Source organism: Lemur catta, chromosome 5 (genome assembly GCF_020740605.2).
Source record: "Lemur catta isolate mLemCat1 chromosome 5, mLemCat1.pri, whole genome shotgun sequence".
Classification (NCBI taxonomy): domain Eukaryota; kingdom Metazoa; phylum Chordata; class Mammalia; order Primates; family Lemuridae; genus Lemur; species Lemur catta.
The window spans coordinates 41,064,505-41,136,257 of NC_059132.1; the positions used below are offsets into that span (position 1 = coordinate 41,064,505).

General features: G+C 49.0%; 1 protein-coding gene across 1 annotated transcript; it reads right to left on the bottom strand.

Annotated features, from left to right (window-relative positions):
• Positions 1-28,715: 28,715 nt before the first annotated feature.
• PXDC1 (PX domain containing 1) lies at positions 28,716-57,158 on the bottom strand. The gene is made up of 5 exons (XM_045551600.1): positions 56,699-57,158; positions 43,704-43,795; positions 43,237-43,354; positions 33,566-33,677; positions 28,716-29,772 (listed from the first exon to the last, which is right to left on the bottom strand). Exons 1-5 carry the CDS (start codon positions 56,952-56,954, stop codon positions 29,655-29,657), a joined length of 696 nt encoding a protein of 231 aa, XP_045407556.1. The 5' UTR covers positions 56,955-57,158; the 3' UTR covers positions 28,716-29,654.
• Between the last annotated feature and the right edge of the window lie 14,595 nt (positions 57,159-71,753).

A 71,753-nucleotide genomic window follows, 5' to 3' on the forward strand; every position in this document is an offset into this window, starting at 1 on the left:
CTTCTTGTGTGCCAGGCGCTGGGCTACCCCAGGCCAGCATACAAGACTCAGGCAGGCTGAGCTTCCCATGCACCGTCCTATTTCTCTGTCATCGCAGTCCTCTGAGCTCGAGCTTAGTACCCCCATGCCGCTGTCAGGAAATGAAAGCTTGGGGTGGTAACTCACCTGAGGTTATTTGGAGACGGAACTTTAACCAGGGTTGCTCTGCCCCCAAAGCGAGACCCCAAACCCACATGCAAGAGACACAAATGTCCCAGGAGAAGAAAGAAGACAGGAAGGGTAAGATCAAGGCAGAACCGAGCGGGGCACACCCGAAAGAGAGACGTTAGTGAAACCAACCTCATGAGGGCCCCCCCTCCCCCGGGGGCCTGGTGAACTACTAAAGTGCCGAAAGGGGAATCTTGAGGGAAAGGGAAACATTTCAGCTAAACAAAGGGGAAATTACCCACTTTAAGCTTCTGTAGTTCTTAGTTTGGGTGGCAGCTCTTGTTTTTCCTTTTCTCTAGTTAGCAGCTGGAGGGCACAGGGACCCCAGGAGCAGGAAGAGTCCTCTGGGCTCTGGGACACAGGGACAGTGGTGCCCCTAGTACGGGCACTGAGGGGAGAGGCGGCCAGGGTGCCCAAGGCCCATCTACTAAAGGACTTCGCGGTGGCGCCTTTGGATTTAAGCAACTGAGCAGCCCCGTTTACCTCAGACAGCACAAACTCTTCGACAGGCCCAGTACTTCTCCATTTTGCCAGAATCCAAGTAACTGAAAGCCATGGTGGAAGTAGTTCTTTCTCTGTTAAAAAAATGTATTTTTGTTGATGCTGTTGAAGACCTTTTATAAGCAGTAGGAAGCCACAGATGGACGCTACAGAGTAGAGTGGAAAAGCCCAGGATTCCCGGATTTGGAGATAAGAGATTTTTCTAGACACAACAGCCACTTTTTTTTAAGTGAACATAACATAACCATTGCCCCCCAAAGTTTCCCTATGGCTTTTATAATCCCTTCCTCTCCCCAGCTACTGATCTTTCTGTCACCGTAGATGAGTTTGCCTTTTCTGGATTCGTGTATAGATGAACTCACGCAAGCATGTCATCTTTTTTTGTCTGGCTTATTTCACTCTGCACAATTATTTTAAGACTCACCATGTTGTTGTGTGCATTAATAATTCATTCCCTTTTATTAACGCTTAAGAAATAGACACATGGGCAATTAGACAATGCAACGTGTCACTCAGGAAAGCTCCTTCAGAGCTTGGTGTGAGCTCCGTGGAGATTCAGCCATGTGGCCTATGCCTTCCACAGTCAGTGGATCCTACCATGGCAATCAAGTCAGCAGCTCGGGACATAGTCACTGAGCACACACTATGTGCCAGGCATGGGTGTGACACCAGGGATATGTTGGTGAACAAGTGCCCACTCTGTTCTCAGGGGGCCGTCAGTCTAGTGAGGGGGGATAAGCATGTGTGGTCAGAAACCTCAGACTATGTGACATCCAGAAGCATCTCCTGAACAAAAGGAAGATTAAATTACCTTAAATTTACCTTTGGTGATATTTTATACCTTCAATTTTGTCATTAAAAATGATGTATTGGTTATGGTGTAATGGTGTATTGGTGTTATGCTGCATAACAAATTAGCCCAAAACTTAGCAGCTTAAAAACACAAATATTTGCTATCTCACAGTTGCTGTGGGTCAGGAATCCAGGAGCAGTGTATTGGGTGGTTCTGGCTCAAGGTCTCTCGTGAGGTTGCAGTCAAGCTGTCAGCCAGGGCTGTAGTCACACCTGAAAGCTCAGCTGATGGAAGATTTGCTGCCAGGCTCTCTCACATGGTGTTGGCAGGCCTCAGGCCTTCCCTGGTTATTGGCCAGAGATGTTAGTCCCTTGTCCCATGAGCCTCTCCTCTGACCACCTCAGTGTCCCCATGACATGGCAACTGTCTGCCCCCTGGTGTGTGATCCGAGAGAGGTGAAACTGACATTCCATCCCTGGTGCCATATTGCATTGGTCACAAAGACCAAACCCAGTAAAATGAGGAGGGGAATTGCACAAGGGACGGATGGCTGTGCGGGGTGGGAGTCACCTTGAGGGCTAGCCTACGCCAGAGATGTCTGTGAGCCGCTGCATTTCTTCAGCCATGACACTCTACTCTGGGATGTATTCTGCATGAGTGGAAGTTTGATGTGGTTACATCTGCCAAGAACGTTCAGCTATCACAATGGCTTTTAACATGACCCATTGCTGGCCAGAGACAGGGTGAGTATAGTTGCTATACATTGCACTCGTTCCTATTTATTTATTTACCTGTCATGGATTTGTTTCACTAAGGAACCCTCTGGTTACCATGGCAACAGCTCAGCAGTCAATTTCATTCAAGCACAGATGCAAGGCAAGAAGCAAAATTAACAAGACTTGGAACAAAGAGCAAAAAAGCTGTCTTTATTTTCACAAATGGACCTGGTCAATTTAAAATCATGCAAGAAAGGCCAAAGAGAGAGCCTCAAAAATAGGTTATGCAGGGCTTCATTTAGAAGAAATGTCACAGAAATATTTTTAAAAATTAGAGTCTTGATAGAAAGTACTTCCTACACCCACAATATATGGATCATACAGAAATTTGAACATAAAGCTGGGGTGGGGTGGGCAACGGGGTCGGGGTCGCCAGGGGTGGCAGACATGAGAAGGAACCAGTCCCAGACCAAGTGTCCTGACTTGATTTGCTCCAGTGTTTGGTTGCTGGTGTGGCCTGTGGCTTCAGCTCAGCCAGTTGGCCTCCCAATGGCACAGACACCTGCCCTCTGTCTTCTTCCCAAAACTGCTTCAAACAGTGTTAATCTGGCATTTTGAGGCTCTAAAATGAAAGACATTGTGCCTGTGGAAGACATCAGAGATCTCCAGTCAGACTTCCAAGTGCCCTTTCTCTACTTGCTCATTTTATATTAGAAGGAAGAAAAGGAACCAACACAGTCCATGTAAAACATGCTCATTGGGAAACAAACAAAAAAAAAACTATGCCTCAGAAAACCTAGGTAGGAACTTCTCCTAAATGCCAGCCCAACACCTTCCTGGAGCAAGTGATTCCTCCACCCCCTCAGAAAGATGTTCTCGCAGCAAGTAAGAAAGAGGGCAGCTAACAGTATCTGACACATTTCATTAAAATTTCCAGCTATCATTGTGAGTTTGTCAATTCCCCCGCATAATTCTGTCCATTTTTGCTTTATGTATATGTTGTGGCAATGTTTTAAAGGTATACAAATTCTCCACTTTCACATCTTCATGTTGGTTACTTTGATCACTAAGTAAGAACCTTTTTTATCCTATTAGTGTTTGTCTTAGATTATTTTTTCTGATACTAATTTTGCTATATCACCTTTCTTTTATGTAGTACTCTTTTTGGATTATTAAGTTTTAGGTGTGTTTCTTGCAAACATCAATTGGCTGAATTTGGTTTTTTATATCAAATTTCAGACTCTTTTGAAATAGATGAATTTAACCTATTTACATTTATTGGATTACTGACATATTTGGACTCATTCTATCCTTTCCTTTTGTGTTTTCTATTTATCATGATGTTTTTCTTTTCTTCTTTTGTTCTCCTTTCCTGCCTTCTATTGGATTGTTTTCTTTATTCTTATTTTCTTCTATAATTTTTGAGCTTAAACATTTAATTTCTATTCTTTTTGAGATTACTACATTTTTGGCATGGCTTCGTAATTTGTATTTTAAATAAATGAAAAAGCTATGGCTGGGCACGGTGGCTCACGCCTGTAATCCTAGCACTCTGGGAGGCCGAGGTGGGAGGATTGCTCAAGGTCAGGAGTTCAAGACCAGCCTGAGCAAGAGCGAGACCCTGTCTACTAAAAATAGAAAGAAATTATATGGACAGCTAAAAAATATATACATAGAAAAATTAGCCAGGCATGGTGGCGCATGCCTCTAGTCCCAGCTAATTGGGAGGCTGAGGCAGGAGGATCACTTGAGCCCAGGAGTTTGAGGTTGCTGTGAGGTAGGTTGACACCATGGCACTCCAGCCTGGGCAACAGAGACTCTGTCTCAAAAAAAAAAAGAAAAAGCTAATCAATATGTTTCTCTTATTCCTCAAAAAGGTGAGGACATCTAAGCCCCTTTCATCTTCTGTATTATTATTATATTAAAGCTTCATCATATTTTTAAACTTCCCTTCAGAATGAGTTAGGATTAAAATTTTCAGAGCCAATTTTTATGTGAATCTACTAGCAGATCATTTTGTGGATTCACTTCTCTTCTTGATAAAGTGCGCCCTTTAGCAGTTCTTTGAGCAAGAGATTGGTGGGTAGCCAACTCCCATAGGTTTTATTCATCTGAAAATGGATTATTTTACCCTCTCTCTCACATAATGGACCTGCTTGTTACAGAAGTCTAGGTTTTCAATGATCTCTTTTATCCCTTTGAAGATATCATTCTGTTGTTTTCTGACATTTGTCATTGTGAATGAGGAATCTGATTGTTATTTTCTTCACTAACTTTTTCTTCAGTAATTTTTAAGATATTTTTTCCCTTGGCTTACCATAACTTCATCGATGTTATTTTGCTTGCTGCTTTGTTTTCCATGGAATGTGGCACAGCTTTTGACATAAGGAGTCCTGTCTTCAGTTCTTGAATCTCAGCTATTTTCTATTTGACCATCATCCTTCATATTGACCTCTAGTTTCACCTCCTAAAATTCCTATAAATATATATTGGGGCTTTCCATTCTATCTTCCATGCCTTTTGTCTATGTTTCTGTATTTTACATCTCTTATCACAAATGTGTTCTATTTTGGATGATTTCTTCAGCTTTACCTTTAAGTTAATCAAGTCTCTCCTCAGTTTCATGTAATCCATTGTTCAACTCGTCTATTAATGATTATTGTTTCAATGACCACAGTTTCCTTTTCTAAAATTTCTACTTGGCTAAATTTAAGTCCAGTGTTCTTTTTTTTCTTAAATAAAGTCCTATTCTTGTTTTATATATTCTATTCCTTCCTTGTTTAAAAGTTATTTTCAGATTGCTCTGTTATCCATAGTTCCTTGTATACTTTTTCTCCCATTTATTGTGCAGTTTGGTCAATAATACTGTACCAATGTTTGATTTGAATTCCTTATCAGCCTTGTAATTTTTGTCTGTGAGCTCATCTTTACTGGGAACACTTGCTACAAGGGCCCCGTGGATACCTTGGGATTCCTATGGGAATAATTTCCCATTCCAGTTCTGGAATAGTTTTCTGTTAGAGATTTTGACCCTACATGGGTAGTGTTAAGAATTCTGGCCACACATCAACACTCAGCACAAATTATGGTTTCCAGTTTCTCAGCATTGATTTTATTTTCAGTCACAGCCCAGGGCCGGAGACCTGCTTCCTGATTATGTCACAGGTCATAGGCAGAGTTTTCGTAGTCTCAGTTCACATACAGAATAGCATTTTGCTGGCCCCAGGCTTCATGGCAGAGCCTAGTTCCAGGTGCTCCTACAACTTTGACCCTCATCCATAACCTTAGAATCCCAGCTCCTACAATGTATTTCTGGTTTAGGTACCTTTATGTGCCATACAATGTCATCTCTCACTCATTGAAGTAGATTTAAATTTTTTTTCTGATATCTGGCAACTTTTGAACTTGCTTTCAGCCTTAAAATTTTTAAAGGATAAACTGATGGAGTCAGAAGAGAAGCCTCCTGCAGCAGTTTATTCTGCCATCTTGAGTTTGATTCCCCAGAACGATGCTTTTACTTAGAAGTCATGTTCATCTGGGTTGGTTTTGAGAGGTCATGAGGGAAAATTAAAGTCTCACCAAATTGCTCCTTTGGGCTGCCACTACTGGTAGCTTGCTTAGAACTGAGACGGAAAAGATCAGAGAAGGACATGACCAATATGTTATATCAGATTATTTTTCCTGTCCTCTTTATCATTGTGCTATAAAATGTGATTTTAGGACCAAATCTACACCAAAGAGGTATGATAAAATCATTTTGATACTTTTTATATTTAATGCTTTTTTGAATGTATCTTAAAGTTCATGTTCTTAATAAACTTGAATTCTATAGTTTTGTAACTCCATTTTAAAAGAACATAGAAGGAATATAATGATTACAAAGAAAATGACTGGGTCCATATTTACCCAATACAAGGCAAATCCAAACTGCTGAACAGGAAGGAGAGACAACATGGATCAGTTATAACAATAATAATTTTTTAAAAGTTTATAAGTAGGGAAAGAGGAAAAGCTAGAATAAACCCTATGGCGTTGGATTTATAGGAGGTATCAGTATGCACTCATGAGTTTTCAATGGAACGAAAGATAGATGGGAAATATATGTGTATGTATACATAGGTTAGTGTATATACATTTATTTCTAGCTCTTTCTGCTTAAATGGCCCAGAAACATTGGTACCTCAGTAGCAATGAACACACCTAGTGCCCAGATCTTGGTTTCTAAATACCATTCTTCAATAAAAAGAACCAAGACTCCGTGGAGATGTGGTTGATTCCAGGGGTGGGGCAGGGAAAATACGATAAAAAGTGCCTGGAGCATCTTGAAATGCCAGAAAGTAAAGAAATGCTCAAAAAAGGATGGAGTTTCTCAAAAGAACACTAGAATTCCTCCAGGGAGAAAATAATAGCCAAAGCTGAAACAATTTGAGCAACAAAAGGAATAATAATAGGCCTGGTTTATAACCCACAGAATAAAGTCAATATTCATGAGTCCATACTGATAAATATATAATTGAATAAATAAATATTAGAAGGAGAAGAGACAGCTCTTCCTTACAGAAAAACTACAAGTAGTAAATGTAGAAAGAATGAGGGAGATAGAAAATCACCCTTTGAACACCACATTAATTATTGCAGACAAGACCTGTGGATGGATGCTAACATTAGTGAGCTAAAGTTTGAGGGTAAATGGGATATTTGCACAGCTTCAAAGTATCTTCCCCCAAATATTATTAATTACAAAGGGAAAAACAGTAACTTTAGAATGGAGAAATCCAGCAGATACCACCTTGACTAAGTTAGCAAAGTTAACATCAATAATAAGACTTAGGCTGGGTGCCATGGCTCACGCCTGTAATCCCAACACTCTGAGAGGCTGAGGCAGGAGGATCGCTCGAGGTCAGGAGTTCGAGAGCAGCCAGAGCAAGAGTGAGATCCCATCTCTACTAAAAATAGGAAGAAATGATTTGGACAGCTAAAAAATATATATAGAGAGAAAAAATTAGCTGGACATGGTGGCACATGCCTGTAGTCCCAGCTGCTCAGGAGGCTGAGGCAGGAGGATTGCTCGAGCCCAGGAGTTTGAGGTTGCTGTGAGCTAGGCTGACACCACGGCACTCTAGCCTGGCCAACAGAGTGAGACTCTGTCTCAAAAAAAAAAAAAAAAAAAAGAATTAAATAATAAGACTTAGTGACATAGTGACATCATGTACTCTTTGATAGGACACACTGAGGAGGGCACATGGCTTCTATGATGCTCTTTCCAAAAATGCATGACCTCAATTTAATTATGAAAAACCATCAGACAAACCCAAATTGAGGGAACAACCTACAAAAGTAACTAATTAATGTTCTTCAAAACTGGCAAAGTCATGGCAGACAAGGAAACACTGAGGAGCTCCCAGAGACTAGAGGAGACAACGGGCACAAGATGACTAAGCTCAGGGCACAAACTGGGCTTGGATCATGGATCAGAAAAAGGGCACTGGAGGGAAAATAGGAATAAAGCCTGTAGTTTAGTACTGTGTTGTGTCAATGCTAATTTCTTAATTTTGACCACTCAACTCTGGTTACAGAGATGTTAATATTAGGGGAGTTTCGGTGAAGGGCACACAGGAATTCTCGGAACTATTTTTGAAACTTTTCTGTAAGTCTAAAATTATCTCAAACTAGAAAGTTTTTTTTTTTTGGTGTTGGGAACATTCTAAGTTTTCTCTTCTAGTTATTTTGAAATATACCATAGACCCCTGGGCAATACTGGTTTGAACTACCTGGGTCCACTTATGTGAGGATTTTCTTCCACCTCTGCCACTCCGAGACAGCAAGACCAACCTCTCCTCTTCCTCCTCCCCCTCAGCGTACTCAACATGGAGACAATGAGGATGAAGACCTTTATGATGATCCACTCCCACTTCATGAATAGTAAATGCATTTTCTCTTCCTTATGATTTTCTTAGTAATATTTTCTTTTCTCTAGCTTACTTCATGGTAAGAACACGGCTTATAATGCATACAACATACAAAATAAGCATTCCTCGACTGTTTATGTTATCGGTAAGGCTTCCAGTCAACAGTAGGCTATTAGTTAAGTTTGGGGGGAGTCAAAGTTATCTGCAGATTTTTGACTGCTGATGGGGTCGACGTCTGTAGCCTCCGCATCATTTGAGGGTCAACTGTGCTATAAATCCTTGTTAGCACAGTTGCCCCACTGTGCTGTCTATTGAACCCTTGAACTTATTCCTTCTATCTAACTGTATTTTTGTACCCAATGTTCCCAACACAAGCAAAGGATAAATGTTTGAGGTAATGGATACTCCAATTATCCTGATTTGATCATTACACATCATATGCATGTATCAAAAAAACCTCATGTATCCCACAAATATGTACAACTATTATGTATCAATTTAAAAAGTTTTTTTAAAGACAGGCAGAGTTTGTAGTTGTGAAGAAACGTCTAGTAAGGTCAGAGAGAGTCACAGGAGGCTAGGCTGCTGGTGAGAGGGTGTGCTGTGGTTGTGATCTTTCTCTTCTTGCAGTGGCTGCCCCAGCAGAGGGACAGCTCCTTCTTTGACTGGGAACAACAGTGAGGAGTTACCAAGAGAGGAGCTCTCGTGAACACAGGGTGAGCGAGAGAGCTGTGCGATTGAAAAGACTCTCATTTCAGGGCAGGGGGTAGAAAAAAATTGGGTGTTAAGGCTGCACGTGAAAAAGCAGATGTGTGATGAAGCTTCTGCAAGTCCCACAGCCTCCAGCAGGCCAGGTGGGCAGCAGGAGAGGAGAGAGGACTAGGAGGGCAGGAAGGAAGAGGCAGGCGCACACCCAGAGACCACGGAGGCTAAGTGACTAGGAAGAGCCCCTCAAGGCTGGGGAGCCGGCAGAAAGGCAAAGGATACTTGGAGAAAATGTGATTAAACTCATTTATAATTTTAAAAGTATAGATGATAACTTAGGGTTTTAAGTTAACTGTTTCTATTTTAGTATTCAAATCTTTTAAAATCTTGCTTTAAATTGAGTATTATGCTTTTATTTCGCAGCATAAAATGTTTATGTTTAATTATTATACTAAAATCTTCTGGTTTTAGTTTGTGAAAAAATATTTGATTGACCCAAAAAGCACTCTAAGCTTAGTTAATTGCACCTTGCTTTTGTGACAATACACCCAAGGTCTTCTCACCATCCACCTCGTGGTGGCTTGCCCTAAGAGCAGGGAAAATTGTAGAAAACGGACAATTTCATGCATATTGGTTTTGCAAACCCACAACTAAAAAAGACAACAAATTATACAGACCGGGAGCCAGAGCAGAAAGGGGAGTTTGTTGTCCATTTAGTCATGGGAAATGTTCTGCTTTCTCAGCTTATGCAATTCTGCTGGCTCACACTGCTGAGGGCACAGAATCCCAAGGAAAGGAAGGCATGGGAAGTCCAGTCCTCTCTCCCTGGCATTGGTGTCCCAGGAGGGTGGAGCATGCACAGAATTCCCTGCTTCATGGGGGATTCTTGGGGCCAGGCTCTTCAACCCCTGAGATCCTAGAGAGGGTTTTCTCCCAAGTAAGACAGGTACATCTACAGCCTGCTGATCCTCCCTCTAACCTCAGCAAAAAAAGGGCCCAAAGAGAACAATCAAGAAACTCAAACCAGGACCCCCTATACACAAAAATGGCTTTTTTTTTAAATCCAGAATAAAATAAATAATTCCTTGTGCCCATGGAATGTAGACAGGCTCCTGGTGATTTTGGAAGAATAGAATCTTATTCAAGAAACCTTCCAGTCCTGCAACCAGCCTTGATCTAGGCAGCACTACAGACCCAGCCTGGAACAGCTGCCCGGGACAATCACCAGAGGGCGAGTTTTGTTCGCCAGAAACCTTCAACACGAATTTCTTGTACAAAAGTTTTCAGTGCTAGTGAAGGCTGACACACCGCAGGGCGCTTCCCCAACTGAGCCCACAGTGGAAGTCTTGAGGGTTTGTTCCAGAATTAGAAGGTGGGATGGAAGGAAAACAGGAAGGGAACGGGGAGAGAATCCCATCAGTGAGAAATCACGGGATACAGAAAGAGAGAGGGCTGCAGTGGCTGACCTAGCCCCAGTGTGAAATTTTGGAGGGAAATAACATCCAGAGAAGGCTCTAAGAAGTTCACTGTATGGTATCCTGTGCAAAACCCTTGCAGGGACCTCATTTTTTTTTTAAAAAAAAGCCTACAGCACAGTTCTTCACTATTCCTCTGGGCTTATGTTCCTTTGACGTCCACTCCCGGCAGAGACTGGACCTCAGGGGCCCTGGCCATTTACTAGGGTTACAAATGACGGCCTGTGAGGTTTCTTCCAAATCTAACATTCTGTGATATATAGTTTCTAGACAACAAAGCTAGGACCACACACATAGATGAGGTGAATATCGGAGACCTTTCTCTGAATCCTTAGAGCCTGGAAAGGGCGGGGATGTGTTGAGTGGTCTGAATTAGACCAGCGGCCGGCCGTCAGCAACCACGACACTATCACCTCCACTGTTTGCTATCTGCATGTGTAGACATCAGTTTTTCTTTGACTTGGTCATCAGCAGAGGACAATGCAACTTTACACACCGAGGCTTTAAGGTGTTGCTCAGCTTCCTTTGGAGAAGCTGATTCCTCTTCAGACGCCCTCCTCCTCCCGGTCCCACGTCTGCCGCTGCTCAGCAGCTCCAGGGCTTGTCTGCCCACCTCCGTGTCTCCTGGGCGCTCTCTCTCTTTCATCACTTCACAAGCTGTTAAGCATGAGAGAGACAAGTCTTACCACATTTTGTATTTTTGGCCTCTTTCCCTCGACTTAGAGATGAGTTCACACCGCTCACTGCAGTTTAATGGTGAGTCATCTGTTCCTCTCGCACCCGCCTTCCCAGACTTTGGGGCACTCCTGTCGCGGAGCAGCTTCCGCGGAGCCAGAGCAGGCCCAGGTGGTTTTACAGACTCCCAGCAGTTACCGAGATGGAATTGAAGACGTGCTGGAAACACTGGAGGCCACAGAACACATCGAATCTGAGGCCCTGCCCTCCGCACCGCGTAGGGACGGTAGCACAGTTGCGCACAGAGCTGGCAGAGCTGCTTCGTTTACACCTAGTCCTCGAAGCCCTTCCCTCGGCTGTCCCATTAGTCTACACGGTGTGTCTGCGAGGGGCCACGACCACCCACGACCACGCCGGGCCTGTGCGTATTTGTTAAGAGGGGAGGGCTGTGCTGGCAGGAGAGGTAACCATTCTTCTTATCATCCCTGTGGCACTTTCCTTGACCATGAAAGTTGCAGGAAGGCGCTCCATGAAAATCTAAAACTTTTCTCTCGGGGTCACAGAGGTAGCAGGAAAGGAAGCGGTTAAGCTCCGACCGCACAGCAGGAGCCTGGTGGGCCCTGCAGGAGTGAGTCCCGCTGTGCACCAGGGGCCAGGCGAGGCACCTGCACCCGGTGCCAAACCCTTTCTCCGTCAGACACTCCTCCTTCAGCAAATACGCAGGAAGTGCCTTCCGGGTGCCGGAGACTGGAAAGGCAGCGGGGCACATCACAGCCTCTGCTCCCACGGAACCAGCAGTCTGGTGGGAGAGCGTGGCAAGCACACGACACAGCACAGACCCAGTGGTAATCGCCACCACACGGTGAGGGTGCCCAGACAGCATCTTTGCAGGGAGCAGGTGCTGCCCCTAGTGGCCCTGAGCCTGACAGGCAGGACTTGTGGGGTGAAGAGGCGCCCGGCTCCCCCCTACCCGGCGCTGCAGAGCACAGGCCTGACTGTCGCCACCCGGCTGCCCCCGCCTCCATGCCCGAGCGCTGCCGCTGAGCACCCGTTCTGCAGCTTGGGAGGCACCTGGGACCAGACTGGCCAAGGCGGTCCGGGAGAGATGTGGGGTCAGAGCTGGACTCGGGCTCAGAGCCTGCCGTCTGAGCGAGCTGGAGCACACAGATTCAATACTGAGCTCATTTGCTTTGCCTACAAATGAAAAAGAAGAAGAAGAAGATGATGATGATGTTGCCTAACTCACAGGGTTGTGTTGGGAATTCAGTGAGGAAATGCTTATAAACCCCTGGGCACAGAGCACTCTCTTAATCAACATTGGTTCCTGTCGTTTCTAATACCCCGAGACCTGATGGATGACACAGGAAGGACACTCAGGCAAAGAACAGGGCCAGAGAGAAAGGGGAGTCTGACCCGCTAAGCCGAGGCCTTCCCGGTGGTGTCGGCGGCGGCAGGCCCTGCCCACCTCTGCTGGCTGCTCGCTGAGCCCAGGCCTGTCCAGGAGGGGAGGGAGCCCCAGGCCTGCCGTTTTTTCTTCCAAGACTGCTGCGAGTTCGATCCATCCCCTCCCGGGGCCGGCACAGCACACCGCCTGCATTCTAAAGGCTCCCGCACAAGCAGTGAGCTCAGCCGGAGCTCCCCGGGCGAGGCCAAAGCTGCTGGGCCCAGAGCAGCCGGGCAGAGAGAGCCCACGCCTGCCCTTCCTCTTGGCCGCTGTGCCCTCCGGTGTTGGCATGGGAAGGACTCCCTCCAGCCTCCTTCCCCGGTATTTTCCTGAATTAAAAAGACAGAGAAAGACTCCAACGACACATCTACTGAGTGTGTATGAGTGTGTGCGCCTCTCTGTGTGCGTGTCTACGTGTTCCTATGTGTGTCTGAGTGTTTCTGTGTGTGCACATCTGAGTGTGTGTGCCTGTGTGTCTCTGCGTGTGTCTGCACGTTTGAGTCCGTGTGTCCGTGTGTGTCTCTGTGCGTGCCTGTGTGTGTCTGTGCATTTGAGCACATGTGTGTCCGTGTGTGTGTCTCAGTGCATGTGCAAAGAAAGCACACATAGAAATGAGGTGGAAGCCATTTAGTTGGATGCACATTTTTCTCCAACCGTCCCAGGAGTGACTGTCCCTGGAGAGAGGGTGCCCTGACCACAGGGGTGCAGGGACAGCAGGCAGTGGGTGGCTGGTGACGCTGAGCAGGCCCTGCAGCTCCCCAGCCCGTCAGATCAGGGCCTTCCTGCTCCTTCTCGGTCTCTCCTGTCATCCACACTGTTAGGGAAACAGAAACCCAGGGAACCTCTGCCTCTCAGATCAAGAGTACATGGGTTTGGAAGTACTTATGGAAACTTTGGTTAAAAACTCGGTTTCATTCAGGTACAATAATCCGTAGGTTCCCAGCAAAGAAAATTTTTCCTGTAATAGTTTACAGGGCCAGTCTCCACCCTGGTCCCTGCCTCCCCTCTGGCGCTGGGACAGACCTCTGCTGGGGCCCTACTGCATCCGTGTTTCCCTTTGTGAAATGCAGTGGGCCACCAGTTTGCTGGAAGTAAATACATAGGCTAGGTGTCAACACTGCAGCTCACCTTAAAACACCTGAGAGCCGATTCATCTTGCTCAGAGTTACAGATTTATTGAGCAGATATTATACAGCCAAGCCCCATACTAGATGCAGGAATCTAGCCGTGAGCCCAAACAGATGCAAAACAAGGACCAATATCATAATGTTTAGTCTCATAGGTGAGAAAATAAGCAGTAGACAAGGGACAAAGAAATAGATGTGCAACCTCAAATTGTGCTAAATGCTGTGAAGGAAAAAGAACACTGCACTTTGAGAAAGAAGAATGGAGATCTACCTGAGACTTTGTGGTCAGGGAAGACTTCTCCGAAGACCTGCAGAACAAGAAGGCATTAGGGGGGCCATGGATGCGGGGTGGGGTAGGTACACTTTAGGTAGAGGGAATGTTGTGTGCCAAGTCTCTGAGCTGGGACAGAAACATCTCTGAGGAACTGAGACAAGGAGCTGGAGAAAGAGGGTGGGAGGTGACGTAGGAGGAGCCGGCATTGGCCAGGGGAGGCTGGGCTGGGCGCGGCCAGGCAGAGGAGTTTGGATTCACTGCAGATGCAATGGGAAGAGAGCACAGGATTTTAAGCAGGAAAATGACCTGATTCCATCTGGGGTTTCAGAAGATAACTGTGGCTACTGTCTGGAGAATGGCTTGAAGAGGGACCTAAGGAGGGAGATTGGTGAGACAGTCACAAAATATCCAGAAAAGAGAGGGCAGTGGCTGGGACGGGCGGGGGCAGTGAGGATGGAGAAGTGGTTGGAGGTGAGATGATCTGGAGGTCGAATCCACAGGGTTTCATGATGGCATGAACATGGGGTGTGTGAAGAGGGGCTCCCATTTCTGGATGGAGCAAACCGGGAGATGAAGCTGCCATTCACCAACATGGATCTCCAGGGAGAAGCAAGTTTGCGGAAGGAAGGAAAGAAGAGGTTAGCTGTTGGGATGTGTCAAACCACAGGAAGAGGCGGAATCAAGGGAGGATTTTTTTTTTTTTTTTTTTTGGTGGTAGTAAACATTGAATCCAACAGATGGAGAGACTGAAGAAGATGAGAGAGGAAACTGTAAAGGGAATGGAAATCCTCTGAGACTGAGAAGGGCTGGGATGAGGCTCTCCCCACAGAGGGATCACGAGAGAGAAATCCCAGCCCACCGAACGCGGGGTAACGGGAGCAGCTGCACACAGGTCTGGGCGGGGCGGCAGGAGATCCCTGACCTTGGCCTCTGTTGTTACACTGGAGCATGAAGCAAGGTCACCTGCTGAGAAGGGATGTGGACAGGTGGAGGTTTGGAAAACACAAATTAGGTAAGAAATAATCATTTTGTAGAGTGGAAAAGTCAGTTTACTAGAAAAATAGGATTGTAGGCCAGTGCTGAGTATTCATCTGTATAGATAATTATGAATTTATAATGACATTAGTCTTTCTTGTATTCTCCCGAAATAGTCTACTGAACTAAGAGAATGAAATGAGTTGATTTGCATAAAGTAGAACTGGGTCTGGCTTCTAGCAGTCACTCAACCTGTGTTAGCTGTTGCTATCCGACAGCCACGGCCGCATCAGCGGAGGCAGCCGTGCCTGAGTCAGGCAGAGAAGGCAGGCGGCTGAGTACGCGGGCTCGTGCGATGCGGGGAGGGGGCGAGAAAGTTGAGGATGTTTACAAGAAAGTGGTGATAATGACAGGCTGTGGAAGAGAACTTGAGTAAGACGGTAGATCATAGAAGTGAGTGAGATTAAATAGATTGGAAGGACTCTGTAAGTAGGAGGGTTTTACACATAGAAAAACCCATCTTAAAATTCACAGGGTATCTCAAGGGGCCCTAAGTAGCCAAGGCAAACTTGAAAAACAAAAAGAACAAAATTCAATGTCTCAGACTCCCTGATAGATTGCTACAAAGCTACAGAAATCAGAACAGTGTGGTCCTGGCATAAAGGCAGACAAATAGTCCAAGGGAACAGAATAGAGAGCCCAGAAATAAATCCTCACATGTATGGCAAAATGATTCACAACAGGGGCCAAGCCATTCAATGGGGAAAGGACAGTCTTTTTAACAACTTGTGCTGGGAAAACTGGATGTCCACATGAAAAAGAATGAAGTTGGACCCTAACCTTATACCACATACAAAAATTAACTCAAAATGGATCAAAGATCTAAATATAAGAGTTAAAATTATAAAAATACTTACAAGAAAACGGGGGAAAAGCTCCACCACATTGGCTTTGGCAATGATTTCTCAGCTATGACACCAAAAGTACAGGTGACAAAAGAAAAAAATAGATCACTTGGACTTCAGCAAAATTAAAAACTTTTGTGCACCAAAGGACACAAGTGACAAGGCAACCCACGTAATGGGAGAAAATATTTGGCAGCCATGTCTCTGGCGAGAGATAAATATCCACAATACATAGAGAACTCACACAACTCAACAGCATGGAACCAAACAACCCAGTTTGCAAATGGGCAAAGGGCTTGAATAGGCATTTCTCCAAAGAAGATACACAAATGGCCGATAAGCACCTGAAAAGATGCTCAGCATCACTGTCCTTAGGGAAATGCAAATCAAAACCATAATAAGACACCACTTCATATCCATTAGGGTGGCTATCAGTTAAAAACAAACAAACAAAATGGGAAATACCAAGTGTTGGAGAGGATGTGGAGAAATCGGAGCCCTTGTGCATTCACTCCTCGTGGGAATAGAGAATGGTGCGGCTGCTCTGGAAAACGGTTTGATGGTTCTGCAACGGTTAAACTAGAGTTACCATATGGTTCAACAATCACACTCCAAAGAACTGAAAGCAAGGACTCAAACAGATATTTGTGTGCTGATGTTCATAGCAGTGTTATTCACAGTAGCCAAAAGGTAGAAAGAAACAACCCAGTGTCCGTAGGTGGATGAGTGGATAAGCGAAATGTGGTCTATCCATATAATAAATACCATTCAGCCTTTAAAAGGAAGGAAATTGTGACACATGATACAACAAACTTAAAAACGTTATACTAAAAAAGAATAAGCCAAACACTAAGGACAAATATTGTTTGATTTCCATTTATATGAAGTGCCCAGGATGGGCAAACTCATAGCAACAGAAAATAAAATGGGCTGGGGCAGGGAGAAGGGGAGTGGTGTTTAATGGGGACAGAGTTTCAGTTTGGGACGATGGAAAAGTTCTGGAGACAGGTGATGGAAATGGTTGCATGCCACTGACATTGTGAATGTACTTAAGTGGCACTGAACTGTACACTTAAAAATGGTTTAAATGGCAAGTTTTATGCATATTTTATCACAATTATATAAATGTACACACAGATATTTGATTGCAGTTAGAATCAGTAAGATAGTAAGTGAAAAAGGACAGGAGGTTGTAGCCAGAGGGTGGTATACTTCGTTTTGTTCTTTTGGAGGTTGCACAGTTCTAGCTCATCAGAGTCCAGCCTGTGACGGTGGCAGTACTGTCTGAGGCGAGCACAATGCAGTGCCTTGCAAGGGCAGGAGAGCAAGGTGCTGAAGCTGCAGGGGCAGTGAGCCTGCCGGTGAAGACGGTGCAGGGTGCTGAGGTCGGGAGGGCAGTGGAGAAGTGGGAGCCTCAGAGACACCAGAGTTTGCCTGGGAAGTGAGCTCACGTCCGCAAGTGGCCACGTGCAAACCCTGGGGTAGACGGGCTGTAGGAGAATGAACAGCCTCCCTGGGAGGGGTGCAAGGAAAGTGGGGCCCCAGGAGAGAAGCAGGCTCTGCCACGGGGAGGAGGTGATGTCGGGCAGGGAAAGGGTGCAGAGGCCCAGAGAGGTGGCCCTGCCATGCTAGTGGGGCATCTCCGAGGAGTCCACGTTTGTCTTGAGGTTGGACTCCCTCTCCTCAGCTCTGCCAATTTTCAATTTCATGCACTCCCTGCTGGGACGAAAATTTATGCCAAAGATCTGCTTCATGACTGCTATCAAACACATTTCACAACCAATGATCACAGTGCAAACACAAAGGAAATCCTGGCAAAGCTACTATCAACTTGAAATTAACACAGTCTGGCCCCAGGGCCTGAGCCACGCCTCCAGGGCGGGCCCTAGAAATGCTTCTTCTCCTGGTCCAGTCACTGCTGACACCTGCAGAGAGGGTGATGGAGTCAGGGCTGACACCTGCAGAGAGCGCTGCCTGGAAGTGGGGGGTAAGTCAGGGCTGAATGAGCCCTTCTGCCAGGCACTCATTGAATCCTTAAGGGGACAGCAGGTCCTGTCTCTCAGGCCAAATGCTGTTCACACGGGTTCTGTCTGGTTTTACTGGCGAACCCACATGCTGCACACTCTAATTCATCAACTTGAATAATTAATCCAGCTCATATGAATAATTAAGGCTCAGCTGGGACCTATTGCTGAGAAATCCTACAGTCATTTGGCTTTTTCATGCAGTATGAAGGAAGGAACCAGAAAGTAGGTGACAGAGTAGCAAACACTCACCCTTGCAGCCAACTGCAGTGGGAGCTAACTGAGACAATAGCCACCTGCCCCCTCCCTGTTCAAACAACACAGTTCCACCTCCTTTTCATTTTACAGGCCGGTCTTGGAGCCGGCTGTGTGGGGCTTCTGGCTTCCTGGATCCTGGTTGTTGCAAAATCATCTAATTCCAGGACATTCACTCTTTTCAAGGGGAGATAAATTTTCTAGGGCTTTAATAAGAAAGGGATGGACTTTGGTGGTCTTTGGACAAAGGAGAAGACCTACTACATGCCAGCACTGGGCAAGGCACTCCATATTCACTGTTCGTTCCTTTAACTCACTCTTCTTGAACCATTTGGGAAGCAGGTGGTACACTGGTATGCCCACACTCAGGGTTGAGCTCCTTCTTGCCTCAGGGCCTTTGCACATGCCAGTCTCTCTCTTGAGCTGCTCGTAGCCACCACACAACCCCTCACTTATCTTCCCTCCACATTTCAGCTTAAGGGTCACTGAGGAAAGCCCCCGCAAACCCCCAAGGCATATCAGGTTCCTCTGTTGTACATGCACCTGCCTGGACAGGGACCCCAGTTGTAATTAAACACCGCATGGTGTGTCCCCCCAGCGAGAACACAGGCTCCCTCAGGGTCAGGGGCCTCGTCTGCCTTGTTATGAACTGCAGGGCCCACACAGAGCAGCTGCCCTACACCCACTTATGATGAATGTTTGACTGCAGGCAGGAAGGAGGGTTTAAACCCACATCTCTCAGACCCCAAAACCTAGGCACGTTTAACCACACCAAACTGCAGAAGGAAGAGAGGAGAAGGAGGAGGAAGGACTTTTGAGGTCATGATCACAGCCATAGCACAGCCTTGCGTAAACTCAGTGTCTGGAAGCTGTGAGGAGATGCCGTGGCAGAGCAAGGGCTCTCCTAACACACCTGCCCTGCCTTCAGGTCCAGTCGTCAGGGAGGTTGGTTTCTGGCAGGTCACTTAGTCCAGAGGCAAAGCTTGTCACTTCATTATAGCTTTGCCAAGACAATTCACGATCCATACTCAACGCTGTATTTCAGGGTGAATGTCTGGGTAGGACGGGGGTTCACCTTTATCGTGACACTGCATCCCCAATCCTTCCCTGCCCAGAGGCTGAGCACCAAAATCCTACCGTCAGAGCCTCTTGCTTTGTGTCTGAGACTGTCATCCATGACAAAGGCTCTAATACCCAGGGAGGGATGACTGCTTATACTATCGTCGGACTCCTGGGTGTCAGGGTAAATGAACAGTGTGACAGCAGAGAGTGCCGAGGCGATGGGCAGGGAGGAGGCTCTGATGACAAGTGACCCTGGTTTGAGTGCATATGTGTGGGGACATGGGGGACAGTCAGCACCTCAGCACGCCCTGGGGAGGAACGCCCCAGCTGGCATCTCCTGGGGAGGCTGCAAGGCCACACGGTGCCCAGGGCCTTTCTTCCCTGTGTTTGAACAGGGACGAACAAGAGCTGGTTAAATTCAAACTGTCCTTTATTCGCTTTCTTCACCCTGTTTCTCCCTGTCCTGTTCCTGGAACACATTTCTCAGATGTGTGCTGCTTTGTCCTGAAGACACAAGATAAAACCTCACCGCGTCTGACCAGTGGTGCACCCAGCTTACGGCTGCCAAACCAAAGCAAGGATGCCCGCGGCAGGGCAAGGGTTGTTCCAACCTCAGAAACAAATAGGCCCCTCGCACCCATTTTTTCAGCTTCCCTCTGAAACCAGCTGTAGATACGCAAACTGTGAATCATTCTAACCCTTCTTGTACTCATTTAGAAATATAAATGTGTGTTTATAAATATGAACAGCTCATTTCATCTTTAAGGAATTAAATATAATTCATTCCAGACCAAACTCTAATAAAAATTGCTCTAAAAATAGATATCTGGTAACAGAACCTATCATTTATTCACCATATTTTCTAGACACTGTGCTAACAGTTTTGCATCCCTTATTTCATTTAATTCCCATAACAACCCTGAGAAGTAGTCATTATCATCCCTGTTCCCAACTGATAAACTGCGGCTCAGAGAGGCCACGTGATCATCTCAGAGTCACCTGGCCGTTCAGTGGTGTAGTCAGGATTTGAACTCAGGTCAGTGTGACTCCAGAGACCGTGCAGTGACTGTGCTCTACTGTCGGCTTTCTGATTTCTCATGGCAACTTTGACACGTTTTAACACATAAAAGAGAAGAATTTTAGTAATAACCACTTCATTACTAAAGTACGACAATGATTAACAGCAAGTAACAACAGAGCAGCCCTTGAACCTACTCTAGCTGAGATAATCGGAAAGGGTGCGGCAGTGCTAAACCGGGTTTCCCAGAGGGGCCTGACAGCTTTGCTATGGGAGGGAAGCCGCCGGCTCGGGAAGGGCGGCTGTGCTCCCGCAGACCCACCCGGACCAGCGCAAGGCAGGCCCGCCCCGTGTGCGTTTCCCAAACTGGTCAGCCAGACAGTCAAGTCAGCCATGAAGTCCACTCAAGCTTCTTAGGTGTTTATAGAAGACTTGTGAAAATAGAACTTTCTTACAGATGTTCCAGTCAATTCTGCTCCAAAACTGGCTTCTACCTCACTGCGACAGAGCCAGCCACACGGATGGGTTATGCGCGCTCGGGGCTCTGAGAGACAGACAGACCGACAGACAGACAGAGGGTGAGGGAGGCCCAAGCTTATAAACGAAACGTGTGAAGTAAGGAGGGTGCTGGAGATGGGGCACCCACCCTGGTCACGCAGCACGGTGGCTGGAGGGTGTCGGGGCAGTGGTTTGGGGCCGTGGGCTTGGAGAGGGCCGCGAGCCCCAGTGTGGATTCCAGGAGCCGGGTGCCTGCCGGGAGGAAGGCAGGGTATTGGGGCGCCACCCGGGACAAGGTAGATTCAGGAAAGGACCCCGTGCCCCCGCCGTGAGGTGACTGCAGCACACATGGCGGGTGCCGGGGCAGAGCCAGCCGCTCCCGACCCCGTGGCTCCCGGACACCCAGCCCAGCTGCGGGGCAGGGGAGCCCCTGACGCGTGGCTGCTGCCTGCGGGACGAGTGGGGCCTTCCAGACCTCAACTTCCACCTCGCTTCTGGCGAGCCCAGACACCAAACAGCCCCTCCCCCAGGGCCCCCAGGAGAGGACGCCGGGCCCTGCCACCCTCCGTGCAGCCCAGCTGCTTTCCTCTGACAGAGAGGCTGGACCCAGAGCACGGGTCACGCACACGTCCTCACGCTTCCTTCTTTTCTCTCTGGTGAGGAAGAGGAGAATTCACTTTGCTGAGGGACAGGTGCGGAGCCCCCGGCCTCGGGACTACTAGAGACGAAGCCGAGCCAGGTTCCCAGGGACAGGAAAGACGCCCCGGGGTGCTGCGGGTGCTGCGGGAAAAGGCATGAGCCTGTCCAAGCCGCAGCAACGCGCTGGCTCAGTGCGCGCTCCGTGTGCAGAGTCTCTCCGGGGGCTGGAGCGCAGTGGGGAGCCAGGCTCGCTAGGTCTCCGCTCTCGTCTCACCGGATCCGAGGGCCCAGAAGGAGTTCCTGGACTTTCACCCTGCTCGGCTCTTGCCTGGACGCCAATCACACACCAGAGCTGACCTCAAAAGAAAGAAGTTTCTGGGCTGCACAACTCTGACTCCCAAATCTGAGCAGGGAGTGCAGGCCAGACTGCAGGACAAAGGCCACACAGGCGGGTGTGTCCTGCCACGACAGCCAGGGCCGGGGCGTAAAGCTCGGACTCTCTAAGTTGACTGAGGCTAACAAGAGACTGAAATAGTCAGAGCCTCTTTCGACTACAGCTAAAGAACCTTCCAGGGCCCCACCAGGTAGTTAGTCCTTACCACACCTTCTCACCATCCTTGTTTAGCTGGAATTACTTTTATTCTCGGTTTTTCCGTCTTCCCTGTCTCTCCCACCTTCTCCTCTTCCTCCTTCATACCATGTTTTTTTGGGTTTTTTACACTCGAGCCGATGTCTGTTCAGGGCTGCCACAGCATCTGCCGTGTCCCCGTGCACTCGGTGCCTTGTGCCACAGGGCTTGCAAACAGTAGGTGCTCAAGAGAAGTCACTCCTCTTCTTTCTTCCTGCCCCTGTCAAGGGCCCTCCTTGGCTTCTTAGGCCTGGATGGGTGACAGGATCATGTCACAGCAATGCTCGTGCCTCAAGGGCTACATTGTCACTGTCACCTATCTACCCAACCTCTCAGGGGACTAATTTCTTGGATTTTATCACAGACAGGTCTCCCCCGACAGCAGGCTCCTGGGCTGACTCAGCCAAGTCAACTCCGTCTATGAAATGAAAAAAGCACATTGGGTGGGGGGAGAGTAAGGAAGACTGTTTTCAATGAGCCCAAATTGCAACTCACTGGGGAACTTTTCAAGCCAATCGTCAAGGGTTCCAGAGTGTTCTGAAAGCCTGGGTTTGCGTGGTGTCTGTTTCCACTGAAACACATTAGCAGCTGAAATGAGCAAAGATCAAACCTGCCGGCTGGGTTGTGTGGAATGCCAGAGGGATACCTGGTCATTAAGCTCCTTTTGAGTGAAAGAAAACAGTGTTGGAAAATAGAAGTCTATTTTCGAAACCGCAAAAATGAGGTCCGTCCGCATCCTGCAGTAGTCCTGCACCTGGTACTTGCGGGCTCTGTCACCATCATCGTGCTGTCTCTCTGCAGAAGAAAAGAGTGTCAGCGTAGAGAAGCTCATATTCTAGAACTGATACTGTTATGATCAGCCGCTTCAAAGATTATTGCCAATCCTGGCACAGTGCCTTGCTTTATCAATAAAGGGGACTAGAATGATAACCCAAAACACTTAAAACAGAGAATTAAGATTGGGCCTTTATGGGCTGTCATGGACTGATTGCAATAATGGCCCCCTGATTTGTTGACACCTCCCTGTCTCCACGCCCCTGGGTAGTGTCTTAGCACATTGACACTGGACTGGGCTACTGGACTGGCTTAAGCCAATGGGACGACACAAAGGTGATGCAAACAGACTTGAAAAGCACTTGCACATGGGGGTTCGCCCTCTAACTGCTCTAGGGACCATGACCTAGGCTGGCCAGGTGGAGGATGAGCGATCACATGGAGCAGAAAAGATGAGCTGTCGCAGCTGAGCGCTCCTGCCCCAGCTGTTCCTGGGTGAGCCCAGCCAAGGTCAGCCACGCCTGGCCCCAAATAGCAGAACCACCCAGTGAAGCCCAACCCACATTGCAGGCCCACAGAACCAGGAGCTAAATCAACAGCTCTTCAGCCATCAAGGTTGGAGCTTGTGTTACATAGCAAAAGCTAACTGATACGACGGCCAGTTTCCTGCAAATACAAAGAACTCCTACCTATCTTTCTCATACAAAGAATGCTTAAAAATTAATAAAGAACTTTATTCTACAAATACATTCTCATTCACGAGCATTTTTGTATGTCACTTTTATCCTTGGCTTCATACTTTGCAATGGCAAAATATTTGAAATCATCTCTCTTTCCATCAACAGAGGCCTAACTAGATTCACATACATTGCTGATGGGATACAACTGGTGTGACCTGCATGGAAGGAAATTTGGCAATGTCTACCAATTATAAATTAATCTACTCCTAGACCCAAAAATCCACTTTGAGGGAATTGTCCTACAGATAATCTACATATGTATTGTGAAAAGGTCATTCACTGAAGTATTATTTGTACAATCAAACAATAATAACAGAGCATTGGAAACACACGTCTATCAATAGGGACCTGGGTAGGGCACAGCCACAGTGAAGCACCGTGTAGGTGCCAACCGAGAATGAGAGAGCTCTTTAAGAACAGAAAGTTAAGGATCCTCAGCATGGCTGAAGGAAAAACAGCAAGGTGTAGAGAAGTGTGCACAGTATGATAACTTTTATGTAAGAAAATGGAGAATGAGAAATATATTTTCACGTATGCTTATATTTGCATAAAAACTCGATCCATGAATAAGAAATTAGTAAAAGTGGTTACTTGGGTGGGGGTAGGGAGTTCTGGGAAATGTGCAGATGGTTGACAGGAGGGGGAAGCAGAATTTTTACTATAAACCTTTTTATTCCAATCGTGTCTTTGCTGCCCTCATCATTCTACTAAAACTGCTCTTGTTCAGCTGGACAGTGACTCGGCTGTGCTCAAATCCAGTGTCTTTTTCTCCACCTTCATGGTACGTGATGATTAGGAGCGTCTGACATGTTGATCCTTCACTGCTAGGACTCCACGTTCTCTGGGATTTCCTCATGCTCCCTGGCCCTCCTCACTGCCCTCCTCACTGGATGAATACGTTGAAATATGTGAGAGTTTTACCTATTTTCAAAATTAAATTAAAAGAGAAAAAATAGAAAGTTTTGATGAGGAAATAAAAAGAAAAGTGTATCTTAGTTAAATAAATGCACTTGGATAAAAAGAATGAGATAACTCTATGAATAATCTCCAGTCAAATCAGTAAGTGAAAAAGCCAGGTGACAAAGTAGGCTAGCTTAAAAAAATTATATTCATATATGCTCCTGGAGTGTTACCCAGGAAATCAGTAATGATGGCTGTCCCTAGGTAAGGGAACTGGGTGGCGAGGGGACCAGGGTGGGCAGAAACTAGTTTTTCAATGAGCAACGCTTGCACTCCTTGAATTTTGTACCATGTATTAATAGAAACAATATCTGTCCAAAAACTAAAATCATAATAAAAGATTGCCGTTTGGAAGTCATACTCCAAAATTAATACTTAATTGATTAGAAATGAGATGTGCAAATTCTCTTACTTTAGAAAGAATGGATCTCGAGACTCAGCAGTAAGACCTGTCTGGCGTGTCGAGGTTGTCCAGGAAGGGCCGGCAGCCCCGGGAGGGCTGCAGAAGCAAGCTTGTTCAGTGTCCGTAAGTACCAGCCTGTGGGGAGCAAATCTTGACTAGCCGGACCGACTTCGAGTGTCTGATGCAGCAGTCAGCCCTAACCGCTCATCCAAGAGGATGAGCTAGAGCGCGGAGACGGAAATGCCGTCCTCCTGCCAACAGGCTCCCGCTGGAGGAACATTTCCCTGGTGAGCACGATGATTCAGGATCAAGAAGGGTGCTCTCCACAGCCCCGTCTGAACATTTCAGTCCAGTTGTCTATGGGCGAGGCCACGATGACTCAGCAGATGTAATAGCTTACATTGGTGACGTGGTTCTATTGTCTCTTCATTCAACTCAGAGGTTTCCAATGCATTCATTGCCTTTGTCATGTTTTCACTTGTCCACAAGGGGGAAAAAAGCACAGTATAGTCACTTTTTTTTTTTTACTGCTAGTTTATTGAATTTTTGTCACGTGGAAATGCCTTCTATGAAAACTCCAAAGTCTGGTACCAGTGATATTTCTAGTGATGTTAATCTAATTAATTCCCTCTCTTACAATTTCAATATTGACAGAGCCAGGTTTAGATCGTTATTTGACTTTTCCCACTTGCAGGGAGTGAATGCGCTGGCTGGCCATGACTGCTAAGTACTTTGATTTGGGGCTGGTTATTTCTCTTGTAAATAAATAAATGGGCAGCTGGTATGATGTTTGGGCATCTGCTTCCAGATTGTTCCATGTGAGTGTGCCCACGGAGACAGGCCTGCTCTCAAGGGCACCATGTGTAAGACCAAGAGCATCCCCTTGGCCTGCGGCAAATTCACCATCCTTGGCCACCTCCCCTTCACCCCCATCCTCACCTCCGCCCCCCAAACAGACAGGAGTGAATAACAGAAAGTCTAATGCTTTGCCCAGAGGCTAATAAAACTGAACTTATTTAAGACAGGATATGCTGCACGCACACTGGCCAAGCCCTTTAGCCATTCACACCTTTTGATTAGAGGCAACACTAACAAGTTTGAGCAGATCATATATTAATATTTTTGAAGTGTTTATCATAAATATACACATATATAGCTTCAAGATATGTTATTATTGACTATGAATTCTAAATTATATAGACTACAGTGGAATTTTCTTAGTTATTGTCTAAAAACATATTTATTTGGTATTTACATAGAGAAATATAGAATGGATACACCAGAAACTAGTTGATATTGCGGGGGGTGGGGTACCTTGGGGACAGGAATGGGAGTAAAACTTTCTGCTGAAAACCTTTTAAATCATTTTAATTTTTGGACCACAGGAATATATCACCCATTCAAATTTTTATAAAAGCAACATTTGTATCTATATGGAGCCGTGTTCCTGTAGGAAGGTTTTTGCATGAAGGTACAGGCGTGCCACATTTTCGGTTTTCTCTGGGCCCCTGCAAAGGATAAAATCAGATCCTTCCATCAACTAGGGGTTCACAGGCATTATGCGTAACAACCATGTTTTCAAGTTTCTGCATTTGATGCTTTGACCTCTCAGGGATGTGCTCTCCCAGGACTACCCCCCAAGAGTTAGCCAGTTCTTACAGATAGCAAAGCACCCAGCTGCTGGCTTGCCCTGCCCATGCAAACAACCAGCCCAGAGCCCACACCCCAACCACCTCCTTTACTGAGCTCTCATACTCTGGGAGACTATCTACTTGCCCTAATCACCCCAGGACCAGGTCCCAGACAACTAGGGACAGTCCTACATCCCAGAGCCCGCTGAAATGATTCAAACTGGCCAATCCTAAACCTGTTTACCTGCCTCTCCTGTTCCTTCCTGCACAAACCACAACAGAGGCTGGTGCTACGTTTTGCCTTCTTCCTCTGCCTCCTGACCTGCCCTGGCACTTCCCCAGTGACTTCCACGGCATGGCACGCCCCTCCTCTTGCGATCTGCTGGTGTAACAACTGTCTTTTCAATGGCAGTGGCTGCCTGACCTATTGGCCTTGCCATACCTGAGTAATAAAATCTACATTTTAAAACCTTGAGCCTAGAGTGGAATATTGGTCTGCAGGAGGCACCGTGGACATGAGACAGAAGTTCCAGATGCAATAAAAATGCTTATAACTTGGCAGAATACTCTTTTAGATGAAAGCCAAGAACGTGTTCTGTCCCAAGGAGGAGAATGTGGTGACGGTTAGGACATATCGCTCAGGGCAGTTTGGCTGCCAACATCTCTGCATATATTTCTATTAATAAATGTTATATCCAGGAGAACTGTGTGTTTATTAATGAGCCCACAGTCTGCTCAGCTACCGGATAGTTTGTGCTTGTCTGCCCCCCGACAGTGAGGGCAGGTGCTGGACAGCGTGTCATCAGAGAGTGGGTCTAGGGAATGTTTACCCTGCGAATTTTTCACGTTAGCAAGCCTCATATGTAAAATCCAGCATTTGTTAACAAAACAGACAAAGAGGAAACTTCAATAATGTTTGGTGAAGGTTCTTTTCAAAAAGGATATTTAGGTGACTTAAATGATCTGATCTGCCAAAAGAATTTGGTTTAATTGCACCCCACTTTGCAGGGGCCTGTCTAATGTAGTAAATGAGGCTCATGACAGTAGCCATCATTCAACTGTCAGTAATAAAAGGGAGTGTCCAGGCCACTGCTGCCAGGGGTCTCCTGGTTGCCAGGGCAGCAGGAGGGACGTGAGACCAAATAAGGAGAAGCAGATCCCTGGAGGAATATGTGGGCTGGAGTGAAAATTCACATGTGAACCTGCACTACTCTGCTGTTGATTCTCTGACAGTTTAGAGGCTGGAAATTCTTCATTCTTTTACTTGGTCAAGTTCCTTCTGTTTTTCTTTTTGCCAACACTTCAAAATTAGGATATTTCATATAAAAATAAGATTTCTAGCTTCTATCAAAAAAGCAGGAGACCTGGCCACACTGGGTCCACACTTCCAGGCAAAACAATCCACTAAACCGGGCGGCAGTGGCTGCTCCCTTCACGCGGTGCGTGAGCTCTCCCACTTGCCGCAGGCCCCACCACTCCGCACTGTCTTCCCACAGTGATGCTAAGTGCCACTAACTACGTATCATTGTGCTTAAAGAAATATTTATTTGTATTATGGCTCTTTCAAATATGGGAACATGAAGAATGGACTTAGAAGATCAGGTTTTTCTAAGAAAGAACAGAAGCCAGAGACTGCTCTGATATATTTAACAGGACAACAAATGTCCACACATCTGACCCCAACTTGAGAGTCCTTGTTGTACGCTGAGGAGGGATAGTGCAGCTTCTTCAGTAAAGGCTGAGAGGGGGACTTGGGGAGTCAAACTCAGGTCTTAACAGAAACATACAACCTGAGCAAAGGAAGCTGCCATTGCAGTGGCTGTAGGGCTGGCGAGAACGTGGACAGTTCCATCTCTGTGGAATGTGGACAGTGAGGACAATCCACAATCAGTCATTGAAAGGTAGATGGGAATTAATTGAACATGTTGATCAACTCTCACCTTAACTGCCGAGCAAGAAGCCTTATCCTGTACAGAAATGAATTTGACTCTGGTCAATTTGGCAACTGGTCAGTCCCGGTCAGCCACTTACTAGCCTATTTGAAATCAGGATTAAACTGAGCGCAGCTGCACGGCAGAAGGGGAAATGCAAAATCCACAGAAATCCCACATGCTTTTACAGCTGGATCACCAAAGAGGCTTCCTGTGGCTGCCAAAGAGGAAACTGGGGAAGAGGGGAAACCCTAAGTCAAAAACTTAACAAAACAAAAACCAGGCTGTTTTTCCTTTTTTCAGTCTGAACAGATCATTCCCTGGGGTGAGACACACACATCTCCTAAACCACCACCTTACAAGGCGAGCACAGGGGCCCAGCCCCAGGGGTCAGCGTTTGGTTTCTGACCACACCTTTACACATAAGCATCTTAAAGAGACCAAAGTAGAGTGACAGATTTTATTTAATTAAAATAGATTAAAAAGACTGTGTAAAAGAATTAGAATTCTCAATAATTTACTATTATTTACATTAGCAAATGTTGGTCGTTAGTAAAACTGAGGAGAGAAGCTCACAGAACCCAGACCCACCCCGGGGGACAGTGGAGCCTCAGTTTCCCCCTAGACTCCCATCCTTTCAGGGTCGCTGTGGCTGCAGCACCGGGCACCCAGCCTGAGCCGGGAGATGCCCGTGGGCCTCCTTCCCTCTTGAGGACAATCGTCACCTCTTGGTCCTAGCTCAGGTGGGCACCGATCTCACTGACTTCCGCTCTCCCTGCAGCCAGCACGGCCTGTTTGAGCTTGACCTTCTGTAAACACCTCTCTGGGTTGACCCAAACCCAGTTTCCAGATGGAAGATGCAAAGCAGAATAGAAAGGCCTCGAATCCCGGTTCCCAGGGAATCCTGTGTCGTCCAGAGCGTGGCAGCTCGTCAAAATCCCCCTTGAAACATTTTGTGCGTTGGACGTGTGAGGGAATGGGGAGGAGCTGGGTGGTCAGCGGCCCCGGGCCCTCTGGCCAAGAGGGACGCTCCTCCCAGGAGGCAGGGACAGTGAGAGCAGAGCCTGGCAGGGCCCGTCCCCACCCTGGCAGCACCGAGTGCAGGGAGCAAGGCCCAGGGACAGAGGAGCAAGCTGGTGCAGTCACATGGAGAGAGAAGACCCCGCCGCACACAGGCCTCATGACCTCTGTGACCCGACCCCTAGTCCCTGCAGACCTTGTGGTCGGCCAGAGCCACCAGAAGTCCCTGCTGCTCCACTTGCAGGACTCCCAGCTTGTGCGTGTGGATGGCCGGTGGGGCCGGGGGCCTGCAGGAGGTCCAGGGCGGGGCCCGTGCGGTGGCCAGCGTCAGAGCTGCAGTCCGGGCTGAGGTGCGGGAGGGAGGCTCAGTCCAAAATGTCCGTCTCAAAGGGGACCAGGTGGTAATAGGACAGGTTGGTGACATACGCTGCTGGGTCGTCCCCGTCCTCCAGCTCTGAGGGGAACTCACTGCCGTTCTCAAACCTGAAATTGGAAAGAACAGAGGTGAGCTCATCGACTGGTCGATGCCAGCTCATCGACCCCAGCTGACGCGGGGAGAGACGGGGCAGGAGGCGGTTGGTGGGAGGCGCCGAGGGATCCAGGCCAACCCCCCGGGGAGCCCAGCAGGCCCCTGGTGCGGGCTGTCGGCGCCCATGAGGGAGGGTGCGAGGAGCCATGGGTATGAATCAGACTGCCAGAGCTCTCGGCTGAGACTGCCCTGGGGACTGCTCTCCGCACTTGGCCTCCATTCACTCCGTTACGGAGCCACCACCCGCCCTCTGCTGCCGTGTGCCAAGCCTGGCATCAGCGGCGGGCGCGGCGGGCAGGGCCTGTCCTCAGGGAGCGGGTGGCACAGACAGCACAGAGACCGGTGAGAAGCGCCCGCGTGGCCGCGGCTCCCGGCCTGACTGTGGCCGAGATGGCAAGCGCTAAGGGGGCTGGGCAGGGCAGGAGCCCCGTGGAGGTGACGGGGACGGTGGGGGCTGGGGGGTGGGGCAGGGGGTCCTGTTTGATTCGGGTTCCGTGTTGGAACGTGGGGCACTCATGTGGGGCGCGGGGAGCTGAGGGAAGAGTGTGTGCCCGGGTGTAGGGGACGTGAAAGCCCCCCGACGCGGACTCTCTGAGAGCTGCAGCTGCCTCCACTCCCCGTCCACCCAGACGCCACCTCCTAGGCTGGAAAAAGACTCTGAAGTTTTAAAAATGCAGAACTGAGAAAAAAATCCTAAGAAGGACATTTCCCCCAGGAGGGGAAACGAGAGGTGTTGCTGTGCTATTTCCATTCTCCCCAACCTACAAGGCAGCCGAGCCGCGGCAGGCCACGTGGGCGTGTGGGCAGTGGCAGGCCGCCTCCCTCTGCTGTCCCAGGAGCCCACCCCGCATGCCGCGTCCCTGTGTCAGTCCCCAGTGCCTCGCCCAGCGGACAGCTGTAAGACCTCAATTGTATCTGGACAGCTTTGGGGTGACCAGACCACACAGCCCCAGGCCTCTGGCTTGGAGGCACTGAAGCACAGGGGGGTTGGGCGGAGACGTGTCCCCCACAGAGTATGTTGTACAGAATCCCGCCGACCTCAAACGACAGGGCTGGGATGACAGCTTTAAAACGTTTGGAAAGAACAGGCTGAAAAGGTGGGCTTTCCTCAAACAGCCGCGAGGCCCGGCTCTTGGTGCCCAGCTCCTGCCTCAGCCTCCCTGTGGCCCACCGCCCCGGGGGCATGAGGCCGCGGCCTAGCTGTGGACAGGAAACCGTGCAGCCGTGGCTCATGAGGCAGGCGGGGCTCACGGAGATGAGAGCAACTCTCCAACTGCGTCCTCATGAATTAAATCTCTTCCCCCAAACCAGTGCTGGACCGAAACCCAAGGCAGAGTCCCGGGCATGTAGGCAGGGCTCAAGCCAGGCGAGGCACAGGGCAGCGACGGCCTAGACAGCATCCCACCACTTGACTTGACCTCCCCACCCAGGTCAGAGGACGACCCCGAGGACATGAGGAAGGAGGAGAGCTGGGAGGCTTGGGAAAAATAAGTCACGGGTCTGAGGCCTGGATCCACCTGCCCTCCACGCCCCCAGCAGAACTACCAAATGCCTCAGCCCTGGTGACCTCCCAGAGCTGGGCATCCCTTTAGCCAACCAGGAATGCCACTAGCAAAGAGAGCTGTCCCCACCGATCCCGTGCCCACTGCGCACACCCGCTCCCTGAGTGCAGTCGAGTCTGTGGTCCCGGGCACTGGTGCCCACTCGACCCTGGGCCAGAGTGAGGGCTGCCTGCTGTGGCTCTGTCGTGCGAGCCCTGCCACCGGCCTGCTCTGGGTTCACAGGCCTGGGGCAGACGGAGCCCTGAGTGCCTCTGTGGTGGCCGCAGCAGGGGTGAGGCCTCCAGCTCCACAAACGGCATCTCTCCATGACCTCCAACCCGGCCACCCACCCGGCCTGCCTGACAGCCCGTGGAGGGTTGAAACACGGCTCCCGAGAGACGCACCTGCGCTAGACCATCCGCTCAGCCGCGCGGCCCCAGAGCAGGCGGCCAGAGAGACGCCCGGTGAGCCCATCAGGAACTCCCTCTAAACGCTCCCCTGAGCAGCTCGGAGGCGCGTGCTGCTTCCTCAGGCTTTCCTGGGATCATGGAGATGTTCGCTGGTCTCTCCCCCGGGAAGCCAGGTGTCCTGGGGCAGGTGGCCGCCTATGCGAGACTTGTCATTCCTGTTCAGACAGAGCCCTGGGCAGCCGCGAAAGCCACACTTCTGCCCTTTCTCCTCAGCTCAGAACTGCTCACAGTTGAAGCCACTGCTTACATCTGGCCCTGTTCCAGGGTGCTGAGGGCCTCTCAGGGACAGACAGGGTTCCCCTGGGGACCACGGTGGAGTCAGAGCTAGGACCTGCCCAACTGGGATGAGGAGGGGCGTCCATCTGTCTTCTCCACTAAACACCGCCTGGCTAGTAACACCCCACCAAGCTAATGGACCTCCCACCTCCCTCCATGAATATACACAGCCTTGCCCCCCACGGCACCAGCCCTGGCAGCAGGAGCCCCCCAGGTGCCGAACGCACGAGCTGTACGTGTGGGAGCGACCCCGCGTGGAGCAAGGCAGGGCGCCGGGGCAGGCGGGAGGGCCCTCGCCTCAGCCTCTCCAGCAGCCCGTGACACCTCCGTCGTGAAGGGTTCTTACACCATCACCCCAGAGACACCCTGAGAACTGAGAAGGTGGGGACTGCTGGCCCGTGCCAGTCCCACAAGCCTGACAGGGGTCCCGTGCTCAGTCACAGAGCAGGGGCCCAGCAGAGGAGGCTCATCCTGGGGTCACACTGTCTCCTGTGGCCAGTGGCCCAGAGGTGGGTCTTGGCACGTGTGCCTGGCTGAGTCCTAGTTTTCCTCTGTGATGGTGGCAGGCTAACACGTGGGAGGACTAGACCTGAGCCGTCACTGGCTGTGCCGCTCCTGGGCCCACGGCAAGGCTGCAGCCGCAGCTGCCTCTGCAGGGGCTCCCGGGCCAGCATTGTACATTCATCATCTGTGGTCTTCAAAGTAGCCCACCCTGAGAGAGCAGAATGGTCCCCCTTGAGGGTAAGAGAAGCTAGGAGAGGTTAGACAACTTCCTGAGCTCACACAACCAAGAAGCAGCCTGCACTTGGCTGTGGCATGGACAGAAGCCAAGTTCCTCTCATGCTGTCTGGGGACCCTGCCCCCCAGTAATGTACCAAGGAGATGCCTGGACCAGAGCCACGGCTGAAGGCAGCTGCGCCTCATGGTGCTCCGGGTGCCATCTAGAACACACATTACGGCCAAAAGTTCTCTTATCAGAGGCAGAAAGAACAGAGAAGACGGGCGTCCAACCTTCGGCTGTCCAGCCTTCAGTAGTCAGACACACCCTCCGCTCCTCAGAGCAGGCCCGAGGGCCAGACTCCACCCTGTGAGCCGCAAGGACATGAGGCAAACATGTCTCAGGCCCAGGGGACCAGACCAGGCCTTTTGAGCGCAGGGCCTGTGGGCCTCCCGGCACTGGGCCCTGGGCACGGAGCCATCACACCCCTCATGGCCCAGCACGAACTGGGCCCTGGAGCCTGCAACTTCTCCTAAATGCCCCTCACAGCCAGCAACTCGGTCTTCCCACAAGGTTTACGAATCAAGATCTCACCAGACTCCAGAAAAGGCAAATACGGGCAGGGACTGCTGGGGGGCTCTGGGCACATCCACCTCCTCCTCATGGGCAGTGAGCCCAGCTCCGCACGGGCTGGTGGCTCAGAGATTCTTCTACAAAATGATATTTAAATCAGTGTACTTACAAATGCTCCGTAGGATCCACACCCAGGTGCTGGTCTTTTCCGTTCGGTATACTGTGGTCAATAACTATTGTTTCTGTATTTGCTAAACAAAATCCATTGGACCTCATGATTTCTGAAAACCAAAGCAATAAGGTAAGTGTTCAGGAGGGGTCTGAGTTTCAGGTTTACACAGATCATCCTCCTTCCCCTCCACCTATTGCCTCCCTCTCTCCCCCACGTTTCAAGAGACCCCTCTGCCATGCAGAGGCCAAGCCCACGGGAGCCACCTGCTGACCCTGTGTGAGCCGGGAGGCAGGTCACTCCCCACACAAGGACACCCCGGCTGTCTGAGCACCCTCCCCACGCACCCTTCCCCATGGGCTTAAAGCTGGGGTAGAAGGACAGAGCACCGGACTCACATCTGTGAGCCTGCGTCTGAGACCAGATCTATCACACAGACACGTGGACCCTGTGCAGGTTACCCACCTTTCTGGGCTCTCGCCTGCGGGAGGTAGGAACGATATCTACCACCTTGGGTAGTCGTGCAGATGGACTGAGATCAGCGTGCATTTTAAACTCCAGTGAAAGTGGGTGACTTTCACTGTTTTGCTTTGTATAATTCTGTAACTAAATGGATTTCTTCCCAATAAGCACAGATTTTGGAAATATAGAAAAGCCAATAAAGAAAAACAACTTCCTATGTCTACATTGGCCGTATGGCGTTAGCTTTGGAGGGAGGAAGTCTGGTGCTCGTCCAAGGCTGGAAGGGTTGGCACAGATGACGTGGAGCCTGACAAGAGCTCTGTGCCCTTAAGACTCGGTTTCTTCCACTGAAAGATCTCAAACTTTATTAGAAAATCTCTGAGGGTCTTTCTAACTTTAAAGTTCCACGAACTCCTGGATTCCATTACATCATCTGATCTGTTCAAGCACAAAAAGCAAGTGTGGCTTGATTCTCTTCTTCCTACTATCTGCTGGAGCTTTATTTACAAATCCCGAGGGACTGCGTTTCCATCCCTTCCCTCCATGGATGAGCAAGTCTGGTCACCACGACCATCTCTCCCGGCGTGGACGTCCTCCAGCTCCCTGTGAGGCTGGCTCCTCCCAGCCTCAGCTTGGAGTCAGCTGAGCTCCAAGCTCAGGACTTCTGTCCTCGTAAATCAGGCCCTCTATTGACCTCATTGTAAAAGTCATGCTTAAATACACTGCAAATTCGGTGCCTTCTCCAATCCAAGGCATTATCAGCTTCCCTTTTGGGGCCCAACACACGAAACACACAGCTGCACACAGCGCTGGGTCGCCTCCTGGCACGGCACGCCGGACAAGAACACGGCTCAGCGTCCAGTGTTGTTGGGCATCTAGTGACTTAGTTGCTTGGGGGATTGTTTTCTTTATTTTTTTCTTACACCTTAACACAATTTAGATTGGTTTATTTCTAAGTATGGAATTGTTTTTTTTAATAATTGAAATTGTCATTTTCTGCTTATTTTTAATCTTTCTAGGTATTTAATTCTCAGTTCTTTGAACTTCCTTCCACATGGAGAGAATTAGGGAAAGAAACTACTAATACACAAAAATGAAGAAAGAAAAACAGATTTCCTCCTTTCCCTTGTGAGATCAAAGTGACAATTCATCAATCAGATGTGCTCAGTAATTGATAAAGTTTCTGCCTAACGTTTTGGAGAAGGGGCTGCTCATGTTGCACAGGAGAGTCAGTTCCTGGCTGTCCCTCCCTTCCTCCCGGGACCACCTGGCAGGGGCCGCAGGTCCCGAGAAGGAGCTCTGCAAACCCATGGAGAGTCGGTGCTGGGTCCGGGTCGCTCCATCTCCAGGTGCAAGAAGGGCAGAGAGAAGACGCTTACCAAAGTCTGGCTGAACAAGCAAGACTTTGAAAATTGCTAAATCTTAACAAGATAGATTAAGATTCTCTCACCTCTCAATTTAAAATGGGTGTCAGCACAGAACCACTTTCTTTATTGTTTTTATTAACTCCGACCCAAATCTGTCTTTCTCAGGAAGCACATAAAACCTCAAAGCAACCCCCGTACAGCTAGCTGACAGCCCCCGTCCCCTTTCTCCCACCCCTTTGCCAAGAAAATCTGGGGGGAGGGCTACAAGTTAAAACAAATGTCACTGCTGCAAATCATTTCTGAACAAATTTCTTAAGAGTTACTTTGCATACCTAATTTTTCTTAAATATGAACTTTGAAGCCCTAGAAAATGGAATCAGCCCCCCCCCAATAGACTTGTCAGAAATCATTCCTTAATTGCCTATGACAAGAAGTCTTCTTGCACATAAATGTGGCATAATTGTTTGCAAGTCTGGCTGGGCCCTGGAGGACACTGAGGTGTGTCTGGTGGCTCCTGCATGGCCCTCGCTATCTCAGGCCCAGTCCGAGAAGGCCTCACTCAGACGCAGCACATTTCACTAAAGACGGTCCCCAGAAGCTCTGCGTCCCTCCGGGGTCCCACCTCCGACCTCCATCAGCCCCAGGGCCTTGACTAACCTCTGGGCAAGCCAGGCTATGTAGCTGGCAGGTTTGCAACGACCTTCCCAGTATTCATTCCAAATTGGTTTGGAAAGGGATGGTTTAGTGAACAGCACATTGTCTTTTAATACATAAGCAAGTATCAGACCACAGCACACTTAAAACCTGGGAAACAGGCATGGCTTTTATCTTCCTGTGCCAGTTAAAAAGGGAGCACAAAATCTGCCACAGTTTATTATTTTTATTTATTTGGTCGCTTTAACAAAAAAGTCTTAATTTCTTAATTATAAAGCTGTACAAATTAGTGGTGGCCCGAAGTTTAAAAAGAGATAAAAAGCATTTAGCCCTAGCCAGCCTCTAAACGTAGGGACCACCACTTTAAGCAGATGATCTTGCTAAGGGAGAGGGACTCGTGGCGAGCTCCGTTTGGTAACTTTGCCATGTGCCTTTAGCCACAGCACTAGCAGGTGTGGAGGGTCTGCAGTGTGGAGTGTGACTCACGCAGGCACACACAGATGGAAAAGCACACAGACTCGGCCACCTAGGGAGAGCTCTGCCACTTATGTCTGGGGAGCAGGTTACTTCCTGCTCAGCTCCTTCATCTGTAAAATGGGGATAACGGTATTTTCCTAAAGGGTGTGGGAGTAGACTAAATGAGATGCTATGCGTAAAGAATCTGACAAACGCTGGAGGCTCAATACTCGACAAATAACAGTTATTACAATCATTATTGGTAATGTCTCCGTATCTGCTGTGACATGAATAAAAAATAAATGAAGAAAGTGTTATGACTGAAGAAAAATTACAGTGTCCAAAGCCTCTCTTCAAACACACTTCAAATGTGAATTTCTCAGAAGTCAGTTTAGTACCTATAGCAAAAATTGCTGGCCAATTTAATTCTTTAGTTGCATACATAACTGATTCCATGAAATAGCCCATTTTCAAGTCACTTTTTTACGTCTGTATTTTTCACCCAAACAAGAGCCCTGCTTACATGTCTCACCTTTTTTAACTTTCCATTTTGAGCTAATTTTAGAATTACAGAAAAGTTGCAAAAGCAGTGGGGAGAGAGAGACCTTGTATACCCCTCACCCGCTTCTCCTAATGTTATCGTTTTCTGACTATGGTATTTTACCTTGATCACATCCAGGAAATTAACACTGGGATAGTACTGTTCACTAAAGACCTCCGTTACTCATACTTTTCCCACTAACATCCCTTTTTTCTGCTCTGGACATGCTCCAGGGTCCCTGACTGCGGTCAGCGGTTGTGCCTTGCTTGGTCTCCTACGACCTCTGACAGTTCCTCTGTCTTTCCTGTCTCTCTCAACGGGAACACTTTCAGCGAGGACTGGGGAGCTATTTCAGCAAACATCCCTCAGTTTAGGTTAGTCTGAGGTTTCCCAGTGACTGGACGGAGGTGATGCATTTTTGGCAGGGACCCCGCGCAGCAATGCTGCATTGTGCTCAGCACGGCATGCTGGAGGAGTATGTGATGTCGGGGGTCCTGCTTCTGGGGGTGTCGGCCTGCATCACTGGGGTAAAGAGGCTTCTGCTGGCTGTCTCCCGGCAAGGTGACTATCCTTCCCTTGGCAGTGAATACACTTCTTGGGGGAAGACGCCTTGAGACTGTGTGAATCCTGTTACACCTCAAACTTTCACCTACTAGTCTCAGCACCTATCAATCAATGGAGCATTTTTGAGGAAGCAACAATTACCGCTGTGCCTGTTTGCCTGACGGTGACTTTTCTGTTTTTCCGACCGCAGCTATATCTTCATATGCCCCATGCAGGCTCCCAGCCCTCCACGTCAGTAATTCATCTACTCCTTTTCTCAGCCAGCACACGTTTAGTCTCAGCCTTGAAAGCATTTATTATGCAGCCTTCTCCCTTTCAAACCTTCTTTTCTACTACTGTATTTTCAAGGTACTTCAGCAGGACAAAACCCAAAGTGGCTAACTGGGCTATCCCTATGTGGTAAGTTAAGGTTGAGATGGTACAGATACTGGATTCATGAAAAATGAAATTATAATTCATTCCCAGCCCCCTAAACCTGAACGATCAGATTCTGGGACTGAAATCCGGGAGCAGAGCAGCCAGCCCGAGGCTGAGGGCTGCATTTCCTTCTGCGCTGCACAAGCCAGTGTCACATTTCTCACACTTCACAGGCGTCTGGATGGACGAGGGCCAGGCGTGGTCAGGGCCGCGCCGGTCCACAGCCTCACAGGCCCCAGTCCTTGGACTGTCCTCGCTGTGGCCCCAGCACGGTGGGACTCCGGCGCAGCAGGTGCCCGGCGCCATCTGGTGGGGGCCCTGACACCCACCTGTGTGGCCTCGGAGGAGACGTCGGGGCACGGGGAGCGGCGTGTGCAGCGCGTGCACGCCCGCGTCACGGGCGCAGGGAAGAGGCCAGCGTGGCCGCCGCGCCGCCTCGCTAAACGCCACTTGTCAGCAGCGAAACAAACGGAGGGGGCTGGGGTGGAGCTGGGCCGCACAGGGCGCGGTCAGGAACGCCCGGCGCCACCGGAGCAGAAGTGCACGGGCAAGGTCGCAGGGCCACAGCACGGGCTAAGGCTGGCCGCAGTCCCCGCTGAGGGTTTCCAGCGGAGGTGACAAAATCAAGAGGCTAGCACGGCCCAGACTCGGGCGCACACGGAAAGACCAAGGGACCGGGCTTTATCCTGAGGATAAGGTTTTAAGAAAATTAACGACCTCAGGAGTCCGAATCTGGGGATGACTGCCATCGGCCCTCAGGTTTGCGCTCTGGGGAGGGGAAGACAAGAGAGAAAGCCGTGTGGACACACGCAGGTGACGCCGGGACCCGGGAATCCACAAACACACCAGAGCGGACTACGACCCATAGCACAATGTGCCCGTGCACGAACTGTTTCTCAAACGGATGTCGGTGCTACTGTAGACAGCAGTTTCATTAAAAAGCATCCCTGGGGTGGTCATAGTTCACCCGGTGGGTGGGCCCCGGCCACCCGCGCACCCACGCGCGGATGTAGGCTAGGAAGCCATGCCTTCAGCTGCTGAGGACCCCAAGCCTCGGAGCCGAGACGGCCCGATGGGCGGGTCTCGCAGGGAGAACCCCCAGACTCAGCGACCCTCCGCGCACAACAGAGAAGAAAACACCCAGAGGAGTCAGGGATTGTCAGCTCTGGGAAGCTAGGGGCTGTCCCCTGCCTATGCCTCCTGCAGCAACAGCTCTGACAGCCCCCAGCCTCTGCACTGCAACTCTCAGCCACAGGCCACCTATATGGTTAGAAGGTTCTATGCTGAGCCAAAGTCAGCCACCGTCACTCCACCCACAGGCCCGGCACCAGCCCACCTCCCACCCCCTTCCAGTGGCAGCTGCCAAGACCTGAGGCAGCATCCTCTTCCAGCTGCCCTTCCACACGTGTGTCCGCCAGCCCTGCCGACCCCTCCCCATCGCAGGCCTCTGCTCTGGATGCAGTGACACCTTTTGCCATGTTCCGGGGGCAGGCACCACACCCCGCATGACTTGGGGTCCCGACTTGCACAGGAGGTCAGGACCCCTGCTCTCCTAGACCTGAACACAGTGCCCCAGTCACAACAGAAGGCCAATGACAGCAGCAGGCCAACACCTGTCCTCAGCCCTTGCAAAAAGGCAAAGAGAACATACTTAAAACTGCAACACGGGACTCTCCATTTATCCCTGTTAAATTCCATCTCATTACTTGCAACCATTTAGGATACACACAGGCCAAGGGTTCATGTAAGGTATGGATAAAAACAGGACATGCCGGCAAAGGGCTGGGGAATGTTCTGGGTTGTTGCACCATAAGGAATTACTGGATCAGAGGCAACTCCGTGGAGCTCTAGTCTGTCCCTCTCACACTCAGGGGCCTCCTGGTCATCCCAGAGCAAAGGTCCAGCCCCTCCCATACTACAAGGACTAAGAGGATTCCTCTGCTCTTTGCTCTTTCATTTGCCCAAAATAGAGCTGTGGATGCCAGAACTCTTCCCACTGAGACTAAAGAGCAGAGGCTTCCCCACGCTCCAGGTTATGAAATGTGAAATTCAACACTACAACTGGGATTACAGAACCTTCAGTCAACCCTGTGAAGTTAGGACCCATAGACACTCAACCAGGATAAATGACCTAGCCTAACCTATAAAGAATGTTCTAGAGACCAGGTGCCAGCCAAGGAGGGGCTCCTGTACTCCCTGCTCTTGTCTCTAAGATGACACTGGAAGCTACCTTGGATAGATATCAAAAGCAGCATACTACCCAAAGCCATCTGCAGATTCAACACAATCCCTATCAAAATACCAGTAACATTCTTCACAGAAATAGAGAAAACAATCCTAAAATTGATGTGGAACCACAAAGGATGCTGAATAGCCAAAGCCATCTTGAGCAAAAAGAACAAAGCTGGAGCCATCACACGACCTGACTTCAAAATACACTACAAAGCTATGGTAGTGTACTGGCATGGTACCGGCATAAAAATAGAGACATGAACCAATGGAATAGAGTAGAGAACACACAAATAAATCCACACACTTGCAGCTAACTGATTTTCAACAAAGGTGCCAAGAAGAGATGATGGAGAAAGGACACCCTCTTCAATAAGTGGTGCTGAGAAAACTGGATATCCATGTGCAGAAGATGAAGCTAGATCCCTCTCTCTCACCAATACGAAAATCGACTGAAAATGGAATAAAGACCTAAATTTAAGACCTGAAACAATAAGATTGCTAGAAGAAAACATGAAATGCTTCATGACATTGGTTGGGCAAAGATTTTTTTACAACCCAAAAGCACAGGCAACAAAAGCAAAAATAGAAAAATAGAATTAAAAAGCTTCTGCTCAGCAAAGGAAACAATCAACACAATGCAAAGACAACCTATAGAATGGGAGAAAATATTTGCAAACTATGTACCTGATGGGGGCTAATATCCAGAATATATAAGGAACTCAAGCAACTCAACAGTAAAAAAACTCAAGTAATCCTTTTAAGAAATAGGCAAAATACCTAAATAGACATTTGCAAAAGAAGACATATAAATGGCCTACAGGTCTATGAAAAAATGCTCAACATCACTAATCATCAGGGAAATGCAAATCAAAACTATAATGACATATTACCTCGTACCTGTTAAAACAGCTATTATCAAAAAGATAAAAATAAATGTGGGCACAAATGTGGAGAAAGTGTAACTCTCATACATGGTTGGTGGGAACGTATATTATCGTAACCATTAACAGTATGGAGGTTCCTCAAAAAATTAGAAATAGAACTACCATATGATCCAGCAATCCCACTGCTGGGTATATGTCCAAAGGAAATGAAATCAGCATGTCAAAGGGGTGTCCGCACTCCCAAGTTTACTGCAGCCAAGATATGGAATTAACGTAAGTGCCCATCAACAGGTGACTGGATAAAGAAAATGTGCTATGTATATACATACACATGATGGAATACTATTCAGCCATAAAAAAGAATGAAATCCTACCATTTGGGGCAACATGGATGAACCTAGAGGACATTATGTTAAGTGACACATGCCAGGCACAGAAACAGAAATGCCACATGATCTCACTTGTGTGTGGAATCAAAAGAAGCTGATCTCATGGAAGTGGACAGTAGAATAGTGGCTCTTGGAGGCCTGGGAGGGGAGGAGGCACAGTGAGAGGCTGGTCAATAGGTACTAAGTTACAGACAGACAGGAGGAGTAAGTCCTGGTGTTCTACTGCACAGGAGGGTGAGTGTGGTTAACAATGCTGTATGGAACATGTCCAAATAGCTAGAAGAAAGGATTCTGAATGTGCTCACCACAGGGAAATATTCATGTATACGGTGATGGATATGCTAAATGTCCTGATTTGATTTTTACACAACATATACATGCATCAAAACATCACACTGTCCCCCATAAGTATGTATAAAAATTATGGGTCAACAAAAACAAAACCAAAAAAAGAGTAAAAAAAATGGCAATAGCCACAGGCAAGCCCGGGCGTTCATACTGCCTGAGCTGCACACACACAGTCATATCTACAAACTCATCTTCCATTCTGGGCTCCAGAACCTGCCACGCAGTCCAGTTCTCCCAAGCACACAATTAGGAATCTCATCCCTGCTGTGGCACGTAACTCAGCAAGGACTCTTCCACAGCCCATAGCATCAGTCACTCCATCCCCACTGTCCTCCTCTGTCTCCCCAGTTCCTTCCTAGTAGACAGCTCTGGGCTCAGAGCCCCTCTCCTCTGCTGACTTTTCCCCACTATCTTCCAAGTCCCTCCTTCATCCTCCACTCAGACATGGAAGGGTGGACGCAAGCTCCCTCCTCTCCCTCCTCCCTCCTGACCACGTGGTTATGTAGGAGCTCTCCTTTGGCCAAGCTGTGTCTCTTCTCATGGCTGTCTCCCCTCCCTGTCCAACGTCAAACTCTAGCAAGACCTCACACCTCACTCAAATGTCACCTCCAGGTCACAAGGTGACTGCCCCTCACTTGGGGAAACCCAGTCCTAGAGACTCTCAGGACAGAGCTCTTTCTCCTGCAAAATGCTCCTGAGCAGCCTTCACCAAAATAGCACTGCAAAAAGCAAGTCTGGTGTTCTTGGGACACGGCAACCCAGATCTCCCCAAGTCACCCAACTCGGACTGGCCAAGAAGTCCAGCCTTCCCCCTCCTTCCTTTCTACCCAGCCTGCGGGTGGCCGGCGGCAGGTCTTCTGTGAACAAGTCCATCTCATGCTGCTGACCTTTGCCTCTTCAACACTAGAAGGCACAGTCGCATGTCAACACTAACAAGACCTAAAATGTGCACGTCCCTTTTGGTCATGGCTGCCCTAAAACCAAGAACCAAATTCAGGGTCGCGTGATATGAACTCTCATTTCAGCAGTCTGGACTACTTACTGATTCTAGTAATTCACTTCAGAATGGCTCGTCAATGTTTCCATCGTCATACTATTAAGTAAGTTCCAACATATACGCCAAATAAATCCCTTTGGAAGTAGGAAGCGTATGAACTGCAGGTCGAAAGCACACTGCTTAGCAGAATTCAGCCAACAGTCTCTCTCCCTGTGTTCACAGTTCTGCTGGATTATCTTTCTGGAGCCCAGTGGTGGGTGTGGCCCACAGTGAAGACATCCATCCAGCGGGGAGGTTTCTGCCGACCACAGCCACCAACAGCAGTCTGCCCCCCCACAACACCTTTACAGCAGCACTTACCTGATATTTTGACCGGACTTTGGAAGCTGGGTTGAATTTTATGTACATTATCATTTTTTAACACCTGATCCAGAGGAGATCTTTCAAAGAAAGTGAGCACAACTTCTGACCTAGAATACTGGGAAGAAACATAGTCATTACTAAAAACGAATGGCTCCCACCAGTGGCCCCGTCTGTTTGCCTAGAAGGGGGCCCTGCTCCTCTGCAGTGGCGACCCCCCATGCTGACGCCCAGGGGGCCGTGCAGACGCTCTGGAGCTGACTGCACTGGCCTGGCCTGGCCGCAGTCACTGTGCACGTCTCACGCTCTCACGCTCTCGGGAGGCTGCGCCGCAAGGCCTCAGGGGCGGGGTGGCCCGTGGAAACAAGGGCTCTGTGAGACGGAGCGGGCAGACCAGTTACTTGGGGGAGTGGGCGCCCTTTGAACCCGAGAGACGCCAGCCCCGGCCAGCCCGCCCGCCGCCGTACTTTCCAGGGCAGGCTTATGACGGTCTTCAGCAGCTTCTCCACCTCGTTAAGCCGCGTCTCTATGTCCTGTGCATCCTTTATGGCCACCAGTCCTAGAATTGAGACAGAAATACCAAAATCAAAAACACAGGCCAGCAAATGTGCTGCCAGTTAAACACACCACCACAGACACCCACGACCCCCCGGTGTACTCCTCCTTACGGAGATGTCCAGGGACACCCTCTCAGCCTCAGGGACATACAGCGCTATTCCGAATGTCCTGCTCTAAACCCCGTTGAAGTTTCAGCTACCCAGTGATCGACGTCTGTGCTGGAGTCGATGCTGTCGATCTGAAAAGCGGGCGGTAGACCGAGGGGCAGGGAGGTGTAAGACCCCGCCGGGGGGATAGCCTGGGCCAGAGCCTAGCCCGGGACCACTCAGCCTGCCAGCGTGGTGGCTGCAGTGAGGGGAGGCTGGCCTGGGATCCACCCCACAGTGACATGGGGAAGGATTGCTCTCCCGGCCACAGCTGCCCAGATCACAAGGCCCATGTAAACGGAGCCCCTGTTTAGACAAGACATTTAAATGCCATGTTTGGAAGGAAAAATGTCAGATCCTTGCCTAGAGAAAACCAAAGTGGGCATGACTCTCGGCACTTTCCAGGAACCTAAGCATCTGTGCTTGTGACAGTCACCAGGAGCCCTGAGTCTGAGTGTCTGTTGGGCGGTACAATATTTTATTTTTAAAATGCTATAGCCCAAGGTGTGAGGATTCGGAGTGCTTTTGTCTCCTCGTGAGCAGTGCATAACGTAACCCTTCCCACCATAGTTTCTCTCCCTCAGCTTCCCAGGGATGGGGTAAGTTAGGTTCCCAAGGACACTGGCCTCTCCCCTATACTTCATGTGACCTAGGATGTCACCAAGCCTGTGAGCTGCAACCAAACCTCAGTACTATTATCAGTCGTGGAACTGAATTTTTTCAGAAGTTCTTGTTTAGTTTTGTTTGACAGTGCAAAGGGGTGTTCAGTTTTCGGGCAATTCATTGACTAGGTCTGCAAAAGAAATAAAAATGATTTCCTAAACCGATTGAAATTAAGAAGCCACAGAGCATATGGCCCATGGAAACTCCACCAGGGGCTCCCGGACATAGGGCAAAGGTATTTCTGAAAGCCTGGGCTATAGTGGGGGGTCCTTTACAGCGGGCGTCTGTCCGCAGGAGTCGAGGCGAAACCCTTCTCTCCACTTCCTCAAGCACGTGCCAGGCACCCCCTTCGCCCGGCCCACCTGGTGCCCAGGTGTCCCTGTTTGTCAGCAGGGCTGACTGCTCCAGCCCACTGCACCCTCCTCAGCCACACAAGGCCCAAGCAACCAGCCACCCAGGCAGCAAGAGTCCGAGAGGTGGCAGGGTGGGCTGTGACCCGCCCACTGGAAACCCCCAGGCCTCTGTCCTCAGGGCTTGTGCACCCATCCAAGCTAGATGCCTGGGCCCTCACAAGGCCACCCTCTGCCCCTCTGCACCAGCCCTGCCCCACCACCCTGCATGCCAGGGGAAGGAGGAGCAGGAAGAAAAACAGAATGAAAATGCCGGAGTGTCAGATTCTCTGGATGCCTTGTCCCCAAGCCCTGAATTCCTTGCATTTCAAATATCTATATACTGCAATTTATATATGTCTCTCTCTCTCTCTCTCTCTCTCTCTCTCTCTCTCTCTATATATATATATATATATATATATGCACCACTCCTTGGACCAAAATGCTTTGATCCTCTGCTTGCTACAGAGAAGTCTACAGAGGAAGAGATAGCCAATTCAAAAGTCTCAGAAAGTTGTTTTTAAAGCAAAGACAATTATATAACTCATCCCCACAAAGTGCTTCTTTATTCTAAAACAAGCAAAACTACTGGTATATTTCAACTTTTATCACAGCTAGAATACTAGTTTCAAATTGATCAAATTTATGACACAGTAGTTGTACTGTCATGTTCTGTAGGTACAACTTACAGGAAGATAAGTTAACGCATACAGCATATTTACACCCATTTCCTAGCATGTAAAGCATAATTTAACAACTTACAAATATAGAGGTTTATAATTTTTTTATCTTTGCTTTGATGACATATCTTTGGCTACACCTTTGATTTTAATTAATGTTCTGCTCTTGGTCGGGTTTATAACCTCCAACGGTAACACTTATCAAGATAAATACATTCTGCTGTATCTTCTTTCAGTTTGGCCAAATTTAGTAAATAAAATCCAGCATGCATAGTTAAATATGCACTTCAGATAAACAATGAACAATGCAATCGTAGAGACAGACTTACACTAAAAACTTATTTGCTGTTTATTTGAAATTCAGACTTAACTGCATGTCCTATATTCTATTTATCTGGCAACACTCTTTTCTTCGTGACCCATTTTCCAGATTGAAGCAGATAGAGACGGGCAAGAGTACCCGGTCAGACCTCCGGAAACAGTGTATTTTAGCTGGACGCACAGGCCCTCCCGGATCTGACCCCGGCCCACCTTTCCAGCTCTGTGCCCTGTGAAACACACCCTCGTGCCAGCCCCACTGGCCAACACGACCCCCACACAGTCGCATAGCACTGCCCACCTCCGGGCTTGCGCGTAGAAAAGCCCACCCAGGCGAAGGCCACCTGCTCTTCGACAGTGGGACCTGGTCCTAGCTCTGCGCCCCCAGAGAACCCATCCTGACCTCTGCAGCCTTCGCCATTCTGCACAATAACTGCACAGTCACCTGTGGGTCTCCCCAGGTCCCCCGTGGGAACCTGAGGATAGGAGGCACCTTGGGCTCATCTCCCTGTCACCAGCAACCAGCATGGTGCTTTCCACACTCAAGGGATCCGATGTTCACTGGCTGTCTACGGAACAAGCTAGCATCAGAGAAGACAGAAGTCGAAGTCAACAAGCATCAGTCACCTTCCTGGGGGTGTGCTCCAGCTTGCCCTGGGGTGGCAGCCTCAGCCTGACCCCAGGCTGGATTCCAGGCCTCTCAGGAGAGAGCTGCCTGAGGACCAAGTGGCACTGAGACTACTGAGCCCTTCTGGTTTGATTTCATTTATGGAAATGTGCAGAACCATATTGCCTCCTTTCTCCTGTTTTTATGTTTCTAAAAGGAAGCCAAATAGTGCTCCTTGGAAATGTAAACATGCTTAAAAACTACAAAAGTGGGGCTGAGAAAACTTAAATAGGGAAAGAGATGATGCTGGAATCCCTCCCTGCAAGCACAAAAATGACAGCTCATTATTTTTTAAGCTCTGGACTTTCAGTTAGGGCCATGTTTATCATTTAACTTCCCATCCTGGGCCAGGTGCAGTGGCTCATGCCTGTAATCCCAGCACTTTGGGAAGTTGCAGCAGGAGGCTTGCTTAAGCCCAGGAGTTCGAGACCAGCCTAGGAAACATGGCGAGACCCCCATCTCTACAAAAAATTTAAAAATTAGCCTGGTGTGGTGGTGCCACCTGTAGTCCCAGCTACTCAGGAAGCTGAGGCAGGAGGATCACTTGAGCCCAGGAGTTTGAGGTTGCTGTGAGCTATGATGACACCACTGCACTTGAGCTTGGGTGACAGAGCAAGACCCTGTCTCAAAAATTAATAAATAATTCCCCATCCTGGCTCCTGGGTGACAATCAGGCTGGCAGTCTGGATCAGCTTTATTAAGGTGCTGTTTCTGAGAACCCCGTCCACCTGAATGACAAGGAACACTGGCCCCTTCCCCAGGAGGGGCTGCAGCTGACACATGAAGTGGCAGATTCTGTTGAATTCACTGAAACCTACCTGATTAACAGCAGCACAGCTGGGCTACTATTGTTTCAGCTGCAACTACCGGCACTTCAGATGGTGATGAGAATGGCATGAACCCCCACAGTAGCCTTGCCCCAGCAAAGCACCCCCACTCCAATCAGGGCATGGAGGAGTCACCAGCCAAGAGGCTTCAGACAGCTTGGCCTTTTTAAAACACCAAAGTTCACATTTCCTTTCTCTCCAGGGTCCTGGACGTCATTCTCCTTCAATTGTTTTAAAAATGTTTTCCACCAAACTGGAGGGTATCTTTGATGTGGAAGGAAAACACTTAAAAAGAAAAACTACACTCTGGAGCCACAGTGCAGAAACGAAATAAATCTTCACTGTGAAATTTCTAACTATTTCACACTGAGAAATTGGGGTTTCTCAATTTCACAGCCGGTGGAAACCTCAAACACCTGCTGCCAATGCCCAAAATGATAAATTCTCAAAGTGATACAGCACTGAAAGGTGAAGTTCTGAGCAGAACCCTCACTTGAGACACTGCTTTACTTCTCAGGGACAGACAACAAGAGATATTAGTCCAGGACGTCCTGCTACCTCCAGAACAAACTGTCTGTGTGCGTTTGAGTTCCTTTCCATCCTACCTGTTGTAGTCTTCCTTTGTGACTCAAGTGCTGTGGCTTTTAATGGCTGCTACAGCTTGTCCAAATACAATTTTAAATCTCATTTTAAAAAATGTGCTTAGGGCTGGGCGCAGTGGCTCATGCCTGTAATCCTAGCACTCTGGGAGGCCGAGGCAGGTGGATTGCTCGAGGTCAGGAGTTCGAGACCAGCCTCAGCAAGAGGGAGACCCCGTCTCTACTAAAAATAGAAAGAAATTATCTGGCCAACTAAAAAATATATATAGACAAAATTAGCTGGGCATGGTGGCGCATGCCTGTAGTCCCAGCTACTCGGGAGGCTGAGGCAGTAGGATCGCTTAAGCCCGGGAGTTTGAGGTTGCTGTGAGCTAGGCTGACGCCACGGCACTCACTCTAGCCCGGGCAACAGAGCGAAACTCTGTCTCAAAAAAAAAAAAAAAAAAGTGCTTAAATAATTTAGGATCATCTAAAGCTCTTGGCTTTTACATTCCAAATATTGTTGATGGCATAATTCTGTGGGGTTCTTGTCTAACTCGGATTTACTATCTGAGGTTGTAAGGATAAATACTGCAGGCGGGTGATACGGCTGTGAATACTCTGGGATGCACATTAAAAAGGAAATCAAAGCCTCTTGAGCAGGAGGCTGTCGTTCCCAGTCGTGCCAGCAGGGGGAGGAAGCACTCTGTGGAAGCGGCAAGATTTGGTTCACCACAACCCACATTGAAGGAAATTAACTCAGAAGAATTCACAGCCCTCAGAAATTATCCTAATTTCTGATAAGGTACAATCACTACTATAACCTCAACTTAAAAAACTCCACTGCACACAATCTGTGACATGAGAATGTTGTCTAGATTCAGCCCAAATGGTTAAGAATTTGAAAGTGAAAAACTGGTGACACAAGTGCATGTGAATTCCCGCAGGCCAACTGTCCAGACGTCTGGGACTAAGCGTCAGCCCGGAGCAGCCAGGGCGCCCTTTCGTCCCTTCTAAAGGAGTTGGGCCTTGAAAACTTAGAACACCAAAGGTTTCTGTCAGTTTTGGATTAGCTGGTTTCTGCAAACACAAACACCTGATTTATTCTTAGAACCCCGACTGAACATGACATGCTGGTATCGGCACAGGACGTGTCGGTGAGAGCAAACACAAACAAATGCAGTTTCGTCATCTCAGAAACCCGGGTCCAGAGTCCCGCTTTTTGGCAAGTGGAGGCTTTGGGCTGAACACTTCTGATAACTGTCCCAAGCTTCCTCCAGGGAGGGCTCTGGTGGTCTGACTCTAACTCCAGTGGTTCTTGCCGCTGTCATTCTGGGAATAAAGACTAGCTGCCGTTGGGTCCACTAGGGAGGAAGCACATTCAGGAATGTCCATTACCCAAAGAACAGGCCTCTCTCAGGAGAAGAGAGGCAGCTGCACAACCCCCACACAATAGACAGCCCTGGGACAACGAAGTGAACTTTCAAACTGAGTCAAGTAACAAACCACATTTAAATTGTTTCCTTTCCATTTAACAAATGCGTCCATCCCTAGCTGCACACAGATGCACACTGCGGGTTGAGGGTGGAATGTGCCTCACTGTGTGCTGCCGGAGAAACACATGCTTTCAAGGTTGAGTGTAATACACATTTTGGAAACAAAATATTTTCTATTTTTCAGGGAAACTTTCAATGCTTACTTCCTAAGTACCTGTTTTCTAAGTAGAAATCCTGAAGAAAAAAGTAAGAAATGATAAGCCCATTGTTTTTTGCATAATTAAGCAATCTGATGGAAATTCTAACTCCTGGGAAACCGAGGCTACTCTTTGAGACTTGCATGTTTTCACCTATGCGGAGTCGCACGGCATAGCTGTATGACAAGAGTGACAGTGGGCTATGCTGGTGTCAGGACAGAACACCTCTTGGCCCACACTCCCCCTGGTGATATCCCAGGGCTCCAGCGGGTGGGTTCAGCCCTTGCCCCGTCGGTGCCCCTGCACGGTGGCGCCCACAGCGGTTGCAAGGGTCGGGAAGGCATCCACAGTCTTCCTCCTCTACATCTTTCCAAGAGTGAAAAGCCGTGCAGAAAATGCAGGAGGAAGAGACGGAGGAGGGAGAAAGAGAACAAACACTCTGCAGACCAGGAAGGGGCTGAGGGAAGCCGTCTTCCAGGCTCTGCTGCTGCCGCTGCTTCCTACGCCTGGCAGGTGCCTTTTTCCAGAGTGGGGAAGAAGTGTTCCACTTCGACTTACTGATCTTTGTTCTGCTCTTCCCCTAATGCTTCCTTCTCTAGGCCCCTTCATTATTCTCCCCACTAAACGCCAAATCCCCTTCCTAAACTTTACACTCACCATTTTGCAACGGCTGTTCACTTAGCCAATCTGTCCAAAAGCACCAAAGGTACCCAGGGTGCCAGCAGGGAGTAAGCACTTCCTCATTCACTCTGCCCCACGCCCCGCGGACCTCATCCTCTGTGTGAGCCACGTGTCAGGAGACACTGAGGGCAGGACCCCGGCCTCCCAGTGCCTTCATGCTAGCTGGAAGGGCTGGCAGGAGGCAAACACTGACCAGAAAGTGTCACCTGCCAGGCAAAGTCTAGGGACTAGGAAGACATACAGCTGGGGACCCTACCACCCCAGGGCAGGAGGGCGCCCGAAGGGTGAGCAGAAATAAGGGGGAGAGAGGGAAAGGGATGGGGCGTGGGAGGCCCCGATGGCAGGCGAGGGCGGGGTGGGGACAGCCAAGATCAGACCGACAGACAGTGAGGGCCTAGGGTTTGCCCAGGGGCCATGGCTTCCCATGCAGGTCCTGGCCGCAGGAGCTCTGGGCACCTGGCAATTCTATTTCTCAAGGTAGAGCAGACTCTGGCCCCAGGATTCCATGGGACCCAAGCCCGACCCACGCTAAGCACCCAGTTCTGGTTTTCCAACCAACAAAGCCACAGGCCTGGTCTGTGGGGCTCCCGCTGCAGTACGGTGTCGAGTCCCCCTCTGTGGGCTTGCTTTCTGGCCAGGGCAGGGGGTGTCCCCAGGGGGTGCGGGCTACACCTGGAGAGCACACTATTTGGGCCTGTGGGGGACCCTTGGGCAGGCCAGTCCCACGAGGCAGCGCCCATGCTCTCCTGCCTGGCCCACTCTCATCTAGGGACACTGCGTGTGCCCAGGCAAGGGGCAGCGAGTCCAGAGCCAGCAACTCTCATGTGTCCAGTTTGGTGCTGAGCACTTCGAGGCCACTACAGATGTCAGTACTCACCACAGCCCTGCCACGCAGGTGTAAGCCGGCAAAAGAGCTCTGTGGCGTGTCCATCATCCTCTCACTCCGGGGTGGGGTGCGCAGGGCATGGGCTGGAGGTGTCTGTCTAGGCGATGCTGTCACCCCACCTGGGGTGTGCTCAGCATGGCGTGACCACTACCGTTTAAGGGATGCACAGCTTCAAAGAACAGAACAGAGCACAGAATGCCTTGCCTCAAACGTCCTCCCTCCACCTCACACCGCCGAGCAGAGGACTCAGACAAGGTGCTCTGAGGGGCTTCTCGGGCCTGCTCTGTGACAAAGGAGTGATCTCTTCAGTGGCAACAACCAAATGTGGTGGGAAGTAACGTGCCCTCGGAGCAGGCCACTGAACCACCCGTGTAAGTCTCTGGCTCCCAATGGGAGGTTAACTCAGGTGTCACCTGGGCCCCCAGGCACAGTCAGAGATCTGCTGGCATGGAATCGGGGGCCACAAACCCAACGCAGCCAGGTGACCGTTTACGGAGAGAGAAGAGGACCCCAGGAGCTGCGGGAGAGGAAATCAGAATGGAGTCTGGGGTAGGCAGCAGGTGTGGGTTTGGGAAAGAAAAACAGACCAGAAGGAAAAGAGAGGAAGAGGAGGCTGTGTGCTGGTAGGTGGCCCCGTCAGCAGCCCCGGCAGGGCGTCCCCAGCCCAGGATGGGGACAGCAGGAAGAGTCAGAAACGGCCTGTGAGTCAGAAAAGACCACCCAAATCCCCCGAGAAGTGAACGCCGCCCGCTGGGAGGAGCAGGATGTCCCAGGTGGCGTCTGTGTGGCGCGGGGCCAGTCAGAGGTGAGGCGCAGGCCGGCCAGCACTCCGCCCGCAGGGCCCTCCTGGCGGGGCAGAGACGGCATCTCTGTGCCCTGCTCTGCTGCCTGGGACCGGCACTCCTCTGATCGCTTTTTAGCCACTGTCACTAAGAAAGTGAATTCGGTGGCCTTGCAGTTGGTGGCCCCATCAGGTAGGGTTCTCCCCTCGTGTTTCCGGTTTACACAAAGCTTCTCCCCTGACTGTCCACATGAGAAAAGTGCGAGCGGGTTCAGGGCTTGGGAATGGAATGCACTTTTCCCAGAGCTGTCGGGGTGGTGGGAGTCCAGTGGTCACATCTGTGTCCAGTCCTTTCTGCTGACAGCCCTGAAGTCTGAGTCTCCTGGCACTCAGATCTCAACTTTAAGAGACAGTCTCCTAGACACAGGTGGATCCATGTCCTTGCTGGTGGAGGTGAACACAGACAGGTAACTCTGCACCAGCTACCTCTGCACACAGGCTGGCAATCATGGGCCTCACCTGGAAAAAGTGCTAAAACACCCCGTTCTGAGCCGGGCTCCTGAACTGGCTCCCACAGCACGCCAGCTCCTGCAGTCTTCCCCAGCACAGAAAATGCTGCACCTCAGGTTCAAAATTGTGATGTCCTCCCCATTGTTCCTTCACAGCCCACATCTGGCCTCTCAGTTCTCCCTCAAGACAAATCATTTTTTGCCCACTTTTCCCACCTGCCCTGCTGCACCTGGCACCTGCCTCTATGGCTCCCCATCCTCCTCTGGGGTCTCTCACCACAGCAGCTGAGTTTGAGTCAGATCAAATCACTCCTCTGCTCAGAGCCCTCCAGAGATTACAACCATCCACCTCCCTGCCCAGCACTCCCCACTCCAGCCTCTACAGCCTCCTCATTCCTCAAACCCACCAGGCACACACTGGCCCCAGGGCCTTTGCACTTGTTCTTCCTTCTGCCCAGAATCCTCTTCCCGAGGTACCCACTGGCTTGCTTCCTCCTTTCCTTCTGGTCTCTACTCAAAGGTCACTTGTCAATGAGACCATCCCTGGCCACCTTATCTAAGAGAGAAACCCCTCCTTTGCCCCTAACAAGTTATAACCCTTTATTTGCTTTCCTATTTTCCTTCTAAACATTTATCACTGTCTAACATTTTTCTTTTACTCATTTATCTTGTTTATTATTGGATTTCTCCCAACCAGACTATAAGAATCATGAGGACAGGGACATTCTTGGTCTGTTTTGTTCATTGCTGTGTCCTTGGCACCTTGAATGGTGTCTGGCACATGGCAGGCATTCACTGGATATTTGGTGGAACAAATGAATATAAAGCCATAACACTGATTGCACAGTAACTAAGAATCAAAGATCATCTGACTACTTGTGGAAGTAGAATCTATTGCTACAGTGACCAGCCCAGCTTAGACATCACACGACCTGAAATAGGTGCTTTAAAAAGAGGATCAAAAAAATCCAGGAGCCTCAAGCAGTCAATGGGGAAATTCTGCATGTTTATGTTTTAAACTGTAAACCTTTCTAGATGTGAGAGATATAAATAACGAGTAACCCTGAACCAGGTTAGGTATTGCATACAGGGGATTTAAATTTAAGACTTAGGCCCACTGGTGTTAGAGTGCAGAAAAAGCAAGAAGGAAACACCTCGCTAATCCCCTGGAAGCAGGTAGCTCCCTCCTGTAGGGCAGTGGGACAAGAAAGGAAGAGGTGGCATATCAGATCCCCATCAAGAAGTGGGTCAGGTGGGAGCAGAGATTGCAGCCAAAGAGGCTGGAGGACAGAAGCTAGACAAGCCCTTAGGTGAGCCTCGCCCTTACCTCACCCAAATGGAAGGCCAGGAAGGTATGTGAGTGAACACTGTGCCTCTACCCCAGACAGGGGTTTAAATATCCCTGCAGATGTGTCACCGTGACACATACAAGGCCCATGGGTGGCTGCCAAGCATAACACCACAGAAAAAGCACAATTCTCTCCATATAAATATTCTCCCCCACTGCAATACTTGGGGGACCAAGGAAAAGGACTCAGCATCCCTTTAATTGCATTCAGATTCAAAAATGCAAGGGGGGCCAAGGCTTGCACACCCTTGAAGGGTATGCAGACACTTACAAGAGCTGCCAGCCCACTGCCAGCAGAAGCTCAGAAACCCAGATTTATTTCCTCACGATGCTTTTCAATGAAACTAGAGTGGAAATCTAACCCAGCCCAGAAATAGTTCCATAAATGTAAACTAGGGAATCTGATGGGGAATTATACTGAGAAAAGCTGGCATCACCGACAGTACAATACACACATCTGGTTGCCTTTTGTGTTTATAGTTTATATATCCAGACAATCTTTTCATGCAAATAATAAATCTGCATGGAAATAAGGTGGAATCTTTTTTTACATTACTATGATGTATTTTATTTAGCAAACAATTTCCCTGGACTTCAAAGGATCAAGGAAGGACAGGACTTCCCCTGGCATTACACGACAAAACTCAGGGCGTGCCAGGCAGGGACCAGCTTGCCTCCACACAGAGAACCAAGGCTAGAATGGAGACAGGGCTTGAGGTCACCCTCCTCTGGTCCCAGGCTCCCTTCCTTACCCCCTCCAGGCCCTTGCAGGAGGCCTCCACGGGACAGGACATGCCACTAGCCAAGGAACAGTTCCAAGAGTTCCACCCTGGGCTATTAGAAAGTCCTTTACACCCACCCACTGGTCCTCACGCTGACTGCCCCTGCCAGCCCTACCACTCGCACATTTCCTCCCTACTTCTGATTTTTGTTCCCCTTTAGGTACTTGATGGCAGCTATCATATCGCTCTGAGTCTTCTTTTCTCCATGGAAATCACCCACTTCCACGCTCTCAGTGTATCCACACACCTCAACCCTGCACGACTTGCATGAGTGCCAGAGGCAGAACCAGGGCACGTGCACAGAGGGTGCCTCACACTGCCCTCCCTTCTGCTCTAGGTAAGGCATTTTCGCCTGGGCATCCCAAGGGAACTGCACCCACACCCCTCTTCTCATCACCTGCCAGCAACCCCAGCCAGAAGCAGCTGATGCTGGCAATAGCAATGACAAGTGGCACTTGTGGAGGGCTTACGGTTAGACTCTCCCCACAAATGGCAGAGGCAATAGGTACGATGTTACAGGTGAGGTGCCACACGGGGACGAGCCAAATGGGGAGCCAACTGCAACCAGTCTGTTAGGGTCACAGCTCAGCCCGGACACCAGACCAGAGTGAGGCCCAGGGCCTCCAATGTGTTTGTGGCCTGCCCTATTCTGGAAGAAGTTACTGAATAAACTGTGTTCCTTCATGATGCTTTCCTGATTTGGGTATTCATTTGTTAGATTTAAAATATCATAACATAGCAAATCCAAGGAAAACTGCTTCTATGCTTGAAATAACTCCCAACTATCTCAGCAACATCTAAAAACCTGTGAACGTGGGAAGGAAGTCAAAGGTAGGCCTTCTCACTCAGGGCCCAACTCGATGGCTTTGGGAGCCTTTCCAGAGGATGTGTCTGCCAGAGGATGTGTCGTGAGAACTGAGCTAATTACCCATATAATTCACACACTGGGGTGGGGGCCTGTCCCCAGGGGAAGGCAGAGGCTATCTCAGACCTCAGCCAGCCTCAGTGCGAGTGTCCCTGATTCTCTGGGCTGCCGGTGGTCACACACCAGGAGGAGGGTCTCTGCTCAGAAGCCCTACAGTCTTCTCTGCCCCTTCTCCTCGCCCGGCCCTCGCTGGGGGAACCTCTCTCCAGCTTGCCACCTCACCCCCAAATATTCATGTCTCCAGTTCGGCCCTCTCTCTCTTCTCCGCTCTTCCAGCCCCTCTCTGCCCAGCTCCAAAGGGCCGCTGTGGGCAGGGCGGTAAGAAATGGGGAGCCACCGCAGTTTCTGAGAACAAGAATCCCCTGAGCCAGAACCACTCACAAGGCCAAGGAGGAGGCGGCAGACGCTAATCAAACCCGAATGAGGACCCAGCCCTGGGGTGGGGACCCTGGGCTGTCCGCTGTAGTCGTAGGCGGGGCGGCTTCCCCCGGAGGAGGGACGGAAGAGCTGCGTGGCACCTCGCACCCAGGGTCGGCTGTCGCCAGAGTAGACCAGGGGAGAACTCTGGGCGGCGGCAGACCCGATGCTACCCCCAATTCAGACATTGTAGTCAACTGGCCCCAAACGCTTCCCCAGTACCCCCGCCAACCCTCCCGGAGCAGGGGCTGCGCCTAGCTGGCCGCCGCACTTGCACTGCTCAGCCTGGGTGCCCTCTCTCGAGGCCGCGCCTTCCTGAGAAGTAGCTCGCCCTTGGGGACGGTCAGGGCGCCTGTCCTGCCGGCCTCAGCCCCTTTCCCACCCCCTGTGAAGCCTCGGGGCTTCACAGGCCGGCTCTCAATCCTCCCATCATTTGGGGGCACAGGGTATAAGTGTCCCCGTCCGTGCCGAGCCAGGGGTGGGGGAGCGCAGAGAAGTCGCAGTCTCCGTTTAAGTAACTCTTCCCAGCCTCCTTCGCTGCACTTCAAAGCTCTCGCGCCCCCACATCCCTAACCCTCGGGACCCCGGTCCTTGGCGCCCCCCGTGCCCCGCACCTTGCCACAGCGGCCCGCGCGCCAGCTCGGGCCGGTCCTCGGGGAAGGCGTCGCGGAGGCGCTGCCACAGGCGGCGCAGGTCGGCGAAGCTGCGGTGCAGGTAGAGCACGCTGCGGTCGGACCACTCGGTGCGGATCTCGAAGAACTCCTCCTCGTCGCCGCGCCGGCTCACGATGAGCCTGCGGATGCCGTTCACCCAGCAGCCGCGCACGAACATGTTCACGAGCGACGTGCCCTCAAACACCGCCGAGGCCATGCCGCGCGCCGCGCATGCCCCCGCCGCCGGGGGCGCCCTCGGCCCCCGCCCGCCAGCCCGCCGGGGTCTGCCCGGGGGGAGGGTCTGTGCAGGGCCGGGGTCCGTCCGGGTCTCCCCGGGTCTGGGGTCCGTCCGGGGTCTGTCCAGGTCCGGGTCTGTGCAGGGCTGGGGTCCGCCCGGGTCCGGGGGCCGGCTGGGGTCTGCCTGGGGCCGGGTCTATGCAGGGCTGGGGTCCGTCCGGGTCTCCCCGGGTCCGGGGTCCTCCCGGGGTCTGCCCGGGGCTGGAGGCCCGCTGGGTCTGTCCGGGTCCGGGGGCCGGCCGGGGTCTGCGCGGGGCCGGGTCTGTGCAGGGCCGTGGTCCGTCCGGGTCTCTCCGGGGCCGGGGTCCCTCCTGGAGCTCCCTGGATGCTGCGAGCGGCCCGCGCTCGGAGCGGCGCGGGGCCGAGTCGCTCAGGCCGGGCCGGGCGGCGGCTTTATAAGGCGCTTCCCACCGCGGTGGCGCGGTCGTCGACGTCGGGGCCAGGCCGCGTCCGCCTCCCTCCGGCCTCCCGGTGAACGGCGCCGCGGACCGCGCGCGGAGGGTCTCTCCTGGCCGGCCGCGCCGCACGTCGTCTCCCCGGAGCCCGCGCCGCTGCGGCCGCGGGGACCCCGGCGCCAGGAGCGGGGCGGAAAGCCGAGTGCTCCCCCGCCTTCGCGCCCCCCGCGCCGCCCACCGCTTCCTCCCTGCTCGGCCCCTGAGCCGCCGGTCGGTGACTGGACGAGAAGCCGGGAAGGGAGGGCGGGGCAGGCGGGCCCTGCGCTCGCGGGGGCGCTAAGCGGAGACTTTTTTCTCTTTCTGTTTTGCGATCCTCGGGACCTCTGCGGTCTGGGGGCGGCGCGCTCCGCCGGGCCCGGCAGCGGGGGGAGACTGCGAGTAGCCGGGGGTCCCGAGGCGGGGCCGCGTGTGCTGAGGCGGGGGCGAGGGCCTGGCCGAGCGCCAGGCGTCAGAGGGGTGGCCTCGCCTTCGTGTCCCCGCCGCCCGCGCTCGCCCCGAGCTGGGCCGGCCCGCCCCGCGTCCCCCCCTGCCCGGCGTCCCCGCCCCGCGTCCGCCCGAGCATTCCGGTCGTGCCTCAGCGGGGCCAAGGCCCAGGACGCGGCGGGACGCGCAGACCTGGGGCAGGGCCGGCCGGGCAGGGCAGGGGTCCTCAGGAGCTCCGCCGGGGTCGCCCTCTGAGAAGGGAGGTGGCACAGAACGGTGGCGGGGAAGGAGGTCTCCTTGGAAAGGGCGTCCCGGGTGAGCCGCACGCCCTTTGGGAGCTTGAGCCGAACTGGGGAAACGGCCCACACTGAGAACGGATTCGCAGCCACCGTTACTTCGGCTGTGCCTAATTGAAAGATCATTCCTAGCGGTAGTTTAAGGATTGGAAGTTCGTTCCAGAAGTGACTCGAGCGACCTCACATCGCCGTAGGCACGGCTGGGAGGGCGAGGGCGAGCCCCGCAGCCCATGCAGCGTTCTGGAAAGTCACCGAAGCCCCAGTGCAGGCAGAAACAGAGGCTGACGGCAGGTGGCCTGTCTCTTGGCTCAGCCGCGACCCAGATGTGTCCCCTACTACCACTGCCGCGTTTTATTAAGACTGCGTCCATGACTTGTAGATGTCGTATCTTCAAAGTCCTTCATTTGGGTTTACCTTCACCTCCCTGTGTTGGTCAGCCTCCCCTTTTACGGTGTAAACCGGGAGGAGAGGGTGATTTCCGCAGTCTGGTGTCCCCGCACCCCGCCCCGCGCTGGGCCGTAGGTGAGTGCTGGGTGAGAGCAAAGGAGTCGCCAGGGTGAGGGAGGGGCCGGAGGGCGAGGCGCTGAGAGAGCTGGGCAGCCTTGGGAGGCATCCTGCCCCCCACCCCATCCCCTCCGGACACTCCACTTTTCTGGGGCTGCCCCAGCTGAGCAGCATCCCCAGGACTTTAAGGGCCAGAATTATGGCGCTTTTTTGACTCCTGTTTGGGGAGCAGCCCTCACTGTGTCCCATCTTGGCTAGGAACAGTCAGGTCTTCATTCTCCTATTGGCTAAGAGGCCTAACTTTGTGACACTGTCTTTCAGTTTGTGCCAGGCATTCCTGGTCACTGAAGAAGAGAAAGTGTTTTTCATATTCGTGATGTTTGTTTGTCTAAGGAGACCTGGAACTAGAGAAAACTAGATGGCCGAGGAAAAATAACAAGTGCCTAAAAGCCACTAATAATTACAGAAATGTAGATTAGAACACAATGAACTGCCAGTTTTTAGTCCATTGGATTGATACAAACTTTTAGAACCCATTAAATAAAAATTATCCAAAATCTGGAAATAGGGTCAATAGAATAGTCATCCTTCCAGTGTATGTCCTTTCAATGACATATTGAAGCATCATTTAAAGGCCCAAGGATTACTTAATTTTCTAGTACAACATACCATTGTTTAATGTTGCTGTTTACTAATAATGAAGGGCTAAGGCAGACTCTATGAAGTTGTATATTAATTTGTAGATTTGTGTCTGGTAGAGATGGAAATAATTTCTGTCCCAAAGAAATGATATTCACAAAGGTTATGATTTATCGCCCTGTAGGACATTAATCATTCTTTTATCTAGCCTAGCAATCTTTTTTTTTTTTTTTTGAGACAGTCTTGCTGTGTCACCCAGGTTAGAATGCAATGGCATCATCATAGCTCATAACAACTCCCAAACTCTTAGGCAAAAGTGATCCTCCTGCCTCAGCCTCCTATGTAGCTGGGACTACAGATGGGCACCACTGTGCCCAGCTAACTTTTCTATTTTTAGTAGAGATGGGGTCTAGCTCTTGCTCAGGCTGGTCTCAATAGCAATCTTATTTTAAGACTCTTTTTAAGGACTATATAAACCCAGTCCCCTAAATGGTCTTTGAATCAGCTTTTTCATCTTAAAATTTTCTTGTTATTAATATGTTTAATAAATTTTTTATCACATGCATTCCATATTTGTAGAAACATTTAAGAGGCATATTTTTAACCTGTGAAATTTATACTTGGATGAATTTGACAAGAACAATAACTTTTGCAAGGTTATGAAGAGGCACGTACCCTTACAGACTGATTTTGGGTGTAACAGTTGGAACAGGCTCTTTGGAAGGCAGGTTTGCAGTAGTTGTTAATACTGAAAATGTGCGTAACTTGTGACCCAACAATTCCCTCTTCTAGAATTCAATCCTAGAAACATTTCCATATATGCACTAAGAAATATACAAGGACATTCATTGGTGCACTGTTTGCTAAAGTGAGAAATCGGAAATAAATGTTCATCAAAAGGGGAATGAATAAATTAATGACATATAAGTATAATGAAATTTTATACAGCCACAAAAAACGAATCAGTTGTACAAATACGGATAGATCTCAGAAATAAGATGTCAGTGGAAATGGCTGATGGATACTACAGATGGTAATATAGATGCATATGACAAAACAATAGTAAATTTGGAAAGATACCTACCAAACACATAAAGGTGCTTCTGGGGTGGTGAACAGATCAAGATAGGAGAGTGTCAAGAGGGACTTTTGCTTTATCTACAATGTTCTTGTACACATTTTAAATTAAATGAATGCATATATTACTAGTATAATTTTTTCTAAGGGAATAGAGGTTGTGGGAGGCTGGAAGGAAATAGCCAATGCTTAGCTGGTAGGGATGAGTGCTATTAATATTTTCTTCTTAGTATTTTTCTGTTATTTGAATGTTTTCTGATGATGATGATGAAAGAATCTCTGACATAAGTACTAGAACTTCTGACTCCCTGTCCTACCCAGCCACTGAAGAACTCCAATCGTAATCTCAAACTGCTCACTTTTGTCTTTCTGTGAATTGGGAATTTAAAACAAAAATTTAAGAAGCTCCTAGCTGTTGTGAGGACAAATAAAATGGTATGTGGCAGAAAGTGTCTGTAAACACCTTTGAGGACCTGTGTTACATAAATGTCAGTAACAGACACTGAGGAGGCGGGGCGGTTTCATGTTGTACCTCAAGAGGATCAGCTCCTCCAGGGCCAGAGGCTCCACAGTAGACTGTGAAAGCGAAACAAAGAGGAGCTCTCTGGGTCACCTGTCCCATCCTCCCAGCAGGTCTAGAATTACAAAGTTGAATTTGAGGAGGAGCCCTGGCTGTAGGGAAGAGCTCTGGAAACCAGACACTTCAGTCTGATCAATATGAGTAAACAATGGGAATAAAAGACCTCAAGAAATTCAAGGCCTTACTTTTGAGGGGATGCTTGGGTGTCTTGTTTATTTTTCCTTGGTGGTGGTTTTGTTTTGGTAGAGATTTTTTTTTTTAAGTTCTGTCCTTTCTCCCTAGCCCTCAAAGTAAAGAGAAAGACAATGCAAAGGTTGGAGTCATTCCTCCAGGTCACCTAGGGGACCCACTCATCTGGCATCTGACAGCACAGTAGGAAGCCTGTCACTGCTAGAGTCTGAAAAGTAAGACTGACTGCCGAGAGCCAGGGGGTGACGGCAGGGTGAGAGAGGAGATGCAGGCCCCAGGCTGGCCCTGACCTCATGGGTCCCCCTGTTTGTAACCCCACGCCCACGCTTTGGAACCTCGCTTGATTGAGAAGATATTCATAAGGGCACCCTGATTTGCATTTTGAGTTTCACCTCATAGACAGTAAGGTAATCCAGTGAGCATCCTACAAACCGCAGCTGTCCTCTGTTTCTCTTCAAAATAGCAATGATGAGACCTCACAGTTGTGAGCATTTTCAGACACATTTATTGGTGGGATCCTCACAACAACCCTTAGGGATGGGGAGGAGAAGATCATTGTTCCTCTGCAGATGAGGAAACTGAGGGCTCATGGAGGGTCTGGAGGCCTCTAAGGCCCTGCTGGACTGGCCTCTGCCAATCTACCGGCCCCACCTGGCCTTGGTCCAACACACTGGCCTTCCTTCGCTGTCCCAGAGTGCCACACACCTTCCCAACCAGAGCCTGCTCAGGCCTGACAGACCCTCAGTGTGCAATGCCCCCCACGCCTGCCCTGGCCTGCTGATTGCTACTTATCCTTATGTGCCTGCGAATCCCCTGGGATCTTGTTAAAAAGCAGATTTTGGTTTAGTAGATCTGTTTGAGGCCTGAGATTCTGCATTTCCAACAAGTGCCCGGAGCTCGTCTTCTATCTGAGAGCCACTCTGAGTAGCAAGGCTGATGCTGGCATAAGCCTCACTTGGTCTGGAAAGTGTCCGGAGACACTGTGGGACAGTCTCGTGACACCCTGCATGGGTTCATAGTTACAACGAAGTGTTCATTGTGTCCCCTGGCTGGTATGGAATCTCCTCGAGGGCAGGGACTGACTGTAACTGTCTCCTTCATATTTGTACTACCAGTGCCTAACACAGAGCCTGGCACATGATAAATGCTCACCACATGTCTGTTGAGTGAGTAAGTGAGTGAGTGGCTGAGTAGCTGAGTGACCAACTGAGCTAGAAAGCTAACCCTGGTCTTCCCATAGAAAATGCTATCCCTCGATTTCCAAGGATGGGACATTGGGGAAAATTTCACAACCCATCATCAAATCCAGATTTTACTAGAGACCCCAAATCCCAGGCATCGAATCATCTTGAAAGGGGACAGCCCAAAATGTTTGTGGTGATTATCTCTCCAGAATGGGATTACAGACTTTTAATTTCCTTTGTGCACTTTTTGTTTTCCAAATTTAATGCAATGAGGAAGCACTGCTGCAGTAATTCAAAAGTAATGTGAAAGTTCATCTAAGCAAATCCTTTCTCGTATCATCTCCATGGTCACTTCTCCCTTGTCACTGCATATGGTGACCTAGCTGTGTGGCCACAGTTCATCTGTGTGCTCACTGTGACTTGGTCTTTTCAACTACAAAGTCAAGTGGACTGCAGATACCCACTGAGACTCGCCCCAGCATGAATTCTCCATGTATTCCTTCTCAGCCTTGATACTCCCAAAGCAATCCCAGCCTGATTCCTAACTCTCTCATTTCTGCATGTTCCTGCCAACCTGAAAGGTGTTTTATGCTGTCTCCTTTCTGAGCATGGAAATTTAAGTTGCTATTTTTGAATGTTAAGACTCCTAGAAATCAATGAAAATCTGAAACTGTTTAAGACTATCAGCATTAGAGCAGGGCACAGTGAGGCATGCCTGTAGCCTCAGCTACTCGGGAGGCTGAGGCAGGAAGATCCCTTAAGCCCAGGAGTTTGAGATCAGCCTGGGTAGCATAGGAAGACTCTGTCTCTAAAAACGAAAAAAAGGAAAAGAAAAAGCTATCAGCAGACAATCAGCATTAGTCACAGCAATAAATAATCCCATTCGGAAAGGCTGCTGGAGTTTTACACTTTTCACATATTGGCATTCCAGGAAACATTTTAAAAATAATATATAACCCATGAGATTATTCAGTAAACAGCCTGAGGACTGACAAAGCATTTGTATCTTCTCCTCACACCCACTCTATTTTTCTTGATGATGCAGATGCTTGAATATATTAAGTGATTTAACATTACATTTTGGTTTGAAGCTAAACTTTTTTAAAACAAATTATTAGTACACTAAAACATTTGCTCCACCTTTCAATGGGCTACCATGAACAGAATTAGTGACCTTGTTTGTGGAAACTATGTAGGAAAAACATGGAAAGTTTAAAGTTTAAATTTGAAATATTTTGAGATCAACATTGTGACTTGAGACATAGTGACACAGTGCTTGCCCATAATATTTATACTAGGACTACCTGTTACATTATGACAGGCATTGGGCCCTTTTGTTTGGTGAGATTAAATAAGAGAGCATTGTTACGACCAGGATTCTGCATTTTCTTATATTCTGAATAGAAATACAATTTCTATGCCTGAACTTGGTTCTTGCCTGTTTTGAGCTAACAAAACTCCTCACATTACCCAGTTATGTTAGCCCAAAACAAGTAATGCAACTTTTCCGTTTTCACCACATAGATACAGGGAGGTGGAGATCTGACAGCAGGGACAGGGATATACAGGTACAGATATGTCTTGTCAGATTCCACAGAAGACTTCAGGCAACTTGCCAAAATATGTATACAATAAGAATTGCATAAATTAGAATTTAAAGCCCAGGGAAATGCAGGAAACAAGAAAGGAGCAGAGGGAAATTAGTACGCAGACAAGTAGCTGCAGCAGCATGCTCAGTCACTGGGTGTGGGTTGCAGTGGCTTCCCTGCCCTGGCTTCCTGTCTGGCCTGCGGGACTTCTGCAGGGCCTGGCCCTCCCACCATCTTATCCCTGACACCCTGACACTCTCTCTGTCTACACCTCCGTAGATATGCTGGGCAGGTCCCACCGCAGGGCCTGACACTCTTTCCTGTGTCCTCCAATGGCTCCCTCCCTGTTCTCTGCTCGGATCTACACCTGTCACAGAGGCCCTCCGTGGCCACCGGCCTGAAAGGGCCCACTCCTGCCCGTCATTCTGTGTCCCGACTGTGTTTTCTCTTCCTCAGAGCACACGACATTATAGGGCTACGTATGACTTTCCCCTCACTCACGTGCAAGCCCTGTGACAGGAGGGCCTTTCCCTGCCGGGCAGCCTGCTGCATCCCGACGGCAGCGACCGGCCGCGGCTGCACCTCTTGCCGGGGCAGTGCAGGTCTCTGCCTTGGTGATTGAGGGTGTATCCATGTGCTTTTTAAAAATATCAACTGAGCATTCAGACTATAGGATGAACATCATTGCATGTCCAAATTCTAGTCTGAATGTGATTAATCTGCACAGCATCGTCTAGGGAGCATCTCACCTGTATTTGGTGATGGGACAGGGAGAATCTGCAACTGAAATTTCCACTGGCCAGGAGCTGCTCCAGCGCATGAACAATAGAACAGTCGAGACCCTGGTGTTGTCTGCCGGAAAGTTAGTCCATGGGGACCTGGGCTTGGGAAAAATGTCAAAGTAACATTTGCTGACAGTTGGCTATGTATCTACACATAAACAGTTAACCGACATGGACTTCCGGTGATCCCACCTGGTTTACTTTATCACATAAAACATGCATCCAAGTAACTGAGTTTAGGGGTACGTTTACCTAAATGATAATTTCGGTATTAGAATAGTCTCTTAAGTCCTGCTTTCTGACGAAAGAGTGAAGCCAACCATTAATAAAGTCACTCCTAGTACATAAAAATAAAACTGAATAATTCTTAGAGCACTGGGAAAACTTAAATATAAACAGGATATTAGATGACATTCCAGAATTTTTGTTTATTTTCTTTAGTGTAATAATGGTATTTTGTATTGTTAGTGCCCTTGTTTTTAGGCCTTGCATGCTGAAGTAGTAGTGAAGTGCTATGATATTAAAAACTGTCTTTCACCTGGCTCTGCAATAAATAAATAAATAAGTAGGTAGATATATGAAGTAAATGTAGCAAAATATTAATAATTGTTGCATCTAAGAGAAGGAATTCAGGCCTTTATTATATTATCCTATTCTTTCCACTTTTCTGAATATTTGAAAATTTTCACAAGAAAAAGTTGCGGAGGGAGAATAACGTTTATATTTCTACTCCTTTTAGTATCCAGATAATCTAAACATGGTTTCACATCAATAAGCTATAAATGAGAAGGAAGAGAGGTGAAAAAGACCTATCGTCTGCCTTGAGAATCCATTGATTTCTGCTGATATTCTTACAGCAATATTAAGGCTCACGTTCTATATAAGCATTAATGGCCATAGGTTTTTATCAAGCACATTATAATTAATCCCAAACTGGCTATTAATCATTGAGTCAAGGTTCAAGGAAAAAAATCAATCAACCCTGGGTGTCTGCAATACATGTTCATGGACTGTTCATAGTGTCTGTAATTATAACTTCAGACCGTTACCCCCAAGGAGATGAAGACTGCGGCAGCAGCCACGTTTATCCTCCTTATTCCTGAGAAACCAGGCTCATTGCACACTCCCTTCACCAGAGGACACAAGGGCTGCCAGCAGATTAAATCCAGAATATTGCATTTTATGCTCAAACCCCTAAGTTAGATATTCAACTAAACTTTATTTTTTTTTTATTTGTTTTATTTTTTTTATTTCAGCTCATCATGGGGGTACATAAGTTCAGGTCATATACATTGTCCATGTCCCGCCCATCCCCCCGAGTGAGAGACCCAAGCGCGTCCATTCTCATTCTCCAGACAGTGCGCCTGGCACTCATCATGTAGTCATACCTCCATCCCCTCCCCCCCCCACCTCCCCGGGTCGGCACCTTCAAGCATGACCATTCCCCAGAGGGTGTGCAACGCACTCATCATGTAGGCATACACCCATCCCCTCCCCCCACCCCCCATCCCAGTCTGACTCACCAGAAAACTGATTTCCCTGATCATCACCTAAATGCACATTGGGGAAGGATACCAATTGGATATCAACTAAACTTTAATAGAATCATTTAACATTCTGGCTGAAAGGGACTTTAGTGATCATAACTGTAGTGAATGTTGCTTGTAAAATCATTAATGCTCTACAGGGCAGAGAGATTGTCCCGAATGTATTTCCATTAGTTGTGTCACATAACAGAGATTTTCTAGACTGTGCCCCAGTAAAACACTTTATTCTGTGAGTGAACGAGAAGAGGGTCGACGTCTTTCAGGCTGTTCCAGGAGTTGTGGAGGGAGACTTGAGCCAACGTTCACTCTGTCTACTGTCTGTTCCTATGTGTGTGCCCAGCCTCTCACCCATTTTGTGCAGTCTCAGTCTAAGCACACGGTCAGCCACTTAGGAGTAGGCGAGCAAGAGCCCTTGGTTCAGAGGACTAGGCTGGATTCCGTTGCCCCTCACCTCCTGAGAACATGTGGTTGGACTACATTTCAATACATTTATTGGCATGGACATGAATTTGTAATGAGTGGTGCATTTCACCTCTTAACCTCACCCACATAAAGGGGCTTGGATTTGTCCCCAACAGCGTTGCTGAGTAGCAAGGACCTACTCTGCTTTGGGGGCAATTATAAATGGTATGAGGCCATGGGGGGCGCTCTGAAGGGGTTTGGGTAAAGAGCGGCGTCCTACCCACAGGCAGGTGTGCACGCAGGGTCCTGGCCCAGCGAGGACAGACAGGAGAGCAGGTTCTCACCACCTGCGGTGATGCGCGAGCGGCAGGCCTGGCTTGGCCACCATACAGTAGCACGCGCTGGCTGCCCGTCAGTCCTCTCCGTGCCCAAGTCCCTTCCCGCCCACTGTCAAGAACACCTCTGCCACCATGTTCCCTGCCACCCTCCCCCAACCTCAGGTGACTTTAGGCTTTCTCATTCCTCTCCTTCCGGGGCATACTTCTTGCTTCCTGACCCTCCTGTGGCCTTCCTTTTAGGATCGCAGGAGCATCATTCTGGGGTGGGAAACCCGGGTTTATTTCTCTCTGGGTGACTGACATGATTCCAATTCTTCCTGAGGGCCAGTCTAAGGGAGTGAGGGGAAATTTGCATCAAGGTAGTGTTGAAGATACCTTACTGCAAGCCAAGAGAACTTTAGGGTGTCAGGTGACCCTCCTTTCTAAAGCAGATAATCACATCCTGATTTCCTTTTTGGCTTTTGTATTCTATTAGTATTTTCACACCCAGGTTTACTCAAGGCAGGCATGGCCGCGTCAGTGGCAGCCTCTCATGTTCCCTTCCCTCCAGTCGGTCTGAATGCTTATTCCCAAGTACAGCCCAGTTGCTTACCCCAGCTGTCTGCGCCTCCCAGGTATTTCAGCTAATCGTCAAATTTCTGCTATGCATTGTCTTGTGACTGTGTACGCTTCACCCACGGGGCTTCAATTCTGCTGAGGCGAAAAGGGTGCGGTGAACTGAAGCCAGAAAAAGTCTTAGGCAGTGAGACAAACACCAGTGTCTTGATTCCAGGAGTGACTTCTATAGAATTGAGCACCTTTGTACCAGTTGTTACGATGAATTGTTCTGACGCTTATCCAGACAGGAGGATAATTGAAGTTTCTTTTCCCAGGGCCTTTCTAATGCAACCATTCAAAACAACCGGGCCTCAGTTAGTCCTGAGCAGAAGTCACAAAGACAAGATTGAAAAAAATAAGTAAATAAATTTTTAAGGAGATGGAGAAAGCATTGCTTTCCAAAAACATCCAATTCAGGCCAATGACTGAAAAAGAACTAAGAATAGCTGGAAGACTTGTTTCTTCCTTATTTAAAAAAATTTTTTTAATTGCTTATGATGCTTATATTAGACCTCTGAGTGAGGAGCATGTGTGTGTGTGTGTGTGTGTGTGTGTGTGTGTGTGCGTGTGTGTGCGCGTGTGTGGAAAGTTTATGCTTAACGGTCTTTCTTGCTACAACTACCCCAACCCCTCAGAATACATAATCTAGAAAACCAGTGCTAGTTCTGATGACAGACTTTGGGCTAAACCATAGCTGTAGTTTAGAAGCTAAGCACTTGCAGACTATTCTGCAGGTTTTGCTTTTCGTTAATAACCTATTTTAAAGTTCAGCAGACTGGCATCTCTTTTGATTCTGATTATACTCCTTTTAAAACTCCACTCCATGTTCAGCGTCAGCAAATCCTAGTCTAACAATAAGTAAGATTTTTTTCTTGGTTTGCCCTTGTGCTGCGTGTTTAAGAGACAGACTCAACCCCAAAGGAGCTGCCTTGACAGAACCCACATGGCCCTGTCTCAGACCACACTGTCAGGTGGCTTTGCATAAAGGCAGTCCCTCTGAGATAGCTGGTCGTCCAGGCAGCCATGTGGGCATGCTTGGGGCAGGCAGCCAAGGCTCACATGACATCCACGTACTTCACACCCATGACCACACCCTCATGTAGTCAGAGCACTGTCTAGTCTTCAGAGGCCTTTCTGTAATTTTATATTCAATGATAATAGGTCTTGGTGAAAAATTCTGCTGCTTTTGGCCCCTTTTGGAGAAACAGGTTTTGACATGCAGTACATACATTTCAAATTGAGAGAAGATGGAATTGAAGAGAGTGTTTTCAAATGAATTAATTCCAATGATTTTGAGTCCCACGTTAGAAGAAATGTTAATTCCTCCTGGAATGCAACTACACGTGAACCGTTCAATTATTTATAGTAACTATTTCATTCCAAAGCTGATTTGCAGTGGCTTCCAAAAAATGAATGGAATTACTGGCCAAGGGTGTTGGGCAGAACTGGACATATCTGATGGATTTTGTTTCTCTATTTCTGCGGCTGTTCCTTTTTCTTCATGAGGTCTAAGAAATGAGGAAGGGTGACTGGCGAGGGGAACATCACACAGAGCCTGGGAATTTCCTGGTTCAAATCAAAGACTTACCCAAAAACAGACAGGCCTGAGCATATTATTCAGGCCATTTTTCAAGCGATTTGATGGTTTCATATAAATATTGAATTAAAAGCATTTTAATAACGTGAGTAAAATGCTTCTACGTATCCCAAATTAGCTCAAGTCAGACCCTCCACTGCAAGGAAGCTAGCACTGTCTTCCGGAAGCCTTTCCACCCCTCCTTCCTCCCAGCCTTTATTCCTCAGTCGCCGGGTTCCTCTTTATGGGCTTCCAGCTTGGAGGAGCAGTCCATGCTTCCAAACAGAAGGCATTTCCGGAACCCTCTCGTCAAAGGGAGAACAGCACACAGCCCTCCTGGTCAGAGCGGAGTTGGGAGGAGGGACATGAAGGTGCAGGGCACGGTGCTATTGCCTCCTCCCGATCCAGTGCCTGGTGGTCTCCCAGGCTCTTCTGTGGAACAACAGCATGGCCGGAAAACAACGCTTCAAAAAAGTTCCTGTGACAACGTGTTCTGAGCCAGCACGCTTCCTAAGGAAACGAAACTCCTACATGCCTCTGCAACTTTATCAGTCATCTTGACAGAAGTTGTCTTTTTGTTCTTTCTCAGTTTGCTGATTATAAATCTAGATGTAAAATCTGTAACTATTTACTTAAGCAGATATTTTCTTTTGCGTGTGTAAATTTTTTATTTTCCAATTTAATTTTTTAAAAAATATGTTCATCCAACACCATCTTTCTCTCCCTGTAAAAGTCCCTCTTTGCTCACCTTTTTCTCATCCTTTCACCACTCATTCATTCATTTCTTCATTAACAGATTTTTAGTATCAGGTAGAAAATCAAGTGAAAGCACCACTATGAGTGGAGAATTCTTCTCTGCTCTTTGGCTGCTTCTTAATGAAAGATAAACAATCATTCTCTACCTAGAAAATTGATTGGGTGCTCAGGGATTTTGTTTATTTTTTTTGAAATGTAGATTTGTCAGCCTAAGAGATCATGAACTACCAGGCTCTTGAGGACTGCAGGAAAGGAAAGATGATATTCTAGAAGCTGATCATCTGGTACCTCTGATAAGTTCATATATCAATTTTTAATTCCACCACAGTTTTGTTTTCAAAGTAGAAGAAATTTGTAACATAGTGTAAGCAACAGCGACTGTAATCACATGAGCCTCTTTGAATGTTGCTTAACATTTAGTAGGTGGTCATGCTGTCTGTACCTTCTTTGGAATGCCACTTGGACAATAACGTTTGGAGTTTTCTTCTACACATCCAGACATCAGACCATTTATTACTACCTCGATGTTCTCACCCATTTTAAGAGATATTTTCTTTGTGGCAATGAGCCCACTTATAGAGTGAGTTCACAATTTGAGAGGCACTGGTTTTAGACCTTTCTAGTAAATTTAGAATGGCATGTTGGATTGTCATAGCAGATATCTCATGTTCTCTTTATAAAATTCACTTACACATTTCTGGATTTTAGTCAGTCTATAGACTAGGGAAGAAATCATCAACGAGAGAACCTATGGGTATGCAACTCCATGAACAAGAATTCTCCCAACTTCCAATGTCATTCTTCTGATAAAAAGAATTATCACCATGCAGCATACTTCTGCTATAAGAATTTCTGCTATAATATGCTAATAATTTTATGCATTAAAGAGCACTGTGTGTGCAAGGCAAGCAGAGATACAGAAACACAACCAAGTCTAACAGTAGGTGGAGAGTAACGATGCCTAACCACAAGGGATAAAGATGCAAATAATCATTTCATTCTTCTCCTTCCTTTTGACTTTGTTGCTGCATCTCTGTTGTTTGTATCATGAGCAGTCAGGCAAGGCTCACCAGCAAGTACCTTCGAGATCTAGCCCTGCATGCTGGGCAGAGCCAGCCAGGAGGCATCCTGTCAGCGGGGCAATTTGGAACCAGCCACATCTTTTCTTTAAGGAAAAGGGAGATCTCCAAGATTACTTTCTTTCTATTTTTCATCACTTCCCTGCCTACTACATGCATACTGTATTTGCATCGTATCCATTTGGGCCACCGTGGGAGGCCATCTCTGGCTTCCTGAGGGTACGGGAGGGTATCTGAATGTGTATTTTATCTTGTGCGGTGTCTGAGTTGAGCCTGTAATCCCATTACCAGCCTGTTTGCATCCAGCGAGTTATTTTATGGTCTTCAGAATTGTACCTCCGATTTGTAAGCCTAGCTAACAATTACATTTCATTGCCAAAAGATGTTAAATAAAAGAATGCTTTCGGTGAGAATTAAATCAAAGATCTCGGCATATGCAGCCCCAACCCCCAACCTGGGTTCTGTGCTTACTCAGCAGAGGTTGGCATTATAAAACTCCCTTTCTGTAGCACACTCATCTTCACCCAGAAAACCACGTAGAAACTACATTCAGAACAGCATTGTTTAACCCAGTTCACCAAGTAGCTACCTCAAAGAATAATAATTTCCAGGCTTGGAGAGTGTATTTAATTATTGACACACCAGCCAAATGAAATGACACGGAATCCCAGATTGGTGAGATTTATGAATCAACTGTCCATCCCTA

Coding starts and splice junctions, on each gene's coding strand:
- PXDC1 (XM_045551600.1), bottom strand. CDS start 56,954: ATGGCCTCGGCGGTGTTTGAGGGCACGTCGCTCGTGAACATGTTCGTG. Junction 43,355..43,703: donor TCATAAGCCTGCCCTGGAAA/GTACGGCGGCGG, acceptor GTTTCTTCCCAG/TATTCTAGGTCAGAAGTTGT. Junction 33,678..43,236: donor AAGTCCGGTCAAAATATCAG/GTAAGTGCTGCT, acceptor TTTGGTTTTCAG/AAATCATGAGGTCCAATGGA.